The sequence below is a fragment of the Podarcis tiliguerta genome (assembly GCF_965153285.1).
Source record: "Podarcis tiliguerta genome assembly, chromosome: 5".
NCBI classification, from domain to species: Eukaryota; Metazoa; Chordata; class Lepidosauria; order Squamata; family Lacertidae; genus Podarcis; species Podarcis tiliguerta.
In genome coordinates this window covers 62599146-62671234 of record NC_139538.1, presented here as the reverse complement: position 1 = coordinate 62671234, position 72089 = coordinate 62599146, and the positions used below count along the sequence as shown (strand labels likewise).

Here is a 72089-nt window from a genome sequence, read left to right as displayed (position 1 = left end):
AGGCCCTTCTTTAGGTCCCCACTCCCCAAGAGGTTCAGAGTGTGACAACATGAGAATGGGCATGAGAATGGACATTTTTAAAACAAAAACTTGGTGCCTAAGCATCAGCCCAGCAAGATTTCGAAGCTCATTCTGGAACACCATCAGCTGGGTGCCAAGTTCTGGAAGTCTGAATATGAGTTAGAGGAAAGAGGCAGTGGACTTGCCATCTGAATGTGTGTGATGGTATCTCCCTTTAAAAGGTAAAGGGACCCCTGACCATTAGGTCCAGTCATGGCCGACTCTGGGGTTGCGGCGCTCATCTCGCTTTATTGGCCAAGGGAGCTGGCGTACGGCTTCCGGGTCATGTGGCCAGCAGGACTAAGCCGCTTCTGGTGAACCAGAGCAGCGCACGGAAATGCCATTTAACTTCCTGCCAGGGCGGTACCTATATATCTACTTGCACTTTGTTGTGCTTTCGAACTGCTAGGTTGGCAGGAGCAGGGACTGAGCAACGGGAGCTCACCCCGTCGCGGGGATTCAAGCCTAGGACTTCTGATCGGCAAGTCCTAGGCTCTGTGGTTTAACCCACAGCGCCACCCGCGTCTCCCTTTGCCTTTCCCCAAAAACAAATTACCTGAAGGGGATTTATTGGTATACTTGTGAAGCACTCTTTCAGCCCACTAGAAGAAAACAAATGCCGAAAGAAAACAGCATTCGATCTCCAAAAACTCACACTCTGCATCCCCACAGCCCTCCTGGGCTGTTTCCATTTTTGGCGACTCCAATTAAATGCCCTCCTCAGACACAAAGCTACTTCTCCAAGCTGTCTCCCTTCCCCTGCCCTCAACTTTGATGGGTGTGACATTCCAAAGGCTGAAGTCAGATCATCCAAAATTAAGGCCTGTGAGGCTCTTCTGCCTATCATCATATGTCAAGGGCAAAATGACAGCGATAGGCCTGTTCACTGCAATCAATATAGCCGAGCTCATAGCAGATTGAACAACTGGATTTGCATTTTGAAATATCCACTTCTGGCTTTCTGCGGGTTCTCATTGTCTTGTCACTTCACATAATAAATCCATTAAAATGAAGGGGGGGGGGGGAGCAACTGCATTTTGTTCCTTTTCTTTCAGGGAGAAAGCTTCATTGTGTGAAGAACAAAGGCAACACACGCAGTCTTGCCTTGTCCACATGTATAGACGCAAGCAAGTGCCTGGAGAATGGTCTGACCTAAAGAGTTGCCAGCTGTCAGGGAAGCAGATGTAAGCTGCTCTGGGCTCCTCTCAACAGAGGATCAGCAGAGCTACATAAACATAGTGTCATTCATTCCAATCAGGTAAAGAAAAGCAAACTCTTAAAAAACCCCAAAAGGTATACATTCTATGACTCATTCCCCCAAACAGCTGTGGCAAAATATGTGCAGAAAGGAGGTTCTGTGAATGGTCTCTTTCTTTTTATCTGACAGACAGGAAGGTGGGGTTCCTTGGTTTGTTTTTTCGTCGTCGTCCCACCCCCCAGCATGCCACAAATGGGGAGCCACTGCAGAAAAGACATATTTTAAATTATCAGTGCCCATTTCATTTTACTCTAAGTTATTTTTAAATAATAATAAATAATAATAAATTTTATTTATATCCCGCCCTCCCCAGCCGAAGCTGGGCTCAGGGCGGCTAACAAGAATCAAAATAATCCAGCATTCTAAAAACATTCATTATAAAATTAATTAAAATCAAATTGATGGCAACCATTAAGCAAAATTCTGTGCAGATTGCCAGAGGAGGGGGTCAGGCTGCGCCCTGACCAAAGGCCTGGTGGAACAGCTCTGTCTTGCAGGCCCTGCGGAAAGATGTCAGGTCCCGCAGGGCCCTAGTCTCTTGTGACAGAGCGTTCCACCAGATTGGAGCCGCGGCCGAGAAAGCCCTGGCTCTAGTTGAGGCCAGCCTACCTCTACCTATCTAATAAAATAAAATCTACCTATTTTATTTTATTTTTACTCCATTATACACCAATGTGTCGTAGTGGTTAAAGGTGGGATTCCTCGTTTACTTTATTTCACCAAGCCAGGACATGGGGCAATTCAGGACCAAGGGCCAAATGTGGCCCTCCAGGCCTTTCAAATGGGCCCTTGCAACTTTTCACAAGGCTCACCTCCTCCCCAGGCACACCTCCTACTGAAACTGCTTCACACTCTCTTTGAATGTTTTTGGATGGCTGGAAAGTGCAAACCCTGGTCACATTTCTCTCTTGCCTCGATGAAGCATAGAGAGCAGTGTGTTTGGAAACTAGCCTGTTGTGTAAATACACCATTTGTATTCATTGCTCTGTTCACTTTTGCCTCTGGTCCTGCACACCACTGGTTGTTGACTCAAAGGGAATGTGGCTCTCAAGCTGATAAAGGTTGTCCATTCCTGAGTTAGGCCCTCATTCCCCTTCCCCCCAGAAAACTCCTGTTTTCCCACTGTCTTCTGTTCTTGGCATTCCACAGTTTTCAGAATTACTTCATCCATTCCTCCTTGGGTTGATGGTTTTTGCCTTAATTTCCCCCTCACAAATTGTGTAGCCAGTTCCACCATCCCAAGGTAGCTCACCATTACCAGCTGAGGAAGTAGAAGTCACAAAGAATCCAGCCATCCCTATTGTACAGATTGTCTGTTCCTCAGCTCTATAGAGGCAAAAATCACACATGAGTGAGAGGTCAGGTGTGGCTAAATAAGGAAGGCCGTCCAGGTGGCGCCTGGAAATTGGGACATCTAGGAGCTAACATATAGATGATTTAACATTGTGAAGCTTGAGCCAAAACAGCCATTATGGTAAGTTATTAAATGGAATTTGCTGGGCATCATGGGACTGTATATCCTGAGTGCTTTGTGCATTTCCACAAGGTTGAACTCTTTTGTTCTGTAAAGTAGATCTCTTTATTGTCTCGTTATAGGAGCATCATAAAACAGCTTTGCATTGCAGTAAAGAGAGGTCTGGTGGCATGCACCCTCACATCTTTTGTTATGTCAGTTGTGAACTGGTGTCAGAGGGAAATGGAAATATCTGGGTCTTGAAGCTGACCCCAAATAACCTCCCGTGTAATCCTGGGGACACAGACTTGAGACTGAGCAGCCCAATCGCTTGCTTCAGGAACACTTGTTCATCTGAAATACACACTTGTTCAGCAGTAATGTAATCTCTACAGTCCCTGTGAGATTCAAAGCTTTGAAATGTTACGCTGAAAATAAATTGGAGATTTAATAGCAGGGGTACTGCGTGACTGCATTTAAAACTTTCAAGGTGGATTTCAAATCTGAAGTATAACATCTAATTATGCTGAGGGGGCTCTGGAGTTGTACAACTAAAATATTTGACAGATGAGGCATAGCCCAGGATTATGAGTAGGTGGTGTGGCCTAATATGTCAGTATAGAGTATACTTGGTTGGAAGGACCAACATCCACCTAGAACTGTCCAGGCCAAGGTTGAAGAACCTGTGGCTCTCCACTTGGTTTGGACTCTACATCCCATTAGCCCCAGCCAGCAGGTCCAAATGCCAGGCATGATGGGAGTTGAAGTCCAATAACATCTGGAGAGCCACAGGTTCCTCAGACCACAGAGTTGAGAGAGAAATTCATTCTCATTTGAATGAGAATTGACAAAATTTGTACTTTCCAAGTCAATATGTGAGTCAAAATACAGCTCTCTCTTCTTTGCATTTTTACTATGTCGTTCTCCAGCCAATAAGTGCATGTACACATCTGTATATTAGTAAAAAGTCCATACAACAGTGGGTATATTCATTTTTTTAAAAGCATATAGAAGCTAATTCTAATACTAGGCACAATTGCATACAAAGATGTGTGTATTAGGAGACATGTGCACAAAACTGAATAAGATTTTCGTGCAAATTTTCATAATTAACAAAAGACAAATACATGAGGAAGTAGAGTGAACCAAACTTAAGACTGTAAAAAAAATGAGAAACTGAGAGAAACTGAAATTGGCAGCTCCATCCATCCCTAACATAGTATAAGGCAGCTTTATATGGTATATTAAATTTTATTTAAGAGCCAATGACATCATTGACAGAGGTACCCTTTATAGGATCTCCCAGCTACTTAATCAGGATCATATCCTACACAAAACACTGACATGACCAACCCAGTGGACTGCATGGGTCTGTCCCATGGAATCAGCAGTGGCCCAAATGTGGAACAGACCCATGTACTTAAGGTCCAAGCACATGACTGGGTCATGTACAGATTCTCACAGCTGCACAGGAACTGGCCAGCAACCACTTGGGTGGTGTGAACACTGCAGAAAGACCTATTCAACCAAACACCATCCAAGCGAGTGGGACATTTAGACAGAAGTGGCTCACACAGATGGAGAACGTTGAAAGGCTATCTGAAAGACTAGAGCGGCCTCTCCCTTTAACCACTCTGAGGTTGCTTCTGCACTAGCAGGTTAATCTACAACCGTCACCCTTTGTCTTTTTATAGAGAAGCCTGCACAAATCGTTGACATTTTTTCCACAGTATTTCCTGTCTTGCCCTCCCGTTTTTGTTGTTTTTGTTTTATGGAGCTTGATTCCTAGCAAACTGCATTTATTTTTTTAAAATCCTCTAGTCGTATCCCAGCAATGCAATGGGAAGGGAGAGGACTGCATCTTCTCTCCAGCGACTGGTCTCTGAAGAGTGGAGATGGTGTTTTCCTGTCACAGTGCTGGGCTGGGAGGAGAGCTTCATCCCAGCGCTGTGAGGAGCAAGAGAGCAGTTTTACATAAGGAAATAAGAAGAGCCTGTTGGTTCAGAGCAGCAGCATCCTGTTCTCTCAGTGGCCAACCAGATGCCTATGGGAACCCCACAAGCAGAGTCTGAGTGCAATACAGCAGAAGTAGTGTAAATGTGGCACCACTGCTCTTCCAGCTTCCCAAACACAGTGGGTCACTGGCACTTACTGGAGCAGGAGGGGCAAAGCGCTGGGAGCTAGTTATGTGCAGGCGCATTTGGGCGTTCAATTGGCAGCAGCACCCAGGACCAAGTTCCCAGCTTGCCATTCCTGGTATGAAAGCCCACCATGCCCACATTTTGCCATTCCATTTGATGTGGAGCTTAAAGTTTAATTGGATGGATGTTGTCCAGGTATGGTCAAAGGTTCGTAACGTGACAACGTCAAGCAATTTCTACTATAGATAAATTACAAATGATGTGCTTGTTCTGAATAGATTCCAGATACTGAAATGCTGAAGAACAAGGCTTTTTATTAGAATCATCATCATCATGTCAAGGATAATGAATAAGTTGAGTGATTTATTGCTCAGAGATCTCTAATTTCATGTTGTAGGTCACTGTGAAGCATTTGGACCATTAACGCAGCTATGATTTACACAAGACAATTCAATGACAGCCATTTTGCAAGGACACTGAATGTGCCAGAAATAACCTTCTGTGTCTGAAATTTGGGTCCATTACTGGGGAAATTCAATCATATGCATGTATAAAATATGTGTGTATAATATCACAAACCAGGAATATTAATGTACCCCCTTGTTTCTTTTATTAGTCTGGTGTCTCAGGCATGGTCTATTGGTATGAGTAAACATTATCTAAATGCAACAAAGAAATGGTTATACTCACAAACAAACTGAGAGGACCACAGTCTCGATCCAACAGATGCACTACAACTCTAACAAACAGTTTATTGTGACAGCTTTAGGGGGTGGCTTCTTTTTCACTCTTGCAACACCACATTTGACAGGTGAAAGGAATTCCCCCATATACGTTGCTCATCTCTGCTCCTAGCTTGTGTTACTACTGTCTGCATACCTTGGCCTATAGCTGTATTTTGATGAAGCAGAACAGAATGAGCAGGTATCTCTTGGGGATGCTAATCATACATCAAGCATCCCATTGTAAGGGTTGATTAGGTGACCCAAAGGCTATTGTCCAGCTCTAAGGGCAGATTTGCTGGTATGTTAACTAGGGAAGCTTGAATATTTTGTTCAGCATTTTATGTGAACAGACGTGATTTGCAGTAACTAGAAGGTTTGAAATACAGTTATCCTACAGTTTCTGCACTTGCCTGAATTTTGTGGTGTATTTCTAAGCTCCTCCCCCCTGCATATTTTAGGATAAAATGCATACAAGAAAATTTGTATTTTAGGATGAAATGCAGTGAAAATAATGTGAATTTGTGTGTGTGTAAATTTGGGGGGGGGGATTAAAAAGGGAAAGCAAGAACATATGCAAAACTGCAGTGCTCTGGAAATAGACTGAGCTGGTGGTCCCTAATGTTAACAGAGGCTGGATCCAGACACATAAATATATATATATATATTTCAGGAAAATGCATTGTAAACATCATAATGGGAAATTATATTGCCGAAAGATGGAACTCTACAGCACCACCTGGTGTCATAGTGTTGTAACGCATTTATAATGTGTGTGTGTGTGTGTGTGTGTGTGAGAGAGAGAGAGAGAGAGAGAGAGAGAGAGAGAGAGAGAGAGTTTTTTCCATGTATAAGACTAGGTCCCCCCCCCCCCAAAAAATAATGTCCAAAATTTGAGGGCGTCTTATACATGGATAGATCTTCCCCCACTTTCTTAAACTGGAGTCCACAAAAATAGGAGCTGTCTTATACATGGGGGCGTCTTATAGATGGAAAAATACGGTGTATGTGTACACACAATAATGTAGCTGAGTCCGGAGTATCATTATTTTCCTGGAGATTTGTATTGCTACATCTCTTCCTGTGGATATACATTTGAAACCACTAGGATAACACTTCAATCTCCCAGGACATTCTATACAACAGCTACAAGTAACTGTCTTATTACAAAAGAATTTCAGAAATAGACTGGAAAGAGAAGCTGCCGAATTGCAACTTATTACCAAACTTAAAACCATGGAGAGACCCAGTCTGAATAGAGACATTGGATTCTTATCTCATTATACACGATAAAGCTATTTTTAGCCATCTCACCCATTGCTTTTTCCTGTAGGACCAATTGCAGTCGTTAACAGTCGTCAACAGGTTTACCACACCTATCAGCCAATCACCCATTCCCACCACCCTTCTGAGTAATATACCTCCCCACCCTTTCACTATATATAAGGGCCTGGTGACTTCTCTTTCAGTGTATCTGAAGAAGATGTAGCCATAAATCTCATCACTTCTGCTGCTTTGATACTCTGCTGAATAGGGGAACGTGCCTTGGAGCCTTATCAGAGGCTCAGGTCATTAATTATTCGTCGGAGGAGATTCCGAAGCCTCAGCCAGAAGATGAGCTTTATCAGCTTGACTGAGTGGAGATTCCGACACAGGATGCTGGACTAGATGGGCCCCTGGTCAGATCCAGCTGGGCCATTCTTACGTCCTTTCTCGCTAACAGAGAGGAGAAGGAACTATGGGGACCCTCAGTCCTTGCTGTGCAGGTAGAAAAGCAGGATGATGTGAGGGTGGATTTTAAACTAAGAAAAGGACTGAGTAGGAAAGGATTAAGGATCAGCTTTCTGCACGTGCTCCCTCTTCTCTGACTCATCGGCTGCCCCATAAAATAAACATGAAGGAAGGAGTAATGGAACTCCAAGTACTTTAAACTTTTAAGTTCTACTACAGCTGGAAATGCCACTCATGTGTATGGGTAAGTATTCTGATTAAATGAGAACAATTTAGATCTAAGAGTCTTCCTGGGTATTGAACGATCCTTATTTGACTGTTCACTTTTGTGCACGTAGAAGGAAAGGTGGTTAAGAGCATGGGAAGCTCTATAATTCTGCTACAATCTTATTATGAGACCATTGACTTGTAGTACCCTGTTGATAACAAATTAGGGGGGGGGACTCAATAAACTTTGCATCTTTAAAATGTAATTGAAACTGCAGAGGCTTAAAGTGATAAAACAGTTATCTGAAATCCCCAGAAGCGGAATAACAGGATAGAACTCAGCCCTGATCACTGACTTCAATATCCTATGTTTAGTTTCTCATCTCGTGGAGTTTGTTTCAGTTGCTTCATGATGGTCTACTTCACCAGGAAAGAAGGAATGCAGTCAATTCAAAGCAACCCAGTTCTGTTCGCTTTGCATGTAGCACCAAAGCTACTTGCTGGTATCCATGGATACTTTGATATGTACCTGCAGCAGCCTGAGTTGAACTGACCTGGATGACAGCACAATATGGAAAGCACTGGAAAGATCATCATCATCATCATCTATTTAAACCTCGCCCATCTGGCTGGGTTTTCCCAGCCACTCTGGGAGGCTTTCAACAAAATATTTAAATACAATAATCTATTAAACATTAAAAGCTTCCCTAAACAGGACTGCCTTCAGATGTCTTCTAAAAGTCTGGTAGTTGTTTTTCTCTTTGACATCTGGTGGGAGGGCGTTCCACAGGGCAGGTGCCACTACCGAGAAGGCCCTCTGCCCGGCTCCCTGTAACTTGGCAGGGAGGGAACCGCCAGAAGGCCCTCAGCGCAGGATCTCAGTGTCTGGGCTGAACGATGGGGATGGAGACGCTCCTTCAGATATACTGGACTGAGGCCATTTAGTGCTTTAAAGGTCAGGACCAACACTTTGAATTGTGCTTGGAAACGTACTGGGAGTTTCTTGAAGTTCTCCCAAGTACATTGCAGCATTTGGCAGTGGCTGACCCAGACCATTGTGTTAACATTATACGTTTAATGTGTGCTTGAATGCATTGTATTTAAAATGCTGTAAAGGGAAGTTTACCTTTGGCAAGAGGTTCCACTCTGGCAAAAGCGTCAGAAAAGGCTGGTATTTTCCCATTACAATGAGTTAAGCTACCTTATGACTCATCACTGGAAATATAAGCTGCAAAAAGCTGCAGAGCTATCACAGCAGAAAGCTGAAACTTGAGAGGCCAGTGTGTGCTTCTTGGAGATGGCTGCGGTTGCCATCTTTTTCTCAGAACCAGGACTCAAGATGGCTCACCAAATTTAGAGCAAGCATGGATAAAACACAAAAAGTTCAAAACATATAAAACAGAATAGTTAAAAAGCAACTAAACTATAATTGAATTAAAACAACGTAGCAAGAAATTTAATGTGCAGATAGTAAAAACAGCTGCACTATTAAAAGCACTTTATTAAAATGCAGCCCTTCAGCTTTTTGCTTTTTTTTAAAAAAAAAAACCTTTTTGCTTTTAACATTTTTTGCTGCAGGGCTATTTCGCTACTGATTTAAAATACCTTAATTAATTTTTTTAAATTGATTGTTTTTAATATGTCTGCCTTTTATTGACTTGTTAAATGTCACCTTGGTGGGGGTTTTTTTGGGGGGGGGGGAGAAGAATCTCATAAAATCTTGTAAATAAGACTTCACCTGGCTCAGAACTGAGAGTGAACTAATCAGATTTGCCCACCGTGTCTTTTCCTTCCCATAAGTCAGAGCTACACTTTCCTTTAAAAAGGGCTAGAACAGGCAGGTGCAAGCTAGAAACAGGTGTGTGCGCGTGATCATTGACTTATAGCTGGGGTTGTTGCACAGAACAGCATTAGCAGCTGAATCGTTAATTTCTCTTTTCGAAAGTAATTTGTTTTTTAAAAAACAAAAAACCAACCAACCAACCAATATTTGGTGTTTTACATATCATTTGATCCATGCAAAGTGATCTTTGTTCCTAATGCTCGGTGGAGGAGATCTTTGCAGAGTTTGCTGGGTCAGTAGCAGCACTCAGCATCCTCTGGCAGTTTCCAGTGTCCAGCAGTCTATCAGATCTCACCAGCACTGATGGAAGCCCTCGATTCAGGTTTACCGGGCAGCAGTTACATTGCCAATCAAGGTCTGCTGGGGCACAGCCCTTTACCTCTCATTGGCTAGAGAGGGAAGAATCCAAAACCTTGGCGTAGTTTATTTTGTATGGCCAAAGTCAAGAATGGTTAAACTCTGGCCATCCAGAAATTGCTGGAGTGCAACTCTCTTCATCCCCGACTATTGGAAATGCTAGCTAAGGCTGATGAGAGCTGGGGTCCAGCACAGGTTCCCAATCCTTGCCCTACAGGCTTGTCCTAAGCATCATACTGTTAATATATCTCTCTGTTTGACCCCATGTGTCCATATCATGCATGCAGCTATAAAGAAGTATGACTACAAGAAATGAGATGTAACATCCCTCAAAGAGCAGAAGCCCTCAGAATGATTTCCGTGTTTTGTGTGTGTGTGTGTGTGTGTGTTAAATAAAGGCATGCAGCAGCCTGATATTATTGGCTGCCCATTTGCCAGTAAATCTCACGCTCATTCGTGTTATAATGAAAATGACAAGTTCATAATATAATGCCGAATGCACACGATTTAATAGACATTTATGAAAATGGCACCATGGTTGTAAATTAATTGGTTGCTTTGAAGACCTCTTTAGTCAAATGCCATTTATTGTGCTGAGGGAAATGATTGCAACGGCTAGAAATTGCTTTGTTTTCTACAGCAAGGAGCCTGAACTTTCCTTGCCATAAAACACACTCCCTTGTCTCTAGGGTGGCTACTTTGTCCTACTTTGCAGATAACTACAGTCCTCTATTTATAGAGCTGTGAGGAGACAGCCCTCTCTTTGATGGGCTGCCGGTCCAAATCTGGTTTAAATACTAAGAACCAAAGGAATGCAGAGCAGCAGAAGGTGGGGCTTGTCCATCAACAGAGCTGGGAGAACAGACTAAGCAGGAACAAAAAGCATCTGGCCCCACTGTGTGATTTATTTCTATTTAAATTACAGTACAGTAGATATTTCCCAATTTGCATCTATACCTATAAATTAGCATATGGTAATTTTATGCAAATCCAGGTCTCATCAAGTTTCTTTTTCAGGGAGGGGGTCCTTAATCATTCCCACTAACTAGAATATAATGGTCTTAAAATACTTGCAACTGACTACAGTGATACCTCGGGTTAAGTACTTAATTCGTTCCGGAGGTCCGTTCTTAACCTGAAGCACCACTTTAGCTAATGGGGCCTCCCGCTGCTGCTGCGCCGCTGGAGCATGATTTCTGTTCTCATCCTGAAGCAAAGTTCTTAACCTGAAGCAATATTTCTGGGTTAGCGGAGTCTGTAACCTGAAGCGTATGTAACCCGAGGTACCACCGTATTGGTGTATGCAATGCAGAGGGTTGGACTAGATGATCCTTAATGGTCCTTTAAACTCTACAGTTCTGTGATCTAGCTTATTATCACCTACAATGACTGGCAGTGGCTCTTTAGGATCTCAGGCAAGAGTCTTTTCTGGCCAAGGTTTGAACCTGGGACTTAATATGTACAAAACAGATGCGCTACAACTGAGCTATGACCCATCCTGCAACCATTCCAGTAATGCAATGGCTGGGTAGAGACAAAATCTGAGGAAATATTTTGTTCAGACAAAATCTGAGGAAATGTACACCTCCCTATAAATGAAGTACATTTTTAATTTTTTTAATTTTTTGCACACATAGCTCCTGAAAGTGCAATGCAAACACAGTGACAATGTACGCAGTGCCAAATCCTCATTCGATTTTCTTTAGCGAGTCATTCAGAAGACAGGCCTGAAGTCTGGGCATGTTCTATATTGATTTAAACCAAGTGTTACCAGAGGTATAAAGCAGTCTTGAATCCAAGGTCTTAAATTCCAAGTTCCTCGATTTAACTGGTTTGTGCAATGGCTTATTTTTCCTGTTTAATGAACAAAAGTTCTAACCAGTGAAATATGAGAGTCAGGCTATCACACTGTCCTTTCGAGTTGTTGCAAAGATCCATTAGTTCATTAAGTCGCTGCCTCTCTTACAGCAGGATGTAGAGGAATTAAACTGAGGAATTAAACTGATTCTACTTCATTAGCTCTTAAGCATTCGTTGAAGGAAAGTAGGGAGAGAAGGGATTAACTGTTCTGCTACCCACAAGCATCCGTAAATTGTGAGGCAGGCACTCCAAAATTATAGGATTTTAAAAATTAATACCAGTTTATTAGGTTCTTAAGCTTTTAGGCTGATTTTGCCCCCTCTCCCCCAGACTTAGCTGCACCTCAAGGGTGCTAAGCTGAATTTCTAAAGGGATCGGAGGAGAATATTCTGCAGCATATCCTAATTTTAGGAGCTTGTGTTACAAGGGCTTTGTAATTCTGGGTTCATGAAAATTGGAGGAACATAATTTTAATGTACTTATTTAATATTTAATTTGAAACAGTATAATACCTACCTTTCCACTGCAAGGTGATCAAGGCAGCTTATGAGCTGAAATAAAATGGAGTCATAGACTAAAGCAAGTTTTAAAAACACAGGCACAAGCCAGGAACGAGATCCACCAGTAGCAAAATAGGGAGGCAAGAAAAGGCATAAATATCAGGGGTTATATCCAATACAGCCATCCTCTTAGTGAATAGACTTCTTCCTTTCCTCTCCCCAAGTGGCCCCTGGAAACCTTCAATGTGTGTCAGAAACATAAGTAAAAACCCAGAACAGATTTATTGGCGGGAGGGGGGCAGGTAGGTGCCCACAGGCAGGGGGGAAGGAGAAGAAGTCCCATTGCATAAGCAGAAGTCCTTGCACAAACAAGACAACTTCATTGGATATAACCCCATGTTATTATTGACCAAAACATTAGTTTTGACTCAATGCCTAAAAGACAGGGGCAACATCTCTTTGAGAACATTATGTAACTGGTGCACGCATTTGGTAGCTACCAACCTACAGTAGTCTCCAAATGTACCTGGCCTCAAAGAAGGGCCTCCATGAACTGACAAGTTCACATGGAAGAAGGTAGTTCCTCAGATACCAGACATTATAGCTACGTCCAGACATTTGCCTGAAGTGTCAAAATGTGTAGGGCGGTGTGGTAGGGGACCACAAGCAATCCCAACCTCCAACACCTTTGTAAACGTTGTTGTCCTCCACTCTGTCCCCAACCTTCTCCATGTGATGTGAGGAGGTCCACGTGGAACTACTTCTCGCATTTAGGGACCCTGCTCTATCACCCAGTTCTGGTCATCCAGTGAGAATAATAACTGAGTGGATCTCCTTAGTCCTAGTCTGGCACACTGTTGTTGTTGTTGGCACCCATCTGTCTTGAGAGATAATACGCCTCTGGGGGTGAAGTCAAAGCACTGCGTTAGCAGTGCCAAAGTTGTTAGCCTGGGCAGTGTGTATGGAGGTCCTGTGCTGCCCAGTTGACAAGAACCCACCCCCCTCAGCTTGAGTTGCCAGAAGGAGACCTTTGCCTTTTTTCTCCTGAAGATATCCCACAAAGCAATGGAGGTTTAGGATCAGAGTTTTCCTTCTCCTAGATGCACTAGGAGGTTGATGAGCCCCATCTACCTCTTCTAACTACTATACAACTATTAGGCTACACCCACACGCAGCATAACAATCTCCTCTGCATCATTGGCTAATGGTGGTCCAGAGGAACTACTCTACGTGTCTTAATTTCCCAATTACATTACAATGCAGATCACACCCTCGGTCCATCTCTCTCAATATTGTCTACACAGACTGGCAGCAGCTCTTTGGGGTTTCAGGTAGTCATTTCCAGCCCTACCTGGATATATGCCAGGGATTGAACCTGGGACCTTTTGCATGCAAAGAAAAGGCTCTGCCATCCAGCCATAGCCCTTCCTGCTTCAATACAGAAGAAACCTGTGCCTGTTATAATGGAAAGAATCCCCCGCCCCTCGCAAGGTACCTGCTAGCAGACTGCTGTGTAAATATTAACTGGCTGATTAGCTGGGGTGAGTTGCTGAATCAAGGCTCGCTTCAGTCCTTCTATAACAGAGCCCCTTATATGGCTGTAATTTAAAAAGTTAAGTGGCATACCCGCATCCTGCCAAAAACTGGAGAGCTTTCAATGAGGACCTGTGGATAGGCCTCATCAATTTAAAAGGTCACCATGTTAATTTGTAACGACATAGCGGTTCAGAAGAAATATTGGGAGACCTGCTCTGGGATTTAATTTGAGCAGACTCTTCACAAGAAGACAATTGGTTTCCACGGAGGAACATTTGAAGTCAAAAGCTCCACTGCTGATAAATGACTAGGAGGTTTTATAAAAAATCTACTTTTGACAAATCGGTAGAAATGTATAAAATGTGAAGATGAGGGGTGGGGGGAGGCTCTCATTCTAAGCATGGAGTCACGGCAGTTGCTTTGGGAGCACAGTTCTGCTTCGGTTTTCTGAGCACAATTCAACCAACATAAGAGAAGAACTGTTGGATCAGGCCAAAGGTCGCTCTTGTTCCCGCATCGTGTTCTCACAGCAGCCAACCAGATGCCTATGGGAAGCCCACATATTGCTTCTGTCAGTGGAGGTACAGCATAGACATCATGGCTAGCAACCATTGGTAGTCTTATTCACTGTGAATTTGCCTAATACTCTTTTGAAGCTCCACAAGTTGGTAGCCAACACTTCTTCTTATGGCGATCATTGCGTTAATGTCTTGGTACTTGCCTTTAAAGAGTTGCTTTATACTGAGCCAGACCGTTGGCCCACGTAGCTGGCAGAGGCTCTGCAGGGTTTCAGGGAGGGGGTTTCTCCTAACCCTACCTGGAGATCTTGGTCCTTCTTTCATGTGAAGCAGATGCTCTACCACTGAGCTATGGGCCTTTTCCAGCCTTTGAAGGCCTATACATCTTGGGATCTGGGTACCTGAAGAAACACCTGTTCCCTCCTCTTCAGCACTAATTCAGAAAGAGAAGGAGGGAGGGAGGGGGAGGGAGGGAGAGAGAGAGAGAGAGAGAGCGCGCGCACAGGGTGGAGGTTGTTCAGATTGTCATACATAATAAAAAATGGTGAAGGCCGATTATGTCAGTCAAAATGGAGCCACTGATTCAAGATACAAGTGTGCTATGTGGAAACGTTGACATCTGTAAAGTGCAAAAAGGAGGAGGGGGATAAGGACCACTCCAGCACAACTATCACAACCCAAAGTGCCTACAAAGAACTGAGCATGCACAGTAGCCACAGAACATTGCCTGGAAAAGAAATCTGGAAAACCAGGGAAGGAGAAGGGATGGAATGTTTTGCTTGAGCTCCTCAACAGTATCTGAGCAGAAGGCATTATAGGCTTGTGGGGACCCTGATCAGAAGCATTCCCCGAAGGATGTTTGGATATACTGCAACATTTTGTTGAAGGTCTAGATTGTCTGTCACCAGAGGCAGGATACCAGACATGACAGCAATCACAGACTTCCCTGCCAGCTGTCTTAAATAGATATTAACTTTAGCATAACTATTGGATTAAAATCACAAGTGTCATCTCATTTCACAACCTTAATGAAGCAGTGTTGGAGAGCACTGTTTTGCTTGTCAGGCTTCTGTTTGACACAGCAACTTGATTTTATGTGGTCATGGTCAAACACTTGTGATTTGTTTATTCACATTTGGTCAGGGAAGAAGAAGAGTTTGGATTTGATATCCCGCCTTTCACTCCCCTTCAGGAGTCTCAAAGCGGCTAACATTGTCCTTTCCCTTCCTCCCCCACAACAAACACTCTGTGAGGTGAGTGAGGCTGAGAGACTTCAGAGAAGTGTGACTGGCCCAAGGTCACCCAGCAGCTGCATGTGGAGGAGTGGAGACGCGAACCCGGTTCCCCAGATTACGAGACTACCACTCTTAACCACTACACCACACTGGCTCTCCAAAGGGGACACTTTGGAGCAAAGCTTGGCCTGTGGAAGGTGCCCTTTACAAAACTGAACAGTCCAGTATTCAAGTGATGTCCTGGCCAGTCTCCCATGTCCCCATATAATCATATTTTACTAGACCCACGACATCTTGCCTGCTCTTACTATTAGATGGGGTGCCTGGTTTTTCTAAATTTTGCTTCTTTATCAACCCAAAGACAAGCTGGAGGCTCAGCTGCCACTGCCAGCCTTCTGCACTGTGCACATTGAAGCCTCAAATGTCCTTGCAAAACAAAAGGGCATGATCATATACCCTTGTTTTCTTTGCCAGGGACACTGTGTCCTAAGAGCAGCCACTTTCCCCCATACAAATGAGAACAGAAACGATGGTTCATCGTACCATCATTTCTCAGAACAAGGATGAATGAAGAAGAAGTAGAAGACGATCTGGTCAGCCACCTCATCTCTTAGTAAGAGCCTCTCAGTGATGCACCTCCACCTGGGACCAAAATGTCAGAAACAGGCAGGGTGGGGTCACTAGAAGAAGATAGCCCAGGACTGAATGAGGCAGAGCCGCTTTGTTGCGAGCCATAATCCATTTGCTAGTAGCTGTTGTGTAGCAGCAGCTGAAAATACATGGGATTAGAGGAGTGATCCCATATCCTCCAACATGTTGAAGGGAAAAGCTGCGACACCCCCTTCCAGGTCACCAGCTTCCCATTTTTTTCTCACAAAAGCACAGAGGCCATTTTGCTTGCCATGATGCCATGTGATTTCGTGCCACAATTTCCCCCTGGAAAAAGGGTTTTCTTCAGACATTACATCCAAAAATGTAATTTGGGGTACCACATGAGATCACAACCCTGAAAAAAGTGCTTTTTGTGGAGAAATCGTGGCATGAAATCATGTGTGATTGCAGCACCTAAAATGGCTGACGTGCTCTCATGAGGAGAAAAGGGATGTCCCGGTTTTTTCGGGACAATTGAGGGGTATGAGATCCCACTCCCTTTTCTCATTTCCCATAAACTGTTATTCATATTTAGAAGAATGAGGCCAAGTGACCATTGAAATTAATTAGTTTTCTCCAAATGTTGTGCTGGAGGTCAAAACAGCCACTGGAATCCGTTCAAGCAAAGTTGCTGGTTTGCTTGGCACAGCGGTCTTTGGGAACAGGTTCAAATGGTCAACAAACTAAAGAGAGATTGCCTCTGCAAGCAGATTTGTTTGGAAAATAATATAAAAGGATGATGTGTTTCTAAGGGGTTGGGGTAACAAGCACTGAAGCAAACATGCTCCCTGCTTGTTCTCCAAGGCTGTTTGTGGCAGCTTAGTGTTTCATACAGAGTTCAATCTTCCCAGATAACTCCATGCACCATAGGGGGCATTCCTTTCTGCAGCTGACAAACTGGACTCCTATCCATGAAACCTGAAGCCATAATAAATTCCATCCAAATGCTCACCATCCTGTTTAAGAGGAATGTAATTTATTTAGGGGTGATTGTGGGGTGATGAGGCCTGAATGGGGTAATTAATTGAAGGGCAGTTTATTTGAATCCACTTGGGGTAGGCTACGCAAAAAAAAACCTGATCTGAGGTTCAAGGGTGAAGTGCCAATAGAATAATAGATCTGAAGATATTTGAGTGGGTAATGAATGGGAAGTATATTTATTGAAGGTGGGAGATTTGGATGGGAAGTGCATTAGCTTGCTTTCTGTGAAATTCAGCTTCAGATATATATATTTCTCACTTTGTGACTATTATTGTGAATAAGCATATGCAACTTTGATGAGTTTGGAGAGAGATTAGACGACGTTGGCTATCATATGCTCAGATTTGTGTGCAGGGAGACTAGTAGAAATGGATGGATGGAAAATTCAGTTCAGTTTGCATTTAAAGGTGAACCTGCTGAATTTGAACTTTCTGGAACAATAGGGGATCTGAGACACAGCCATCCTTCAAAATTTGCACCATTTTTGCAGTGCAGTTCTCCAGCTTGTAATGTGTACCAAAGAAAACCCCCCTATCAGTCTAAGTTCATAGTGCTGGTTTCAGTGTATAAAGCCATATGTACACAGCTTGGGACCAGAATACCTGAAAGATCATCTCATCCCTTATATACCCAATCAACCAGTGCACTCTGTAGGTGAAGGCCTCCTGCAGAGACCATCTTATAAGGAGGTCCATTCTGCCCTATGTAGGAATCAGGGCTTTAGGATTGTGCCACCTGCCCCTTGCAAGTTCCGTCCCCTTGAAGATGAGCAGGTGCTGTCTTTTCAGCACCCACTGAAGATTTTCCTCTTTCAATAAATTTTATAAGTTGAGATTTTTCACTGTGTGTATCTGTAATAGGCTTAATCTAAAGATGTCCTGAAGATATTTCTAAAATGCTTTTTTATTGTTTTATCTCTTGTTGTTTGCTGCTCTGGGATCCTTTGGGAGGAAAAGTGGGATCTAAGTTTAATAAATGAATAAAAAGAACAACAACAAATGCATATACTGGAGTAAATTGTCCACAAAAATGCTCTTTCTTCCTGTGGTTCCAATCTCCATGCTTTTGAAAGGGACAAGATGGAAAGAGTAGACACAGGCACCCTTCAAAGCTGATGAGGCCCATGTGTATCTTGTATTTACCGCAGGTCTACAGCCAAGGCTGAAATATCTGAACTCTGCTGAACTGAACTTCTTGGGAAGCTGTATCAGTGGGTGCAAAGTTGCTGGGAAAGAAACCTTTCTCAGTATTTTCAAATTCTCACTGGATCAAAACAATTTCCTGTATCTTGGATTCTGGCAAGTATGGGAGCTTTAAGCAAAGTGCACTCCATTCAGAACGCCTCGCCAATTAGAAGCCTTTCCCGTTCATCTAAATTAAAAATCACCCCAAGCCAGCATCCCTACACTTCCAAGTCACGTGCCAACCACAAGGAGAGAATTATCAAATGATAGGTTTGCATTGCCAAGTCTCCAAAGTAATTACCTTTTGTTCATTTTTCTAATTAATGCCGTGGCCTTTCCGTGAGTTCAAGCCCTGTAAGCATATGCCTGGTGGAGCTCAACATTAGCCATGCCTACCTTGCCAACCTATTTACCACCTGCGATAGGAAGCTGGGCCGTGCCAATTTAGTCCTTTGGTGCAGGTCCTGGAAGGAAAGAATTCGACAGACAAGTCACTCCCAGTGGGGTCCTTCCCCTCACATTGCCAGCCCTCCTGCCTCTCTCAGTGGGCTCACTGTCCCAACCCTCATTCCACTGGTTGCTCCTCTGTCTTCTTGCGGTTGTTGCCAGGGAGGCAGCCAGAGAGCAGGCAGGTGGCAGGAACTGCTGTTTCTTCTCCAACCTTTCACTGTACTGTTGCTCACTTGCTCGCTCCATCTGAGCCCAAAGGGAAGGGCGGGTGAGAAATAATGATCAGTGGATCAATGTACACATTTTTCATGCCTGGAGAACTTTATTGCAAAATCCATAGAAATGTGTATTTCAGTGCATAGCTATATTTTGGTTTGCATATTGCCTGGGGAAGTGAAAACTAGTTAGATGCATGTTAAGAATGTCCTTGCCTCTAGTTGGAAATCATATGCGATGCTGACAACTGAAAGGGAGGGAGTTTTCAACCATGGGCGTGAGCCTCAGCAGGAGCCTAGCTACCCAATCTCTGGCAGTGGCCCTGGCTACTGTCTGCTGTGATTGGAGTGGCTTTTTCAACAAAGTCTTATGCAGAGGCCTTTCCCAGCCCAACTTCCTGTAACCTTTTTAACAGTAGTTGCTAAGATTGGAAGCACTAACTTCTGGATAGCTCAGTTGGTTAGAGCGTGGTGCTGGTAATGCCAAGGTTGCAGGTTCAATCCCCATCTGGGGTTGGACTAGATCAGACACGTCCAACTTCCAAGAGACTGTGATCTGCTCCCAGTATAAAAAAAACTGGCTGTGATCTACCCATTGTCATTGCCAGGAATTGTTGAGCTTTTTAAAAAAGTTGTTGATCACTTTACTTAATACTGTGATAGACCAGTGACACACCCACAATCAACCTGTTGGACATGACTGAACTAGATGATTCTCAGGATCACTTCGAAGTGGATGCAGACCACCATGTGATCCACAGAAAATGGTTGCATTCCTCACCACAGGATCACTCCACTTTCCCAATGGTAAGATAGACCCACAGTATATGGGAAACATGGACGGGGCACAGAGTACCAGGTTTGGTCCTTACAGAGGTGGTTGAAGTTTGCAGAACAGTTGTTAGGGGGCACAAAGTCCCACAAAGACAGCTGAGAGCTGCCATGGCTGCTCCGCTGACACACTCTCTACCCCTCCCCGGTCACTTACTCAGCCTCCTCCTTGCCCTTACCATTGCCAGGTAAATTCCATTTGTTTCACTGCCTGGCATAACCAAAGGCATTTTCTGCTGCTGGGAAATGAACAAAGAAGGGCTCGTCCATTCTGTGAGATATGTCACTGCAGTCTTTTCTCTTGAGCTGGATGTGTCTCACCTCGGGGGGGGGGGGAGCAGCTGGGGGAAGAAGTGACTGTCCCTTGAACTATCTCTGTGGTACAGGCAGAGACCATTTTAAGTGTGACCGCACACATTGTGCCGAACCTGGAAGTGACACAAAAACAGCACAGAATGGGGCAGGGACAGGGCAGAGGCAGAACAGGGTATTTGCAGGCCTTTTCAATAGTGTTTCAAATGTACGTGATTTGACTTGAACATGTGGTGCCAGGGAATGTAACCCCTGCATAAATTAGGAGTTGTCCGTACTGGGAAACATGGGTGGTGGTCAAAGGTTGGGCCTTGCTTCCTCTATGAGGCATCTCCCTCTCTCTGCCTATCAACCTTAGGAAGTCCCTACCTTGTTGCATTGTTTTAAATGCCAGCTAGAAACTTTTCCATTTCGTCAATGCATATAATTTCGTTATCTGTATTCGTTTTTTAAAATGGATACTGATTTTTAACAGTGTTTTAATTATTTGTGCATGTGTACTCACTCTCTCATACACATATCATGTAGTTTTTAAGTCTTTCTAAATAAATAAATGTTGCTGAGGGTCTGCACTTGTATATGCTACTTCAAATGGTGAGTTCGGTATTGTAGCCATGGGCATTCATTTGACGCTTTTCACCACGTTTACTGAAGGATTTGGGAATTAATGCAATTCTTTTCTGTTGCAGGCTGATTATATTAAGCTGTTGCGCTAATTAGGGATAAAACTAAATGTTTCATTTGAATTTCAGTCAGGAAAAAGGAATTTTTTTTATACAAACACACATACATATGCAAGGTCCCAAATCGGTTCTGTTTCTGCTCATTTTCTAATGCTCCAGCTCCCAAAGATGATGGATCGTAAATTCCATTATATCAGTTTCTGCCCAGAGCCCAGTTCTTGTCAAATTATATCTAATTGAATATCTTTTCTTTGATGAACCAGAACTTAACGTGTACAGCTAATGCTGAAGTAATCTCTTTTTAAAATATACTTTATTTTTCTTCAGCTCTGAACATTCTATGCAATAAAGCTCAGACAAGCCCCCATCCTCAATCTATAATACGATGCTGAAATATTAGCTAGATGCTCGTATAAATATAGAATCGAGACTGGACTGGATTGCAAGTGCGAGAGAGACTTTTATGTAGCTTGCTTCTTCGTTTTCATTACAAATTAAATGGGCCTGTTCAGAAAACTCAAGGGAGGCTTGAGATCAGAGGTGTGAAAGGAACAGAACACAGAATAAATAACCCACCGTTAGCAGAAATGTAAGGTCCACAGAGTGCACGGATATTTTCTTCCCCCTCCAGGTAGGCTGATGTGAATCAGGTAACCATGTATACAGCCGGCCACAATCCTGCAATCATAGCAACATGCCCCTGCCAGTGCCACAATCACAGGAATTGCTGCTAGTTGTATTCAGGGTCAACTAGGCAGGACATAAAAATCCATAACCAGGAATGGTGGGGTTAGGGTTGAACAAATCTTTCTTGTTTCCATTCCCTGTCATTTCCCAATCTGTTCCTGCATTAATCTCAGAGTGCTTTGTTTTAGTGGTCTCAAGAAGGCATGTTCTAATTTACATCCAAGTGCATGTTTCAAAATAATATGTAAAATACAATACGATGCTGAGAACTGTGTCGCAACATTCGGAGTAGCACATCATCTGCCGCCTTCTGATTTGAAAATTAGTCCGAGACATGTGGATCAGTATTTTCATGTATGGCATTCACAAAGGTCAGATTCCTCAAGCGCTACTAGGTGGGGCTGCTCACATGGAAAAGGAAATGCCTTGCGTGAAGTAGCCCTAGAATCACCTCCTTCAGCCACATCAGGGCAAAGGCCATCGGTTCCCAAGGCTACTCTGCTACATCAGGTGTGCATTGATAGGCACCTATTGGCCTCATTCATCGCAGTATGGCCAATTCATTGCAACAGTGAGAAAGACAGTGCTGAGAACTTTGACAGCTAGTGTGGCGCAGTGGTTAGAGTGCTGGACTAAGACCTGGAAGACCAGAGTTCTGGTCCCCACTTAGCCATGAAGCTCGGTAGGTGACCTGGGGCTTGTTGTGGTCTCTCAGCCTGACCTACTCACAGGCTTGTTTTGAAGATAAAATGGGGAGATGGAAAACCTTGAGCTGCTTGGAGGAAAGGCAGGATATAAATGTAATAAAGAAATAAAATATAAATCAATTGGTTTGCGAAACTGCCCAACTGAAGTAAAAGTGGAAGGATCACCACCAGTTATTGTTACTACTCAAGTTATGTGAAGAGGCACACATCACTTTCCTGCCCAGAGTCCCTGGCATCCCAGTCTCACTCTTCCTCTTTAAAACAGAAAACCAGATTTATTTAAAATTATTTACACTTAAATTTACAACCCCTCCTTGTATATCTAAACAGTGTTGTGTTTAAAAAGTGGGTATGTACTCATTCAGTTTAAGCGCTACTGGAATGTAGTGTTTCGTGGCTGCAAGTTGAAGCCCACGCTGGAATGCAAACTGTTTCCATTCAGTTGTTTATCCAATTTCATTTTCATCCATCCGGTAGCAAGCTCATTCTCCCTGTGCTGGTCATTAGGCAGTCAGAATGGTACCACCCATGCACAAGAGGGCTGCCACGAGTGAGCTCAAGGGAATCCTATTCACCACCTTCGAGCATCTTCCTGACATGTTCCCCCATTCAGTGGAGGAGGCTCCTGTGGTGCTGTGGACCTTTCTGTTCAGCATCTGATCATCACTCTGCAAGGGCAGATCCCCAGACCACAGCCCAGCAGTAGGCTGTCCTTGTCATGAAAGGTGGAATCACCAAGTTATAGTCAAGTCTAGATTGGGTTCTGACAATATGAACCACAATTTTCTTCTCCTTTCAACAAAGTCTCCTGATTTACTTCCTCCTCTGAAAACTTTCGTAGAATTTGGTGTCCTTCTCTGGATGTAGATTTCAGAGTTAAAAAAAAACAATTTTGTGAAGGACTACTCTTTTGTGTGTACTTTATTTATAATAAGATCCTAATAATTTCTTTAATAGAAGTGCTACATCAGGCTCAGGAATGAGGATTGGTCCTCAAGGCAGTGTTGGACTCCAACTCCCATCATTCCTGACCATTGCCCATGCTTGCTGGGAGGCTGATGGGAGTTGGAGTCCAACAATATCTGGAGGGCTATGCCTGAGCACTTCTATTAAAGAAATTAATAAGACCCACTACAAGTGGTTGGCAAGGAGTAATCTTTCCGATTCCCTGTTTCCATGGCAATCTATAAAAAAGCTAGAGTGGAGCCAAACCGGGCCGCTGAGTTTTGAGAACGTTTTTTGTGCATCTTTCAAATGCTCATTTTTGGCAAATTTTCAGAGGGTGCTCGAAAAGTTAGGGAAGTGTTTAGGAAAGGGGAAGGGGAAAGTAGCCCTGTTGCCTTGGCAACCGAGGCAATGAAATGAAGGTAATGCAGCAAAGCAAATAGTATTAGCTTGGGGCACTCAAGTGCAGAGAAGTTGAGCTGATGTTTTAAGTGGGTAGCAGGAATGTGCCCACAAGTCACATCTCTCCCAAGCCATCCTGCACCCTGACCACCCCCGGCAGCCATGTCTTTGGCAAAAGAAAGTGGCACAAGGCTGTATATGCATCTGCCTCCTTTGCCCAGTCAGAACTGTTGGGCTGCATGCACAGCATATATGGAGGGCACACACCAGCTACAAAGAATCAGGGGAACTATCATTTCCACTCACAGTGGTACAATTCCTAGCAGTTCCCAGGATTCTTTGGGTACTTTAAATGTAAGGTGTATTGAGAGTTTGGTAAATATAGTGCAGCGGTGTACAGAAAGAGTCTGGTAAGAGCCAGTGTGGTGTAGTGGTTAAGAGCGGTAGACTCGTAATCTGGGGAACCGGGTTCGCCTCTCCGCTCCTCCACATGCAGCTGCTGGGTGACCTTGGGCTAGTCACACTTCTTTGAAGTCTCTCAGCCCCACTCACCTCACAGAGTGTTTGTTGTGGGGAGGAAGGGAAAGGAGAATGTTAGCCACTTTGAGACCCCTTCGGGTAGTGATAAAGCGGGATATCAAATCCAAACTCCTCCTCCGCCTCCTCTTCTTCTTCTTCTTCTTCTTTTCCGGTTGGAAGGATAAAGAAACATGAGGTTTATCGGCAAACAAAGCCATTCTGAGTACAGTGGTACCTTGGAAGTTGAACGGAATCCGTTCCAGAAGTTTGTTCAACTTCCAAAACATTCAGAAACCAAAACGTGGCTTTTGATTGGCTGCGGGAAGCTACTGCAGCCAATCAGAAGCCACACTGAATGTTCAGCTTCTGAAAATCATTCGAAAACTGGAACACTTACTTCCAGTTTTCAGTCGTTTGGGAGCCGAAACGTAGGAGTTCCAAGGTGTTCGGCAACCAAGGTACGACTGTACAGGCTTGTTCTGCTTGCGGCTGATATGGAGGCATGAGCACAAACAATCTCCTACTGTAACTGGCTGGAACTGACTTGGAGAAAAAGCAGGAAGGATGTAAAAGCCAGAAAAGTAGTTACTATGAGAGAAGGGATCAGTGAGGAGGAAAAACAGGTTCTCTTTTTGTATATTGCCCCTGACTGGTTCAGGTAACATATTGCAAATGCTGTTCCTTTACTCCCAGCATGTTGTGTACAAAGTCTTGATCAGCTAGACTCCCTAGACTGGTAGAGGAACTATATGTGCATAAGACCCATTTCGCATTAACACTGAATGTGTGCAGCCACTGGTGGTATGGCCGGTAAGCACATTCCCCTTAGTCCCCTACATTAATTGACTGCAGGGGGCAATTTGGTGAACACCTCTATGGTCTCTCCATTGATCTCAGTGGGGTATATGCTTGAATGGACATTCTGATACACATCTAGTGTGCATTCTGGAACAACTAGAGCTACATCACGACTTAAGAACTAGGACAATATGTTGCCTTTTTTTTGCCTTTGCTGGTAAAATTCCATTGGCTATGAAACTTTGTGCATTGCCAGGTTCACTAAATGCGGCCCAATATTCTTAGGATCGTGCAGTAAAAGAGAAAGGAACGGCCCTATTCAGTTTTTTAGTGTGTTTTTTTAAGCTTTCACCAAAGCTGCAGAATGAGGAATACAAGTTTTCAACAACTAGTACAAGTTCATTTTGCACGCCTTGAAAGGACACTGTTTTGCCTTGGAAATGAGGTAGAAATCCAACACAGCTATGATGAAATTCTGCAATTACCTGCACTTCCTGGAAACAAACTGAATATTTTTGTTTGTTTGATCCAACAAGCTTTCTCAGTTGAATGAATAGGTCTCGGCTGTGGGTATCCATTTTGTATTGCTATTAAAATTCCACTTCTGTTGTTTTTAACTATATTTGACCATTTTCACTATATTTTGTTCATCACATTGTGATATAGATGTAGAATGCAATTAACAACAACAACCAGATAGCTCTCCTTTTATTGGTGCTCTTTGAATGGTCAGTGATAACCGTGACAGCTGTGCAAGGACCACTCTGTGCTGAATGACCATGGCACAGATCATTCTAGCAGTGTAGCCTTTTGATTTCCACTTTCATAATACAATAGGGTCCCCACATTTAATCTTGAGTGTGGGAGCCCATTGCAAGAAGACTGTTCTGCTGTTGTTCTCAATCTGCCTGATCAGAGCTTTCCCATTCTCCTATATGGAAATATTAAGGCTGACAGACACTCATTCTTTCACTCTCACATCATGGATTCCATTCAGATGTAACCCATTCCTTTGAGGAAATCAGTCTGAATTAGCAAAAGGCGTTCATTTATGTATGCAGGAACCAGTGCAATGAATGCTGATAATGAAGTATGGATGCATTTCTGGCAAGCTTTGACAGAATGTTGTCCGGGTAATATTATTTATTGTTATCACTACAAAGGACAGATGTGACCCTCGGTCTCACGAAGTTCAAGGCAACAAACATGGTTCTCTGTGAAAAAAGGGGTATCTACACATAAGAACAGGAAATACAGTACACAGAAAGCTGCTGAAATTATACCACCATTCATATAATTTATTAACACATTTTAGCACACCCCGAAATGACATTGAAATAGGATAACAGACACATAAATTAAGGGTTGCGTTGAATATATTGGGTTTTGCTTGTTGAATCATCTGCAACGAATTTACTGTAGCCCTATATTTTCCTAATATAGTCCAGTGATTCACTATCACCATTTAATGTCAAAGAGAAATGATTTTCCTATTTTAGACCTGATGGCTGCTTTTGAGTAGATCTCATTTTTATCCTTTTGTCCCTTCTTCTTTAGCCAGACATTGGCCAAATACAGAGAATGAACCGATTCACACAGAACACGAACCTCCCTTGGTCCTGCTGCTGGCCACACAGCTTGCAGCTAAGCTACGGCGTGCCTTCCTAATTCAGGCTCATGGTATGTCTCCTCCAGACAAAGCATGAGCTGTAAACCCAAGAACAAAACCTTGGTCACAGCTCATCCTTGTCTGGAGCAAGACAACCCATGTGGTAAAATGATAAGCCTAACCATGGCTTAGCTCACAGCAGCAAGAGCTTGAGGAAGAGCGAAGTAGCCACAATCTCCTTCCCAAGGAGTGTATGCGTTCAAGCTATGCCTTCGTTCTCTTGGCATTACATGTCAACCAGCTCAATATCAGTTGCACTAAAGCCCAAAGGAAATCAATGGGACATGTTAGCCAAGGGTCAAACTAGATACGATGTTAACTGCATCCAAGGAGTTAATGTGCATCTTTTAAACTATTTAAATAGCTGCCATGTCTTGGGTGGGTGGGTCATTGAGCTAGGTTCAGAACCAGGATGCAAGGGGGGGGGTGTTTCAATTCTACCCCATGCCCACCACAGTTCTGACAAAAATCTTTAAATAGAAACTTCCATCCCAGGGAAGCACTGGGGATAATTTATTACAGGCCTGTGGTGTTGGTGAGTCCTAATTCTGTTCCCTCTGCAGCAGCTAATTAAATTTTTGAAGCATGCACTTTAATTTCTTTACACACAATTAAGATCTCTTTTCGCACTATGGTTGTAAGTCTAAGCATACCTACCTGGGAGTAAATCTGGACACCCTTTTGAGTAAACCATGGTTGGGGTTGTGCTGCATCTCCTCATCTGAGACAAGCTTGGCTAACCTTTTGTGCATTGCAGCCAGCCCAGAATATTTCGCACCTTGCAGTGGCAAGCATCTTCACAACCATAATCCTTTGCTTGGAAAACATTAACAACCCTGCAAAATACATTCTGTATCATAGTCCCTTCCTGGATATTCATAGCACTAGGAAACTGATATATCTAAACCACTGCAAGTTTATATCCCATTTGTATTTGCAGTTCATGGACAGGTTGGCAAAGCATAGACTTCCAAGAAAGCTTATATAATATAAATCTAGTGGTGTCTACACTTCCCATGATTATCAGCAACAGGAAGAGGAGCAAGTTGGAAAGGAAGTGAGCAAAAAAGGGGGCTGAGGTGGAATGTACAAAAAATAAACTAAAGCTGTGTTGTTACCCTTCCTATTTTGTCTTCCTGGTCAGAAACAAGTTGTTAAAAAACTGTAACCAAGTGATCTTTATAATTTACATTGACTGATAAAGATGAAAGGTTGCACAGACTTGTATCCAATGCAACATTAAGCAACTGTGCCATCCACACATGGAGTTCCTCTTGCATAATGGGACTTTCCCCTCTCTCCTCCCCCTGTGCACCCCCTAAATCTGATCTGGGGTGTCCCTCAAATCTCCAGAGCAGATCTGAGGAAGGTGGGAGGGGAAGTCTAATTACACAAATGGAAATCCTGGTGCTGAGGGGAATGATGGCTACTTAGCATTGCATTGGATACTGGCCTCAGCCTCCAGTTCCCATCTACACTTTCTTCTGTTGCCACAGCTTTTTGATTATTTCTCCTTGCGAGGGAAATATTGATACCCAGGGTGAAATTTTGCCTGCTCTTATTGAAAGGTTTATAAAAGGGGGTGCAAGAACAACTAACAGGGACAGTTGGCAAAGTCATCGGGTTGGCAGGACAAGTAGAGCGAGCCCCTCACAATAAGGCACACCTGAGAGGGACCTCCCTCGCCATTTCAGTCATGCATCCAACTGCTTATTGCCTATGCAATCTTGTCATCTTCTCTTCCCCCCACCCCCAAACAAAGAAAATGGTTTATTTGTACACAATGGTCATCAGTTCAGCTGAAGAAAAGAAAAGGCGATCAAAAGAGATGTCACTGTATTCTGCTGAAGTACATTTAATACAATATACCAAGCTCATTGACTTTCTTTGCAGTATCCCCTTCCCAAGAAGACCCTGTGTGTTTCCTGAGCCCATCACATTCTCCTTGCAGGTTGGATCTTCAATGCTGTTCCTTGCGCAGCAGTGCCTTATTCATTATATGACTGTTTCATCTGCATCCAGTCATAAGTCATGGCTCTTTTTTCTTGAGTAATCAGAGCTCCTCCTGTTTCAAGAAATAAAAACCACAGAAATATATCAAGATGAATGCTCTTTAACTTATTATCATAGTGTACAGAAGAAGATTCCCTGTCTCTTCGGGGAGTCCTATGACATGTCAAGGGTGGGCATGACAGGTCATAGGAGATTTTTAGGAACCGGCCCTTTGAAAGATGGAGGTCAAGTAGGATACAGACAGAATTTGATTGGTTCAGAAAGCAAGCTGAGATCAACAGGAAGCCTTCTCAGAATTGTTCAAGAACAAGTGAAGGGATCTAAAGGTTAAATGGATAGGTGAGAGACCAGTGCTTAGGAGACAGCTATCACTGCAGGTTCTGATCAGAAGTTCCCACTTGATGGATGTGTCCCTTCCTGATTGATTTCTGGGAGGCTGGGGACAATCACAACACAACACAACACAACACAACACAAGTGGGGGTTATTTGTCTAAGGTGAAAATCAGTCAATAGGGGTTTTCTGAGTGATGACTGCAAGGGAGAAACGGAGGAGGAAGGACAGAGGATAGAGCTGCGATGCTCCTGACTCACCCTGCCAAACATCAGCTCAGAAAGGTTGCAGGTCTCTAGTTATCAATGGTCTCAACCCTCACGCAAACAGGGAGTTGCCTGTATATGTGTGTGTGTATATATATATTCTGGTCTCTTTGTCACATTTTTATGTGACCAAGACACAGAACTTAGTTGAGGGGCTAGGACGCTGATGAGGTAGGATTCTGTAGGTGTCTTGGATAACAGTGGTTCCTAGGAACTTTTGTAAAACGCAAACAAGAAAGCAGACTACAGACTGAGACAAAGTTATGGCGAAAGGAAGCAAAATTGCTTAGAAACGATCTCCCCAAATCAGGCTTAAATCCAAAATATGTTGACTTAATTGAATTTACAGGTGTTTCCTAGCCCTCCTTTCCCCAGGACACACACACACACACACACACACACGAGAGAGAGAGAGAGAGAGAGAGAGAGAGAGAGAGAGAGAGAGTTATTATTCAGGAGGCTGGGGGCAGGGCAAAATCAGATTCAGAGAGGAGGAGGAAATGGAAAACTTGCCTTCTGTGAATTTCAAGTTAATTTGCCTTAAGATCCACACCTCTCATTGCTTCATAGCATGTCATTAATGATCAATAAATTAAGCCTTAACCTATTCAATGTGTCTTATTAGAAACACTCTCCTTCCACAAACTTCCTTAAATGTATCTTTGGATGCAACCCAGGAATCCCAATTGTGTGTTTGCGCTGTAACGCTAATGAAAGGATTACCTTTTTCAGAGTAAAATGAGTGGGATTCCCCACCTCTATACGTATTCAACATTATAATCAGAAATACAAAGAAATACATAAGTAAAACCAAAGAACACATGAATAAAACATTCTGTGAAATATCAATAAATAATAAAATAGAGCTATGCGATCAATCTTATGAGCCACAGAAACCTTCTGAAATAGATGGGTCTTCAGGAGATGTTTAATATTTTCCATTAAACCTGTTTTTCCTCCAACTGTACTCCAAGAATAGAAATACACCCATTTTTGGGTGGAATAAACATCCCAAGATGGTGCATTTATTTAGGGGAAACAGTGGTCCTGGAAGCACCTCCTCTTTGCTAATTGCCTTGCTCCTATGCTAAGCTTGACAGTCACACGTTTGGAAACATGGGTTTGCTTGTGGCAACATGGAGTTCAGCTTTCTGGAAAGTTCCTGTATGGAAAGATTTCTAGCTAGGTTGGCGAGAAGACTTCCTCCCACTGAAACTAAGTGCCAACACAGAGGTGTTGAAAATTATTCTTTTTCATCTAATAATAGCATGCAAATAGTGCCCAACAATTGTGGGTAGAGCTCAAAAAATATTTAAGGCTGTGATCCAAAACATGTTTGCAAGGGATGGATTAAGTCCCACCAGACACAGTGAAACTTTCTTCTGAGCAAATGAGCACTGAGGACTTATCCACACTTCTTGTCTCACTGCTTTCCCCCAGGGAAAACTGCTCTTTGCTGCTCAGTTAGAGCAAAAAGCAACTCAGGTTTCCCCCAGATTGCCAGTTGTTCTGCTCTATCACGAAAGAGCAGCTTTTCCCTTGGAAAGGAGTAGGGCAAGGGGGAAACCTCTTGGACAAGCCCTCAGTTGCACTGCAAGGCACTTAGGAACTGCAAGTACTTTTCTAGCTGTTTACAGACATACGTAAAGCAACACTGTCACAATAGTGAAAGAAGACAAAGGCCAAATCCTGCCACTTTCTCCAGCGCTGGTTAAAAAACAAACCCAAGATTGAGCTGATTCAATTGATTCAAGGTTTGAGCTGATTCAATTGATTCAATTGATTCAAATGATTCAAGGTTCCCCGCCCCATATGCAACAGAGGGGTATTTGTCCTCAATGCTATTCTGTCATTCAAGCCTACCAAGGGTGGAAGGTGGAATTCATTTCTCTCTGCTTACTTTTCGAGGAAACAGAGGAGATGGCATGCATTCTCTGACAGAGGGCAAGTGTTTCACTGCCCAACGCCCAGCCACTTGGATGTACAGAGATTCAGGATTTAGCCCTAAGGGTAGAACTACATGCTACACAGAAAATGGGGCTTCCTTTTCTCTCCATAAACATCTGGTTTAACATGTGCTGTGCCCGCAAAGTTATTACAAAGTGCATTTCCTTCCATCAGCAGGTACGTTTTGAGTGGGCTGGAGAAATGCACACTGCAATGATGTAGGGATATGGGTTAAATTGAGTGAAATGTTAAAGCCAGAGGATGGGGGATGGGGACAAGAGTCAACCCAGGGATGGTGCTCCATGTTCTTTGTAGTAGGGTGTAGTTTTGCCCTAAAGAACACAAACAAGCAGGCATATCAGCAGGGGGGAAACCCCATTACATACACACAATATGTTCTTTGGTACCCCCATCAGTCTAAGCATCCTACTCTGGTGGGGAAGGTGGTGATACACAACCAAGCACATTGAAGGGTGAAGATTTGCAACAGACGTCAGAATACGATGCACGCAGGGTTTGGCTTTCGTTTTATTAGAAAATGGACAAGCTTAAGTTTTGAAATCAAAACGAAAATAGGCATTAGAAATGAAATTAACTAACCATGTGGTTTTATCCAAGGTCAAAACTAGTTTCAGAAGGAAGGAATAATAAATAATAAAGGTCAGTAAATGAAACAAGACAAAATGAACCAAAAAGTACTCTTTTTTTACCGTTTTATGTTAAGAATGACTGACCATCAGTAAGAACCATATGTTTGCCTGTTAGAAATTGAAATATGTTCTTATACAAAGCTTATCATTCCAGAAAGAACAAGCGGTGCAGTTAGGTAACTTTCCATTACTTTACTTACTTCTGAAAATGTGGTATAAGCCAGCCCTGCTGCCTTGGGAGCCTTGGAAATTTGCCCCAAAGTCTTCCCCTGGTGGCATCACTGGCTAGAACAGGTTTCCTGGCCTACTCTAGATCTCTTACAACTCTACGTATGTTTAGTCAGTAGCAAAGTCTCATGGAGGCTGTCAGCTTATGCAGGCTTACTTATTTTCCAAGTAAAACCTGCATAGCGTTGGGCTGCAAGTTCAATGTGGCATACTCCCAAGTAATGCATGCAAATGACTGCAATCTTTTGCAAAGGACAGAAGCTGTCCCCTTGGGAAAGCCCTGGTCAGCGACTCAGGCCTGAGCCCGGCAGAATCAAACAGAGGAGGAGCCAAGGCTGTGACAGCCTCAGGAAGGCAGCAGCTGTGGGTTACAAGCAGAACATTCTGGATGTAAGGCTGAGAAATTTAAAAAGAGGCCACTGCAAATCTGGAAGAACGGGCCTTTCCCAAAACTACATGGGAAGCGGGGGAGTCCCTCAGCTGCAGTTCTTCTGCACACCAGGATTGTCCACGTTTCCAAAAGAAATGATAGAAGGAGCTGCAATGTGGGCTGAAACAGATTCTTTTTCATACAACATAGGTTATTTAGTTTCCCTACTTTCCCCAAACTATCTTTGAAATAAACAGTTTGGCTTGTTTACCTAAAGAGCCAAAGCATGAACTCCGCAGGATAGTAGGCCCTGATAAATCCTACCTTTAGGACCCACAATGAATTTTGAAGCTCGACAGGAGTCATTTAGCATTTTTAAAAAGAAAACAACCACTGCGGTCTTCCCCCTTTCCTGCCAACAAGTGCCTCTGATAGAGCAACGGCTTCATCCATTTAATAAGCAAATCCTCAGCTCAGCGACTGCCTGCAGCAGATTTATTTCAAATCATTTGGCACGTCTCTTACCCTGAACAAATATGGAACACCATCTGTGGAGTGGAAAATCAAAAGCTATGCTTGCATGTGGTCTAAACAGCAATGTAAACAAATAGGTGAAGATACTTTGAAAAATGTACCTTAAGAATTTCACCAGCATCGCCACTTGCGTCTACATACTTTCCAGGTGATCTTCCCCCATGATGCTAAGTTTTAGGGTGGTCTCAAATAACCCAGTGGCAGGGTGGAGGTTTTTTTAAATCTTCAATTTTATGGCATGGATAGGAAACCTTCAGCCTGTAGGGGCCTCTGTCTGGCACCCAGGACTCTCCCAAGACCATTCCCCACTTCCTGGCCCTGCTCCACACCTTCCTCGTGCTTTCGCCTGGTTGGAATGTTTTCCTGAACTGTGATAATGGTTCCTGCTTAACTGGAAGGAAATATGGAGGGGGGTGTGTGTGTAGAAACCTCTGGCTTTTGTACAGCTGGACTAGAGCCTACTGTGCGAGGGTAAGAGTCGCATCCATTGCTTCGCTCCTCTCTGCCTCTGACCCTACCTGCCACTCACATTCAGAGCCCGGATGGTTGCCCACAAGGAAATGTGGTCAATGCACTGGAAAAGGTCCCAGAACCCTAGTTTTATGGTGTACTTCTCCCTGGTATCACTACAGACGAAGGGTGGGCTAGAAACCCTTATTAATAATAAGTGCACCAATAGATCACTGCTGAGGCGCACACCCAGGACTTTTGGTGACATCACAAAAGCACAAAGCAGGTGAGTGAATACAAAGGTGAGCCAAGCGAAAGGTCTGTTGATTTAAAGTCCTCTTCCTCACCAGGACACAGCGGGGACCCCGCTGTGGCATGCCTCGTTGCCTGGTCTTCTTCCATGTGGAGGAAGCGAGTGGGCAAATGGAAGGTGGTGGTCATCTGGCTACAGAGTGCTATAATAAGGCAAATTTGCTTGCTGAGTGGGATTGCAAACAAGTGGGGGCATGGGAAGGTGGCTGATATCCATGGTAGGAAGCTGGCCCATGTCTGGCGAGGGACCCAGAGGAGGTGGCATGTGTTGGTGGATGGAAGCCAATGGAGTTCACATTCAGAAGCTGCTAGGTGCCGTAAGGTGGAAGCAGGCTGATATTTGCTTGGTTGAAGCTCATCTTCAGAAGTCCGTTGACAGAAGCCAGTGGTTATTTGTGAGTCAAAGCCAGAGTACTAATGTGAATGAGTGGAGCATGAAAGATGAGTGCATGAGTCCGTTGGCATTCTTCATGAAGTCAGCTGGCATGTGTTTGTTTGTGTGTGTGTTGAGGCAAATCATGCGTGTATGTGCTCGAAGGTGATGTGTGGAAGGAAAGTGGTGGATATTCATGAACAGATGAAAACTGTGGACGTTGGCAGGCTGAGTTTAGTGGCTGAAATTGCCAGGCAGAAGGCAGCAGGGATGCTGCTGGATGGTAGCCATGCCACTCATTGTCCCCGGCATCCCCCACCTGCTTTCTAGGGATGGCCAAAGCCAATGAGGTTTTCTGAAGACCACTCATGAAAGCAATGCAGAGAAACTGCATGTCTTAAGGAAGCCAACTTGTATTTCTAAATAGACATCCTCCTAAATACATATTAGTGTTTGAAATATTTATTAACCACCCTTCATCAAAATATTCCAGAGCAGTGCACAAAAGTATAAAATAAAATAAAACTAATGCAATAAAACAACAGTAAATAAATATATCAAAATACCACAATGCAAAAGCAAATCCCCCTGCCCCACACCCCCAAGAAACCCTACGTGGGCAAAATATAAAACAAAAATGATCTGAAAGCAACAACCCTGACATCACTCCTGCCATTGTTTATCATGTTCTGGTGCCTAGTATTACTTTCACTTGATAGCTTTCATGCCCCCAATAAGGGAGAGAGGGAGAGCACAATAACTTCCTTTCTTCAGAATGATGGCTGAGCGAGAGAGCACTCAGGGCCAATTTTCCTACAAAGAAGCAGATGCTCTCAGCAAAGTCCTGCCAATAGACCACCTGAACAAACACCTGAACAGATCACACAGGCCTCATTCCCACTAACAGCAGAGGAGGGAGACATCCTGTTCCTTATCTACGCAACGTGGACAGAGGGCTGTGCAGAGAAGTTGGTATGTGCAGTCAGGCTTTTGAGACCACTGTGCTACTGAACAGATTGTCCCCCAAATGCAGGGTAGCACCAGAAATAGCCCAGCAGAGTACCAAGTTCTGCTGCCAAAAGGAAAAGAGAGAGAGAGAAAATGATATCCTAGTGCAGGGGTAAGCCTACGTCCATAGCTTCAGATTTTTTGGACAACAACTCCCATCAGCCCTGAGTAGTATGGCCAATAATCAAGGATGGTGGGAGTTGTAGTCAGCAGCACTGGCTATCTATGCACTACTGCAAGTGTGCATGTTTTTATACATGGCTAAAAGGGCCCACTGGATCACATCATATACAATAGGACTGTGGAACCTGTGGCCCTCCTGCTGAACTCCAACTCCCATCATCGGTTACTATTGGCCATGCTGCCTGGGGCTGATGGGAGTTGGAGTCTATCACCATCTGGTGGACCAAATGTTCCTCACTCCAGTTATACAATTCACCCTGTTGTCTATGTTTGTCGTTCCAATGATTTCAAATAATAGTAACATACCAAAGCTCTCAGCACTGCTTCTTTTTGTTAGTTTCTCAACTTCAATAGAGGATCAGCAAGGATTTTGGTCAAGGTCCCAGTGTTCAAAGATGCATTTTTTGCAACAGTTAGCCTCAGCATACCCTGCAATCCCAAATCCACTTATTGTTCTATAAAAAGTCTTTGGGACTGACTCAAAGTAAATAATGTTGAGATTCTGCTCATAGGCTGTGATCAGCAAAACTATTGTTTATTTGGGGTCCATCTGTCCTACGAAACTCTTATGCTTTCTAAACACATTGTCAAGCTAAACTTCAAGAAACAGTGAAAAATAAGCGTAGAAGACATCAAGCAGGCATGCACCTAATCATTTGGACAAAATGCTCCATGGATCATTCACCAGATTTTGCTGGTAATCTGAGGAGTGCAGGAAATAACAATGGGAGCCAATCAATGGCAGCATCCAATCACAAAGCAGAGCTTTAAAAACAGCAGCTATGCGCCCACAACTATTAGGCCTGATGGCTAGTTTGTGGTTATGCTCTCCTGCGGAAAAAAAAAGTATAAGCAGGTACCAAGTTTGGAGTAACACAGTTTTGTATAGGTACACACTAGACGATCTTTAGACAGAAATCCTAAATTAAGATGCTCACTATCTTTAAAAACAACAACAACAACCCACCCCCTTCACATAAAACTGCTTTAATACAAAGAATTTTGGTACTTGGGTATCCAACTACTATGATGATGCTAAGCACTCACACATGAACTTATTTAGTTGTTATTCTGTCTTTCTGGGGCAACTGTAGTTGGTAGAAAAGGGAACTCTAATTCTTAGCACTCTCTCCAGATTCTTGAGGGGAAAGCCACAACAAACTGGGATAAGACTGACAGAAATCTTCAACTAAAAAAGAATAATCTGCAATCAGACACAATCATTCTTATCTGTATTTGGTGTTACTTGGAAGAGAAAGCTTACACAAAGAACCAGCAAATAAGTGTAATAGAAGGCAAAATGACCTTACAGAACAAACTCTGGCTTTTCAGCAAGCTTCAGGGCCTCGTGCATGCCTGCGGCCGATAGCTTACGGTTGATATTCCTATATCTGCATTGCAGCAGATTGCGATAGGTTGTCCTCAGGTCCCGATTAAAGAAGGCATATATAAAGGGGTTGATGAGAGAGTTAGCATAACCCAACCAGAGAAATGTCCTCTCAACCCACAGGGGGATACAACTGCAAGACGTCCCGCAGATAAAGGGTCTGGCGGTGGAAAGTATGAAAAACGGCAGCCAGCACACCGTAAAGGCCCCGACAACAATCCCCAGGGTGGTGGCAGCTTTCTGCTCCCTCTTGAAGATGGAGATGTTCTTCCGCTCGTGCTTAAGCAGCCGCGAAAAATTTGTGCACTCTTCCGATTCCTTGTGCAGTTTCGCGATGCCGTTCGCCGAAACGATCCCTTCGTTTTCTTCAGGGCGGGGGAAACCGGCGAACTTATGTTTGGCCGCACTCTTCTTGGCGGCTTTGAAGATCTGGTAGTACATGAAAAGCATCACGGACATGGGAATGTAAAACGCCACCGCCGTGGAATAAATGGTGTAACCAAAGTCTTGGCTGATGAGGCAAACTTTGTCGTCGTTGATATTCTGAGCCCAGCCAAAGAGAGGTGGCAAAGTAATTGAAGCCGACAGCAGCCACACGCTCAGGATCATTTTAGCCATACACTTCCCATTCTGCCTTACGGGATAGGTGAGAGGCCTGGTGATTCCAAGGTACCTAGAAAGCAGAGAGAAAGCAGAGTTAGTGTGCCTTTCGTTAGTTACAAAGTTTGAGGGCAAAACCGCTACTGTTGTAACTTGCAGCGGGGAGCCCCGCAGGCTAAACTGTAGCTAGTAATAAGAAATTGACCTGCAAACAAAAGATGAAACAAGGTGTTTGCATTTCATACAGGAATGGATCTTTAAAACACCCAATTTCTAGGGTAACTAGCAAGCAGGAGAGTAAAAGGTAATGCATGCCCCAACCAGATTTTATTCTCTCTCACACAAACACACACATGAAACAATTCCAGTTTTTGGTTTCTTTTGCGCAGCTTTTTAAGTGTGCTTTACAGCAACCCATCTTCAGGGGTTTGGCCTAATGGGAGTTGGGAGTTGCATGATGGGAAATGCCAAAATAGGACAGCAACTGTCCAGTACTGTACTGGTTGGCCTTTAGGTCAAAGGATCGAGAGAAAGGCTTCCACAATATAAAATCAGGCTGAACACTGTAGCAAGTGTGAGCATACATAAATGCTGTCTTTTCCCATTTCTACTCAAAGGCTGATTGTCTTCATGGTCAGAGCCAAACTAGACATTCAATGGGCAGGTATTTTTTTTAAAAAAATGAAGATAGCATGCACTGGGAAGGATGATGATTACCAGGTTCAAAGCAAACATGGGCACAGGGTGGGAAAATATAGACCTTTTCTTCCCTGCCTTTGTCCCGAGGATAATCCTCCTTTGAAATTGGTTTTGCCTTGGGGGGGGGGGGTCTGCATTGGCACCAATAACTGCATTGAAATTGGTTTTGCCTTGGGGGGGGTCTGCATTGGCACCAATAACTTTTAGGCTCTACAGAGAGAGACTCTTGAGAGTCCCATGGACTGCAAGAAGATCAAACCTATCCATTCTTAAATCAGCCCTGAGTGCTCACTGGAAGGACAGATCGTGAAGCTGAGGCTCCAATACTTTGGCCACCTCATGAGAAGAGAAGACTCCCTGGAAAAGACCCTGATGTTGGGAAAGATGGAGGGCACAAGGAGAAGGGGACGACAGAGGATGAGATGGTTGGACGGTGTTCTCGAAGCTACGAGCATGAGTTTGACCAAACTGCGGGAGGCTGTGGAAGACAGGAGTGCTTGGCGTGCTCTGGTCCATGGGGTCATGAAGAGTTAGACACGACTAAACAACTAAACAACAACACAGAGAGGGCTTCAGGATAGTGGTGGCCAGTAGTAGCCATTGGGACTGGTAAGGTGATTGGGAGGGAGGCCAAGAGGAGGTGGAGCCAGAGTGACTGACAGGCAACATTTGTTCCCATCCTTCTTCCTGCTAAGATAGACAAGGACAAAGCTGAGATGAAGGACAGCCAAGTGCCACGCCTTAGAAAAGTTGAAAGTAAGAAGGAAGGCAGGCAGGTGGGGGCTGGCTGAGGCTGGTGGGGCAATGCCAGATTTTCCCTGATGGATCAGTCTCCACTGGTTTTGATTCAGGAACAAGGACTGGGTCCGGTTTTCATTCCAAGTTTGGTTTGAGTTCATTCTCCCTAATACTTCAGTGGGCTCCCCCCCAACATTTCAAACCTTGCCTTTAAAAATTTGCATGTGGGTGGAGCGGGGGTTGGGGTGTGATTCTTCAAAGCAGAATAAAGCAACAGCTTCAATGAAAATGCTAGTCTTTGGTATTTATAAATGTTCTAAATGCGGCAAAATCAATTTCAAAGAGAGTTAAATGTTTTCGTTCTGCTTAAATGAATAAAGGCATTTCGCAGCATTATTGAGTCACGCTTCTTACGGGGACTATTTTGGAACGCGCAGATTTCTTCCACAGTTTGATTAGCTTACAATGACTTGAAACAAAGGAGCATTCCGTGGTCATTTCACTGCATGAAAGGGCTGCTTGCTTTAATTCTCATATCAATGGTTTCTATGTTAAATAAAATGCATCCAAGTGTTTTTAGATTCCATCCCACCCAGAGGATTAAAAAGAAGCTTTACAAGATGGAAGAATTCATGAAGCTAACACCATTTATAATGCTACTCAGCATCGGGTGGGTAACCTGGCGTCTTCCATCTACAACTACAAATCCCATAATCTCTGGCTGTTGTTCATGTTGGCTGGCGCTGATGGGAGTTGGAGTCCAACAGTATCTGAAAAGCCACAGGTAAGCCCTTCCCTGCTGTTAAGGAACAGGCAGCTTTTGGAATAGGTTAAGAATAAAACAAATGCTTATGTTTCACCTGCAGTTCCACATGTTTCTCGACAGTTTTGCCAAGACAGACTGATGGGACAGTTCAACAGTTTGGAATTATGTTCAGAGGGAAAGCAGCGCCCGTCTGACCAAGAATCTTATGGCACTTTATAAGCTAAGCCAATGTGATGCCATCTAGATGTTTTTTGGGTTCCCATCCCAGCCAGTGGTCAGGAATGATGGAAATTGGGAATCCAACAGCATTAGAAAATCACCAGGCGCCAGGCACATTTTGCACCTGGCTGAGCCTAGGGCTTGCCGATCGGAAGGTCGGCGGTTCAAATCCCTGTGACGGGGTGAGCTCCTGTTGTTCGGTCCCAGCTCCTGCCAACCTAGCAGTTCGAAAGCAGTTCGAAAGCACGTGAAGTGCTTCTGGCAGGAAGGTAAACGGCGTTTCCGTGCGCTGCTCTGGTTCGCCAGAAGCGGCTTAGTCATGCTGGCCACATGGTCCAGAAAAATTGTCTGCAGACAAAGGCTGGCTCCCTCGGCCAGTGAAGTGAGATGAGCGCCACAACCCCAGAGTCGTTCACAACTGGACTTAACTGTCAGGGGTCCTTTACCTTTATCAACCACTTGATGCCAAGCAAAGATGCCCAGGTACCAGAATGGCACCCAATGTCTCCACCATCTGGAGGTGCATGCCTGAGAATCTTGTGATCTTGACTGCTTTCATACACTAGCAGCACATTAGATACATTAGAATTTGTCTTGGGGTAGTAAAATGTCCACCAATCCTTTATTTTCTAAGCTTCTGTTTAGGAAGGTTAATGAACATCTAGCCATTTCCTAACAGAGTTTTATTTTTTTAATATAAGTGGCCAAGGGTTAAAAACGGTCCCATTTAAGGTCAATCATATGTATATTATATATTTCTGAAGTGCCCACCAATGAAAGTAAATGCATTCAGGTATTTTTGAGAAATCGCACAAGCAACAGAGTGACGTGATTAAAATGCATTAGATTGAGAAAGACATGTCAGTGCAAAACTATATTGGTTCTACAAAATATGCTATTTGAAATTAAAATACATTAATCTACATAAAAATACATCAAACTAGTCCCACTAATAATTCTATTTCAGCTGCAAGATAAAAACAGCATCAATCTTGTATGCCTCAAACCATTCACCTCAATATATACATTCGATTAACCTTGAAAATTAAGATTCTTCTTTAACACAAAGTAAATAATTCAGTTACCTACTCTGCAGGAAATGTGGAGAATGGCTGAACAGAAATGTATACATGTATCAGTAGGCATAAGGACGAATTTTAATTTTTGTTTGCTTTTTGATAAGAATCTACCTCATTTGCAGTTATTGAACCAATATGTGAACTGAAACACCTCTATCCTTTGAAATTCACACTTCTCCAAATTTTGCAATGCAGTTTTCCTACCATACAGAAAGTACAGAAAATGCATATATTAGGGGGAAATGTGCAAAAAAAATGCATATATTGGTGGAAATAAAATAGAAAAATGCATTATATATATATTGGAGAAAATTGCTTGCAAAAATACATTATGCATACAAAGATATGTGTATTGGGGAAAATTTGCACTGAAACACTGTTGAATTTTCATTAGGGGTAGGAGCTTGGGGGGGACACCACAGATTGCTGCAGAAATGTAGAACACTGTGTTTAAGATTGGAAAAATGACAACTTAAAGAGAACAAAAAATGGCAGATTTGTACACCCCTATATACCAGCCCCTGTGCAGAAAATCACTGAGAGAGGATCTGCAACTTGACACATTTCCCCCCCTCCTAAAGAATCATGGGAACTGTAGTTTACCCCTCACAGAGTTGCAATACAGTCGTACCTTGGAAGTCGAATGGAATCTGTTCTGGAAGTCCGTTCGACTTCCAAAACATTCGGAAACCAAGTGCTGCTTCTGATTGCAGGAAGCTCCTGCAGCCAATCGGAAGCCGCAGAAGCCCCATCGGACATTCGGCTTCCAAAAATATTTTGCAGATCGGAACAGTCACTTCCAGGTTTGCGGTGTTCGGGAGCCAAAACATTAGAGAACTAAGCTGTTCAAAAACCAAGGTACAACTATATATATTGATTTACAGTATTTACTTCATGAACTTGAGAGGCACCTTTTTTCTTCTTTTCTTTACCAAAACCAGACTACTGCCCATACCATCACGAACATTACAGTGGTACCTTGGGTTAAGTACTTAATTCGTTCTGGAGGTCCGTTCTTAACCTGAAACTGTTCTTAACCTGAAGCACCACTTTAGCTAATGGGGCCTCCTACTGCCACCACGCTGCCGGAGCACAATTTCTGTTCTCATCCTGAAGCAAAGTTCTTAACCCGAGGTACTATTTCTGGGTTAGTGGAGTCTGTAACCTGAAGCATCTGTAACCTGAGGTACCACTGTATGTTCTATGGGATGGTGTGCTTCCTGGACTCAGGACGGTGCAGAGTCAGTGCAAGCATGACTACCTAAAAGTGTTCAAAGTGGAAATGTAGAGTGAAGCATACCAGAATTTGTCATCACTGCCTGGTTCTGAAGTCCAACCAGTGGCGAGAGACTCTTTGTTTAGGCAGCTGATAAAACCTGGACTGGAATACCTCCAGATTCTGATGCAATAAAACTAAAGCGATGTATCAAAGCAGGCCTTGCAAACATTACACATAGGGGAGCTTTTTTCCTCCAAATCTCAGTTTTAGCATCAACTCCATCATCAGTTTTTTCCCCTTTCCTAATTTTAATATGATCCGCGTTGATGTCTTTTTGTACTTCCTGTGTTCTTTTCTTTGTTCCTGTGATTGTCTTGAATTCTTTTTTAATGAGTCCCCTGTCTTGCAAATGGCTTTTTAAAAGCCTTGTGTGTGTGTACATATATTTACTCCATTTATCTGTCATCCACACGCTTCTCATTTGGCTCCCCTACTGCTCATGGCTTTCTATTTTCCTTTTACCTCTCTGTATGTTTCCTTGGCTATTCATTTTCCTCATTTCTGTCTTCAGAAATAAGCGTTTCATCCCTTTCGAGATCCTTCTTCATTCCGCTTTCATTCAAAAGTCGTTTATAATCTGGCAGCGGAGGTGCTTTCACAGCAGGGTTCCTCCTTTGCCCTTTCTTTCCTCAGATGCCGAGTTTTGAAACCATTTACTTCTAACTCCCAATACGTCCGCTGCAAATAATTGCTGTGCCACCTTTCCTTATCCTTTTTCTGTTTTCTGCACTAGTGAGCTTTTCCAACCCCTCTCTTATTCACGCAGGTGCTTATCAGTTTTTCACCATTTTTCTTCGAATATATATTTGTATCTATGTTTATTATGAAATGGAATAAAGAAAAATTTTAAACCCTCTCATCATCATCATCATCATCATCATATAATTTTTATTTATATCCCGCCCTCCCCAGCCAAGGCCAGGCTCAGGGTGGCTAACAAGCAATAATAAAAACAAGTTGAATGAATACAACTTAAAAACAAGATTAAAATGCAACATTAAAATATTGAAACAATAAAATATTAAAATGCAGCCTCATCACAGGAGAAAGGAAAAAGGAAAAAGAAAGAGGGGGAGGGAATCAAATTGGCTCCAAACCAAAGGCCAGGTGGAACAACTCTGTCTTACAGGCCCTGCAGAAAGAAATCAGATCCTGCAGGGCCCTGGTCATGAGGCAAAGCGTTCCACCAGGCCGGAGCCAGTGTTGAAAAGGCCCTGGCTCTGGTTGAAGCTAATCTAACTTCCTTGGGGCGCAGGACCACTAGGGTGTTGCTATTTACCGGGAGAGGCGGACTACTTATTTCTCTGTTATTCTTACATAGGAGCATGAGAAGCTGAAAACGCTTCTGTATGTAAACCAGGAAGTGACTTCTCCAGGTGACTCTTCTTATCTCTGCAGCTGCAATCTTCTGGATGATACAGACACCATTAGGCAGTTGAATGTGCATGTGTACTCCGTCCCACTCTTCCTCCACGCAGCCCCGGGCACTGGCAACCCATGTTATGCCACTGGCATTGTCCATACTGACTGACCGGGTTTCTGACAGGGTTCTCTCTGTGTCCTGCCTGGAGATGCCAGGGATGGAATCTGGAGCCTTCACCATTCAAAGCTGAGCTAGGGCCCTTCCCTTTCAAAGCACAAAATTCTCCACCTGCTTTCCTGGCATTTCTTGCTCACCCTTCACCACAGGTGATACAGAATGGCTTCCCTTAAGTGACAAGAGAGAGGCGATCCAATTGTGGGTTCTGCATTGTGACATTCATCAGGAGAAAGCGAGTGGACTGTAGCCCAAGTCAAACAAGATGCAGTTGCCAAGAGTAACATCCAACACTACAAGCACACACTCCTCGAGTCCTGAGCTGTTTGAACAGCTGCCTTTGTTTAGTAGATTGTTTCAGTGCAGTATGGTTCATTGTGAAATATATGCACACAAACAATGGCATAGACAGCACACACACATACACAGAGGATTATGACTGCAGTGGTGACATGACAGACATGTGTTTCGCCAGGAAAATAATGAAGAGGCTCCTGGACAGCTTGGATCAGGTTCCCCCAGCAGCACTGCAGTCAGCATGCCTTGTGTTCAATGAATATCCCTGGCCCCAAAAGCAATAAGTGTAGTATATAAACAGTGTGATGCACCAACTTAGATCTCTGGGACCTGCCGTCATTTTGTTGCTCTGTCTCCCTACTATCTTAAGCACTAGCCGCACCATCTGTTAAATGCAGCTGGCCAGGACGAAGTCTGCTCCACCAGATAAAGCAGACGGTGGGGAAAACTAGGGCCCAGTTGAGGCAGAACCATTTCCCGACCCCTTTGTGAAGGGGAAAGGCTACGGCAGAACATGTCAATGCTGACACGGAGGCCATTTGCCTTCACACTCATGGGGCAAAGGAGGCAGGTGGAAACCATAGAAAGGAGGGACAAACCCTTTTCTCCCAGAAATGAAAGCTGGGTTTCAAATCTCTCTCTCTCTCTCTCTCTCTCTCTCTCTCTCTCTCTAGCACGCGCACACACACACAGTCTCTTAGTCCAAGGGTGGGGAACCTCTGGCACCCCAGCCCACTGGGAAAGGCTTTCAAAGCACTGCTCAAGACAGTGCTTTGAAAGGGGCTTCTGTTGACCCCTGCAGGCAGAAATAAAGGCCACCGGACATGATGTCAGGTGATTGACAGGTGGGGTGGGGAAGATAATGATATTGGGCCTACGGACCAGTTCCAGGTTCCGCCCCACCCCCGCCCCTCGCTTTGTTGGTAGTAACGGATTTTATATCCAACAATACTTCCTCCTTTCCTCAATATATTTAAGTTTCTGAAAGGTTAGGGGGGTGGAAATATGCTAAGACATTTAAAAAGAAAACTCCTTAGAATGCAAATGATGTAGGAGATGATGAATGCAGCCTTCTCAGCCTACTTCATAGCTTGGATGATAAAGCTGTAACAATATTTATCTTTGGAGAAGTGGAGTCATTTTCAGTGCGCTGTTTTATCCATTACTTGCCTTTGTTCTTCCCTGAGCAAACACAGAAAATATAAAGTCTTGAACTATGCCTGTAATTCGAGAGCCATCCATAGAAGCACAATCAACACTGTAAAGGTAAAGGTAAAGGTACCCCTGCCCGTACGGGCCAGTCTTGACAGACTCTAGGGTTGTGCGCCCATCTCACTCAAGAGGCCGGGGGCCAGCGCTGTCCGGAGACACTTCTGGGTCATGTGGCCAGCGTGACATCGCTGCTCTGGCGAGCCAGAGCCGCACACGGAAACGCCGTTTACCTTCCCGCTAGTAAGCGGTCCCTATTTATCTACTTGCACCCGGGGGTGCTTTCGAACTGCTAGGTTGGCAGGCGCTGGGACCGAACAACAGGAGCGCACCCCGCCGTGGGGATTCGAACCGCCGCCCTTTCGGTCGGCAAGCCCTAGGCGCTGAGGCTTTAACCCACAGCGCCACCCGCGTCCCAAATCAACACTGTGGAAGGCCGCAAATCACTCAGGACACAAAATAAGTGAATAAAGCAGGGAGGAGAAACTTTCCCCAATGGACAGTCTTCCAGGGGACAGGGGCGGCATGTTATGGCTATGACCTGAACTTTGTACAGCAGGCTACATTCCAGAGGCACCTACAACACCCACAACCTCAAACCCCACCGTTGTCTAACCAGACCGAAAGCAAGAGGCCTTGTCACACTTCGAGGAGACATTCAAGCTGGGCCAAATGCACTCAAGGAGGTTGTGGAGCAGGGCTAGTGAGGGCTATTTATCGGCTTTCTTCATTCGTGTGGTGATCATGCTGAGATAGACTACGCAGAGTTGCCATATTTCAAAAGGTAAAAATCCAAACACAGAAGTTGCTGCAAAATTTGCCAAAATCTACACTTTCAACATGGGTTGCCATACGTCCGGATTTTCACAGGCACTAAACAATTTCTACCCAGACACTGTTTCTGACGGCCGAATCCCGGCTATGTCCGGGAAATTCCAGACATATGGCAACCCTAAAGTAGGGGCTTTGTTTGGAATTAGCGCATGGTCATTCTTGGTTCTCAGCAGTTTGCCTCTCTGACAGTTATGTCATATTTGTTTAAAAATAATCTTTATTAATTAATCCTATTTCCTTCTTTATTGCATTCATACCCACCTCTTTCTCCAAGAAGCTCAAGGTGTAATACATGGCTCTCTCTCTCTCCTAATTTATTTCCACAACAACCCTGTGAGGTAGGTTAGGCTGAGAGGCAGTGACTGGCCCAAGGTCACCCAGTGAGCTTCATGGCTGAGCGAGAATTTGAACCTGTCAGGGATCTGCCATCAGCTCAGAGGCGAGAGATAGAGGGGGAGCTGTGTTACAGGGAGCCTCCGGAAATCTTGCGAAGCAGTTCCTCTTCCAGCGAGGAGGAAAGCCGCACCTCCAGTGGAGAAGAGGTGCAGGGACCAGAGGATGCTAGAAAGAGCCTTAACACCACGCCTGAGCAAGCCGGAGAGGAGGGAAGCACTGCCAGAACCTTTTCTACTGTTTGCTGTAAGTCACATTGATGCCTTCTGGCATAAGGAAATGATATAAACAAGCAAACACTATAGAAAGGGCTTTTTTATAGAAAAAGGGGTGTCGGGACATTGCAGGGAGCGTCCACCCAGAACAGAACAGAATAAACTTTATTTGCATAGCCAACAGGCCATAGCATCAAAGGACAAACAACAGAAGTACATTACAAATATAATTAAAATCTTGTGAGCGATTAAAACCCTAGGTAAATTAATAATCTCAGTACTTAAAACTTGGCAGAAGTAATAAAATAATAGTAGTAAGACATAATGATAATAATCATAAAAACCCAGGCGAGGAATCCGGGTGACCACGTTGATATCATTCAGATACCAGCTCTCAATCTCATTGCTCTCTCGATAAAATTGGCAACCTTCTCTGTTGTCAAGCTGTTCTGATCGGCTAGAAGTGAGCACAATTTGGCTTCGCAAGAGCGGCCGGGGATGGCCGATAGGAGCGGCGTGATGGTCTCGTCCCTGAGATCTTTATATAGGGAGCAAGACAAGAGAACGTGTGACGCCGTCTCTACATAGCCAGCTCCACAGGGGCAGAGCCGGTTCTCAAATGGAATTTTTTGATATCTACCTTCGAGAACAGCTGACGGTAACATATTTAGTCTGGCCAGTGTAAAGGCCCGCCTAAGTTTTGGAATGGTTAGGGTAGACAAATAAGGTGCCCGAAAATCAAAATGGGAGGGGGGCAGATAAGCGTACCAGGCACTAAATTTCTTAATATAGGCCAAATTATTCTGCTGCTCAATATCCTTCAAGCGCTGTTCGATAATGGTTTTTGCCTTGGGGAGACCCACTTTCAGGAGATGCTGTGCTTGTAGGCCACATGTAAGTAGTTTTTGATGCACTGCTTTGGACCACCGACTTCTATGAGCGTCTCGTGCTACTAGAGGTAATAGTCCGGATGGGTTTAAATTTAAACGAAGCCAATAGTTGAATGTTCTTATCCAGGTCCGGGTCTCAACGGAGAGGAGGCCGGTCTCCAGCCGTAGGGCCGCATTTGGTACGCATGATGGAACGGCTAGAATCTGTCTTAGGAATTTAGACTGGACCGTTTCGAGTGTGCGGCAATGATTTCCCGTCCATATTTGGGCCCCGTAGAGTAGTTGTGCCAAGGGTTTTGCTTGAAAGACATCCAAAGCTGCTGGGATATGTCTGCCCCCCTTCGTAAAGTAAAAGCGGGACAGTATTTTGACGCTTTGAGATGCTTTTTCCCTAGCATATTTATGGTGGGCCTCCCAGGCCCCTGTTGACTGGAAAACTACTCCGAGGTATTTGAAAATTTTGACCTGTTCTATTGGCTGATTGTCCATCACCCATCTGTGATGTCTGTGTCTCCTAGCGAAGACCATGACTTTAGTTTTTTGGTGATTAACTACCAATTGATCTCCCCTGCAGTAAGCTGAGAATTCTCTTAGTAGCCTTTTGAGGCCTACTTTAGTTCGTGATAAGAGAACCGCGTCGTCCGCATAGAGGAGCACTGAAATTGATTTTTCGGCCAGTTTGGGGGCATGGAACTCTGGGGATGTTAGGTGTTTGACCATGTCATTGATATATAAGTTAAATAAGGCTGGGGCTAGAATGCAACCCTGCTTGACTCCTTTGGTGGCTGGTACAGGGCCAATTAGTTGCCCATTTACTGAGGCTCTTACATATAACTTGGAGTCTTTATATAGGCTTTTTATCAGGAATAGTAGTCTTTTGTCAATGTTGGTAGCATTGAGTTTCGCCCAGAGTTTGATTCGTGAAATCGAGTCAAAGGCCGCCTTTAGGTCAATAAATGCTGCGTATAGAATCCCACGTGTTTTGTTGACATATTTGTCAATGAGATGTGCTAGTACGAAGCAATGGTCTATTGTTGTTCTGCCCTGTCTGAAACCGGCTTGCTCCTCTGCCAGAACTGCCTCAGTTTCCATCCAGTCGATTAGTTTAATGTGGAGGTGTTTGGCGTACAATTTGCTGGGAATGGGGAGGAGGCTGATGGGTCTGTAGCTCGCTGGATCTGCCATAGGACCCTTTTTATAGATTGGGATGATTACTGCCTCTGTCCAGCAACCAGGGATTATGCCTGTTAAATCAATGTATGTAAATATTGACGCCATTATGGGAGCCCACCAACTGGTATTGTTCTTCAGGAGCTCTGCTGGAATGTAGTCTATGCCCGGGGCTTTGTTGTTTTTCAGTTGGGCAATTAGTTTCCCCACCTCCTCTATGGAGACAGGAGGCCAATATGGTAAATTCTCAGAGTAGGCACTTGGATCGTTGTGCTGAGCTTTGTCATCATAGAAGAGGGTTTGGAAATATTTCATCCACTCCTGGGGTTCTACAGTGCATGTGGGACCAGTCTGTTCTTGGCCCAGGATCCCCCTAATGGTACGCCAGAAGGAGGTTGAGTCTTTGTCATTCGAGGCCTTCACTAGTCTACACCAGGCCATTCTCTCGGCTTTTTGTTTTTTTACCTTTAATAGCTGTTTGTAATTTCGTCTTAAGTAGATATAGGCCATAAATAGCGAGGGTGCTCCGGTGTTTCTGTAATTCCGATAGGTTGATCTCAGACGTTTCCTTGCTTGTCTACACTCCGAATCAAACCAACTCTCTTGATCCTTTGCCCGCTTTGTAACAGAGTTAAGTATCTCAGTTGTTAGGAAGGTCTTTAGTCTTGCTAATAACTCGTTGAACGAGTCCATGGCCTTTGCCCCGGTATTGGCTAATACAATGGCTGAGTAGATGGTCTTCACGTCTTCCGAATGGAGGAGGTGAGTTAACTCTGTATTAAGCATGGGGGACCATTTAATGCTTCTGGGGGCCAATAATCCCAGGTTAACGATGGGGGTGTAGTAAAAGTTAGCCGTGGGTTTGTTAAACGATGGGCCATTGAGCGCTAAAGTTAGTGGGAGGTGGTCGCTTTCGGTGTTATGTCCCACTTGAAACTTCGACACAGAATTATAGGCGAATCTTGATATCAGAATATAGTCTATCACACTTCCTCCCATCTTTGAAAAATGGGTATACTCCCCTGGGTGGTCCTCCTCCCTACTACCGTTTAATATCATCAGCTCCCTTCTTTTTGCGACCTGGGCTAGGCATAGCCCCGAGAAATTACATTTATTATCTTTGGAAAGTCGTGAGACGCATTCTTCGGTTGGGCTTTCAGGGTCCTGCATCTGATTATATTGGCTGTAAAGGTTGTCATCATCAGTTCCCATACGGGCGTTGAAATCCCCCCCGATTATGATCGGTGTAGAAGGGTAGGAAGTTTCTATGGACTCTAAGAATGCCTCTAACTCTGCCCAGTTAGCTTTCACTATAGATTTTTTTTGGCAGGGGGGCAGGTAGACATTGACCACTACCAGTGCATCTCTCTTGATTTTGAGTAGGACTGCCGTGGCTAGTGAATTGCAGTTTGGGAGGGCTTTTAAGGAATGTTCAAGCTCTGTGGAGATGAGACTAGCTAAACCTCCACTAGGCCTACCTCCCCTCACAGATGGAGTAGCAAGTAGGGAGTGGCAAGAATACCCATTGAACAGAATGGGGTCGCTGTACCAGGTCTCCTGCAGGAGGATGATATCAAATCGCTTAAGAAACATCGCAAATTGTTGATTGTTTTTCTTGGCGCGCCATCCTGCAATGTTCCAGGACAGCAGCTTTAATTCTCTGTCCCTCCATGGTGTAGATTTGTTGGGTCCACAGAGTCCAGTGACCCCTTTACATCTAAAAAAACACTCCCATTAAGTTTGTCAATAGGCATCTGCTGCATAGGGGAGTGATTATCCATAGCTCCCGGGGACTTAAGGGGGTGGTTTGGGCTTGGGGGAGTAGCTATTTCATTTGGGGAGAGTTTAAGATAGTTGAACCAGGTACTCGGAGATGTGACAGTCTGTTTTAGTTTTGCCTTACCATACACCAGCGGGGGCTGCGATTGGTCTTCCGAATCTACACATTTAAAGGCGCCTCCCGCCGTCCTCTTGTCCACTAGGCACTTGGGGGATATAGGCCGTGTGTATGAGCCTTCCGTAGTCTCAACATGGGCCACCTTTTTGGTCAGTCTGCTTCTCAGGGTGTCCAGTCTAACCAAGATTTCCCTTTGGGCTGACGTCTGTAGTGACCAGAACCGATTTATTAAGGCATGTTCTTCTATGGAGAAAGAGTCCTCTCTGTCGTTCGAATGAAGTTGAGTCTCAATAGGAGCTTTGTTTTTCTGCTGATGCACTAGGCTCTGGTTTTGTTGGTTTTGTTGCATGTGCACTCTATCGTTTTGTTCCTCTGTTCCTGGTCTCCCTTCCCCCTTGGCCGCCAGTAGGGAGGTTGGCGGGGCCAAAGCTGGATCCGTCAAAGCTCTACCCCTTAAGGCAGTCCCTTCTTGCCGGTGGGATGGTCGTCTAGTAGATCGTGGGGAGGGGTTCATAGGGAGGGACCATTGCTGCGAATTCCGGGCGTGATCCTCAATCCTCCTTGTAGGTCGGCTAACCAAATTTGCTGAGTCTGGGATTTTCCCAATAATGCCCCTACAGTTGTTAAAGAAGCATCTTTGTGGGAAGATTCCGTACCAGTTGAGGCGATTTTGAAGTTTGCTCAAAAGTGTAGGAAGCCTGGGAGAATCGAACTTGAGCACCAAGCGCTTAAATTTTGGAGTCTCTGGCAGCCATTCTAATGATAGGAGATCGCCCTGGGCCAAGTAGGACCTGGTCAACATTCGCAGTGAGATCACAGCAGCTTTACAATTTCTCCAGGCATGGTAGGGGAAGCGGGAGTGAACGATGTTCAAGCATATATTGTTAGGGGTGAGTTGGAGGTTTACTAGCTGCTGCCCCCTACTTGGGCTCTGTGCCTGATGATTATCAGGTCCCTGGTGATTTGATGGCGGAATCAAAATCGGGGTAGGGGTTTTGGTGAGAGCATTTAGTTTTCCCTCTAACATATTGACGGAGGCTGATAGCACCTTTATTTCGTCAGCCAAGTGCAGGCAATATTTCTGCAAAGTCCTCAGCTCCACTGAGTGTACTATATCGCATAAAGATTTACAGTGAGAGTCGGAGTGAGGAGAGAGGCCGGCTGGGCTTGAGGTTATATCCAACAGCGGTTTGTCTCCTGGCAAGGGAGTATTTACAGTCGTTGCAAGGTCATACGGACAGTCTACCTGCTTGGAAGTGTTTAAAAGGTTGTTTGAAGTCATTGCAGGATCATGTAGACAATCTAACTGCTTAAAGGTAACAGGCGAAGGGGGCACGAGATTGCAGAAAAACTCTTCTAACGATGAAATAGAAGGCTCTACGGTCTTAGGTGGTAAATCCAGCCCAGTAGGTTTCGAGATCTTAGACATAGGTTCTGAGGCATTAAAGGAAAGGTCTTCCACAGAAGAGGTACGGCCACGTTTTAGGTTCGTCATGCTGGACCCCTAGAGCGGCTCGGTTATCTAAGAGTCCTTCAAAGGCCAAGCAAAAGCTGGTGGAGGGCCAGGGAAGCTGCCCTAGTTACGGCTAATCAGGTTGTTAGTGAAGCTCATTAAAGAGATTTATAGCGCTGAGATTGCAAGCTTCCACAGAGTGAGTTCCTGGCGTTAACATCAAACCATTATCGTGCCAACTTCTCGAGAAAAGTAGGAGCAAAGTAACTTACAGCATGAACTGAAAGGGGAGCTCCGGCAAGCGCGTCTTACTTCGTCGCCATCTTGACCCCGCCGGGACATTGTGTCGGGACAAAGGGGTGTCGGGACATTGCAGGGAGCGTCCACCCAAAGTTGTTGAGCTTTCTTTAGGGGGGCAAGACTTCTCTTTTTCACCGGCTCACCCTGCCCGCATTGCGCAGCCCTGTGTGGGGACAGCACCACAACACTACGGGGCTGCCACAACACACAAAATAAGTGCTGGAACACAGTTCTGGTGAGTTCTGGCTTTTCCCTGACTATAGAAGCCTGGAGATCTGTCTTGCTCCCACCCTTGGTATAAAGGGTGTGGGAATAATTGTGTGGCCCATCTTTACAATAAAACAGTGCACTTTCTTTCTATTATGTCACAGAATAGAAGCTCAAATCTTGTATCACTCAACGAAGCTGGCATGAAACTAACAGGATCGGTCATTCTGCCCCTGTATTGATTCCCTCCAAATATCACCAAAATGGCACAGGAAGCAGACATACTAATTAGGCCTTAGTGGACAGTTGTGCCTGCTCACATACAAGGAAACTGCCTTACACTGAGTCAGACCATTGATTCATCAAGCTCAGTACTGTCTACACTGACTGACAGCAGCTCTCCACAGTTTCAGGCATGGACTCTCAGCCCTACCTGGAGATGCCAGGGACTTTCTGAGTCCTGCGAAAATGAAGGGTGCTTCAGAGTCCATAACTTAAGGGCCAATGATACCATAGAGTGTTGGTATTTAGATGTGAGAAACCCAGCTGCAAATCCACTTTGATCCCATAACTCACGATGAAAGTCACACAGCCAGCATAATATACAAATTATATGTTGGCATCAATCATCCTCCAAGTGGAAAAGCCCAGCTGTTAAGAGTTGAATGGAAATTTTTCTGCTTTTACTAGAGATGTCAGCCAGAGGCATTCCACTGTCAGATGTCAGACCAGAGGACATTTTAAGAGGTTCACAGATATATGCCATAGCTCGGGGGTCACCAACGCGGTGCCTGCAGATGCCCCCAAGCACACCTTAGCCACCCACAAAACTACTCCGTGACTACAGCTGAAAGTAACTAATAGCCACATTTGAAAACCTAGCTAGAAACCAGGCCAAACATATTAATTGTGCTAAAACATATCAAAAGCTAAAATTAAGTCAAAGACTCATTTGGAATGCAGTCAGAGTCACCATTTGAAATTTGGAAAGAGCTTTTACGTTCATTAGCAAAAGAGGAATAGAGAAAGACGGTAATATTTTGGGATGGAATGTTTTCCCATTGTTATACATGCTGCTTAAAAGCATAATATTTTTCTAAGTGCCAATTATTGCTGTATGTTCCCATTAAAAGGCAATAAAAACACAAGAAAGCACTAAGTTAATGATACAGGAGTGCTTCGTTCCACCATGGGGAGGAAGGGAAAGGAACCCAGAAATATAACCCCAGCATCGAACAATGGTGCCATTTTCCAAATATACATAGCACAGAAAACAATACGAATGAGTGAACTTGAGACAAAACTATGTAGAAACTCCCCTACAGGAGTTAAGACTGTGCTGAAGCAACAAAATACAGGATCACAGTAGCCCCTTAGTGTACATGCAGGAATTCAAAAATCTCCCTCTAGATCAGGTGTGGAGAATCTTTGAACCAGACTACAACTTCCATCAGTCCCAACAAGCATGGCCAATGGCAGGGGAATTATGGGAGATGAAGTCCAGCAACATCTGGAGGGCCAAAGATCCTCCACATCTACTCTAGAGGCCCACTTTGTCTAACGGAGTGCCGTCCCAGAGCCCAACTACAGGGGCCACTTTTGGAGGGATGTAGGGAGATACTACTGTAAGCAGGGAGCAAAGAAGTGGACAGTGTTAGAAACTCAGGTATATAATCTAATCGCTAAATGGCACCTTAAACCTGGGTTACAGGTGGTGCTGTGGCCTAAACTACTGAGCTGCTTAGACTTGCCGATCAGAAGGTTGGCAGTTTGAATCCGCACAACAGGGTGAGCTCCCGTTGCTCTTTCCCAGCTCCTGCCAACCTAGTAGTTCAAAAGCACAACAGTGCAAGTAGATAAATAGGTACCGTTGTGGCAGGTAGGTAAAGGGCATTTGTGTGCGCTCTGGTTTCCGTCCCTGTGTTCCGTTGCACCAGAAGCAGTTTAGTCATGCTGGCCACATGACCTGGAAAGCTGTCTGTGGACAAACGCCAGCTCCCTCAGCCTGAAAGCAAGATGAGCACTGCAACCCCATAGTCGCCTTTGACTGGACTTAACCGTCCAGGGGTCCTTTACCTTTACCTTTGGTCGTCTTTACCTTTACCTTTCCCAGCCGCCAATCTAGCATCTAAAGATCTCCACATGGTTGCAACTGGACCCGCACTAGTTGCATAACACACCTGGCACCTGGCTAATTTCTAGCACTGGGCCTGTGGAGACTGCCTGGGAACCTTATGTCTTAACTGCCATAATTGAATGAACTGGGGTGGGTAGAGAAAAAGAAGGAATAAAAATTAAGCTACCAACTTTAGATCAAAGACATCAGTACTACCAAAAAAAAAAAAGCTATTAAAGTCACAGGTAGTTTCTTTGGGTTGGGCCTGGCAACCCAGTAAATTGTTGAACCTTTAACTCTTGACCATTTTTCTCTTTTAAACAACAATACTTCAACACACATCCCTTTGTTTTTGTTTCCTGATGAATAATATCCTCCCAGACCGGTGGAATGATACATCTCCATAATCTTACAGGATGTTTCTTCCATGCTAGAAATAATTTATTACTTTTAAAACAACCCACTGACATGTTTAATTTAAAAATATTTAATTGCTGCCTGGAAATAGAGGCACAACTAGTCTCTCATCTGTACTATAACTTGGCTTTCTGTACTCCTACACAAATGTTAAAACTGTTTTGTTACCCTTCTTCTGAGTGTAAAGAACAGTGAAAGAAAATGGGGCTGGGGAAAATCATTCCCTGTTAAATCACCTAAAGATTTTCTAGAATCGATCTTCACAGTTACAGCCTGGAGTTGATAAACTGAGTTTTTGGATACTTTCATAAAGAAGCCGGCTAAGGGGTATGTATCTCAGGAGAGGGGCGTGTTGTTGTTTTTCCTTTCATCATAGCACTAAGGAATATAGCAGCCAAGTATTTTAAAACAAAATAAAATCAGAGTAAGAGAAATGCTAATGGCCATGGGGTCAAATTAGACAGGGCATAAAATGCATCATGAGGGCTTTTAAAAATGCAGACTGCAAAACTGGGAGAAGGCTGATAGTTACTGAAATATCATTAATTATGTTTCTACATCAGTCATTACAATTCACTTTTTTAAAATACAGTGGTACCTTGGTTTGCAACCGCTTTGGATTACAACCACGTCAAACCCGGAAGTGCGTGTCCCCTTTTTTTGGATTACTGTATAACCAATTTTGGGGGGGAGGCCCCACTGGTGAAAGCACGCCTTGGGTTACAACCTGTTTTGGTTTACAACCAGATCTCTGGAACGGATTATGGCTGTAAACGAAGGTACCACTGTATATATAAAAAAATATGTACATCAAATGCAAATGTGAATGTAGTCTCTGGTCTAGTTAGGTGCCAGATTGCCTGTGCAACTTATGAGGGATTTTGGAAAGAAAAAAAATCCATTATTTTGAATGGGCAGCAGAGCTAAGACTGCCCTTGGGGGGGGGGAGAGAGACACATCCAAGGCTGCTGGGCTTTATTGCGGCCAATGTTTCCTAGCCTGACAACAAAGGAGAACAACAAATGTGGCAGGAATTAGGCAGACTCCCAAGGGAGGTGTGAGGCCATCCCAAGAAACATCCTTAGTTAAGCTTGGCTTTGTGAAATGGCAAGTTCTGAGGAACGTTTAGGCTCCTTTAAAATACCCATGGACCACCGCGACCGTGGGTGACTTGAGCTGTGCCTTTCAACTGGTGCAAGTATCCCAAGTCCCACATCGGTGGTGAAAGGGTGTGGTGTAGTCAGGGACAAGGCTCTTGCAAAAGGTTTGCAAAGAGCCATTATAAGTCTTGCTGAAAATGCCACTCTAAAAACTGTAACAGCATCCCCATTGTGGAAGCTGTAGTGTGTTATAAGGCCATTGCTGAGAGAAGTTAGGAGACCCCTTTCCCCTTTCCCCTTTTCCAGAGCTACAATTCCCAGAGTTCCCTGTGGTGATTAAACCACTGTAGCTCTGGGAGGGGAACAGGAGCCTCCTAACAACTCTAAGCACCCTTAACCAACTACAGCTCCAAGGATTCTTTGGGGGAAGCCATGACTGTTTAAAATGGCATTGTAGTGCTTTTAATGTCCTCTGTGAATGTGGCCAAAACGTGTGTGGATAAGAGAGTAAAGGAGAGAAAGCTGTCAAGTCTCAGGCCTTTTGAGTGAGCCCAGCTTTTGGATTCAGATCGTGAAGCTGAGGCTCCAATACTTTGGCCACCTCATGAGAAGAGAAGACTCACTGGAAAAGACCCTGATGTTGGGAAAGATGGAGGGCACAAGGAGAAGGGGACGACAGAGGACGAGATGGTTAGACAGTGTTCTCGAAGCTACAAACATGAATCTGACCAAACTGCGGGTGGCAGTGGAAGACAGGAGTGCCTGGCGTGCTCTGGTCCATGGGGTCACGAAGAGTCGGACACGACTAAACGACTAAACAACAACAAGCCTTTGGATTGGAATGTATTATGTATTATGAACTCTGTGAAGAAAGGCTGCAGCAGTATCTAGCAGTGAGGTGTTTTTAATGTTGGTTGACCCTTGTGCTACAGAGGCCTGACTGGGCTCAACCAGAAGTCAAGCACTGATAGCTGTGCTCTCATTATCCAGCCACTATTCTGTACTTGGCTCTGGTTGGTGGACCTCGGGATTCTAGTAAACATCAAAACAGATCTCACAAGCCTGAAGACTCCCTTCACTGTACCCAATACACAGAAATGAAACAGCATCCTAAAATTGCTGAAAAGAAAGAAAATTCCTGTACGTAGTAGGATAACCAGACCCTCCAAGGATCATTCCACACAAATTATGCATGGTGTGCCATTTAAGCAAAGAATGTACTGGAACAAAGTATGCAGGACTAAAATGGCACAGACAGTCCCAGGAAACTCAAATGAGCTCTGGATAAAAGCTTCCCTTGGCCTCCTAAAAAACAACAACAACAACATTCACCATATTCCACTTCATGGTTACTAGCCAATCCGATCTGAGAGAAAAGACTTTTCCCAACTGCATCTACATTTATGGATTAAATTACATTTCAATGCACTTAATATTGATGATACAGTGTCTATTATGCGCATCCTTGATGGAGATTTTGGCCAAGGACAGCTAGAAAAGATCTAGATTCTCAGAATGATTAACTTTGCCAATTTAAGTGCATGAACCCTCAGTCCTTTTTCAGAAGCTTACATCCACATGCAGCATCCTAAAATAATTAGTTTTATTTTCAAGAGGTTTATGGCTCAGGTCAAACACAGAAAAGACCGCTGAAGAAAACTAGGCTAAAGCACTCTTCATTGTGCTGGACTGTGGTCTTGTTCCAGAACATTCTGCAACAAGTTCAACCAAGTAATCAGAGCAACTGAAACTTGACAATAAAATAATATAATATTCTCTGTGCTGAGCCTTCTCCGAGCACAGTGACCTGTGAGATGTTTTTAACTTACTCTTTTCTTGGGAGTATCTTGCAAGAACATAAACCTCATTCTAAGGGGTGTGGGGAGTTTTGTCAATGGTGTGAATTCTGCAGCCCTTTCCTATCGGTCCCGTAACTTTCAAACAAGTTGGGACATCTTCATATCAATACGTACACAAAGGGCAGAGACTTGTTATAAAGTAATCATTGCTGGGAAATATCATGACCTTTCGGAGAGATAAGTGAAACCGTGGGTTGCAGCATTTCCTGCCGAGCGAAATGCCTTGGCCTCAGTTTATGAAGTGTTTGCGACTATTTTTAAGCACTGCAGAAACTTAGCAATTTGTTATAGTGAGTGCTCTCGCTGCGTGGCTTGCAAGAAGGATTAAGCAAGGTGATAGTCTCATGAGCCAGCTGCTGGATAGGAATCTGCAGTGCTTTCAAGTTTCATAGCAATCTTTCAGAATGAAGAATCCAGGCATTGCAGAAGATGATCACTGAAGTGTATGCTCATGCTTATGCTTCTTCTTCCTCTTCCTCTTCTTCTTCTTCTTGAAGAGCTAACTGCAGTTTTTATGCTTCAGCTCCCTCCCTCCCTCCAAATGAAATTGAGTTCGAAATGCTAGTTCTTAGTAAGTGCATTTAAACATCTGTACATTTAAGCACTGTTGTCTCTCTTTTGACTTCATTCATTTAAAAAGCAGGGAGAGGAAGAGATACAGATTTGTACAGGTATAATTTAATACCAGAAGACATGTGCAGAAGAAACTAATGTGACACACCGGATCTGGAAAAAGTGGTTTTCTTTTCTCACTTTCAAGCTACCAAGGGAAAGGGAACAGCCCCTACACAGTTATTTAAAGGAGGATGCTGACAAATTATTGTTGCTGCTGCAACCCCTCAGAGATCAAGCAGAATGGCGCGTCCCCCTTCTATCTACAACAACAAGGTATCACATAAGCGTATCCCAAGGTTACCTTGACCCAGTCGTTGTGGCCTGTTTATTATCTAGGACTCTCTCTGCTGAGGCCAACAGCGAAAAGTAGCTGAAATGTGGCCTGATTTAAGAGAAGCATGACTAAGAGATATGGCTTGCGTAAAGTTACCTCAGGCAGCTGCATAACACAGAGCTCTGTTTGGAACAACATGAAACAGAAAACAGCAATATTTGCTGTGGCTGTCTCCCTTTCTCGATAAGGATACGCTCCTGTCTCCATCCTCCAAATGGCTTTCTTTCTGGCCATAAATGGCCCATTTTGGAATAACCAGTAAACTGCTCCTTCAGGTTACAGACTCTGCTAACCCAGAAATATTGCCTCAGGTTAAGAACTTTGCTTCAGGATGAGAACGGAAATCGTGCTCCAGCAGCACGGCAGCAGCAGGAGGCCCCATTAGCTAAAGTGGTGCTTCAGGCTAAGAACAGTTTCAGGTTAAGAACGGACCTCCGGAACAAAATAAGTACTTAACCCGAGGTACCACTGTAGTATCATATCACTATGAGCAGTCTTTGGCTTCCTCCAAAGAATCCTGGGGACTGTAGTTTGTTAAGGGTGTTGAGAGCTGATATGTGATTCCCCTATTCCCCTCACAGAGCTACCAGAGAGGTTTAAAAATCAATCCCTCTTCACAGGAAACTCTGGGAATTGTAGCTCTGGCAGGGGAATAGGGGTCTCATAGCTGTCCATCTCCTGCCATCCTAATATTGACTCTGGTTTGGGGAAGGTTTGCTTTCTAACTGCTGAGAAGACAGCGTGTCTGAACAAAAATACGTGCACTGTCTCACTCAGACACAATGTCCAGTTCACAGGAGTTGCAAAACCACTGTGTGTACCCGTTTTCAAGTACTGGTACTTTGCTTACTGTGGCAAACCCTCACCATGATCAACTCCCGCCCGGAAACCTATGTCCCCACTGTGGAAGGACGTGTGGATCCAGAATTGGCCTCCACAGTCACTTACGGACTCATTGTTAAAACCGTGTTTATGGAAGACAATCTTACTCGGCTACAAGTGAACACCAAAGAGAGAGACGCTTGGGCAGCAATTTTCATTCTCTCGTGTGGTATTAGAAAAAAAAAATCAAGTAAGCTTTTGATAATCTGTTTGTATAGCAGCTAATACATAAAGATAGATACTGCACATGGTTTCAAAAAAACAGAGAGATTATGCAAACTCATAAGACATTTCTGTGGCAATCACTAATTAGTCAAGCTGATTATGGACGCAACCTCGTGCAGAGGCCATTTCTACATTTCCTTCGTAGGCAGTTCATTCTCAAAAGGCCAACAGGGCTCTTGATTGTGTGTCATCTTTCTTTGAGTTGTCTCTGATGCAATTCTTTGCTAGTTACTGTTCTAACATCAACAACTGCCCTTCACTAGGCATGAAATATGCCTCTTCTGGGCACCGCCTGTTCCTCAGGACAGAAATACAAAAATGGAGTCACCAACAAGCAACCAGAAACTGTTCAAACTGGGAAGGGCTGAAATAGCTCAAGAGGTGACCCAAAACAGGTTGACTCACAGGAAGGGATGGAGGAAGGAATTTGATTCCTAAAAAATGACCAAGGCCTACATTTCCCTGGAGTTAATGCCTTGTGAAAGCGGGATGTATTGCACGGCCTGTATTCATGTGCCCTTAGAGAATACCGTGTTTGTTTTGTAATTTTGCATGGTTTGTCATTCTGAAGAGTTCCCATAAAGTGGCCTATGACTTGTCAGGGCTCGTTTACCAGAATTGGCTCCCCACAATGCTCAGCACTTGCTGCCTTTTCTGTCAACACTCAGAAATTCCGGACCTGAATTACAGTCATACCTCAGGTTAAGTACTTAATTCGTTCTGGAGGTCCGTACTTAACCTGAAACTGTTCTTAACCTGAAGCACCACTCTGGCTAATGCGGCCTCCTGCTGCCGCTGCGCCGCTGGAGCACGATTTCTGTTCTTATCCTGAAGCAAAGTTCTTAACCTGAAGCAATATTTCTGGGCTAGCAGGGTCCGTAACCTGAAGTGTATGTAACCCGAGGTACCACTGTACTCCCAAGAGAAGGGACGCAGAAGAAGGGGAAACATTATTCAGACACAGCACTTTCATGCTGCTGCAAGGGTACGATGGAAGAGGGTGGACAAACACCCTGTCCCTTCAACAAACAAATAAATCAGGTTATGGCTCTGGTACACATGCAACGGCATTGCTCCAAGGGCCAATTCACACACTGCCCCAGTCTGCATTTTCTAACAAAAGTGTGTGAAAGCAATTCTCAGGATGCTGCCTCCATGCACATATTTCACATGTCAAGGTCTACATTTGATTAGAGTGGTGGTTCTCAAGCTTTTTCCCCCTCTGGGCCACACTTTCAGAATAAAAATTTGCTCCCACTTCGCCGGTTTTTTAATTGATACACTGGAAAACAAAAAGGAAACAACTTCTAGCAGTCTTTGATTTGTAGCACAGAACACAACTATTTTATACTAAGATCAAGGGACAGTCAGAAAGCATAAAACAATGCAGCTACATAATAACATGAATCATTCCCCAAATACAAATGAATCTCTTACATATGTACCTCAAGTAGGTATGCAAAATCAGTGAGAGGTGTGAGCTTGTAATATCATATGATGCTCTTGCTCTCGTTTTGAAAAATTATCTATCCATATTCTGCACACACAAAAACTTTGATACTATACTACCCTGAAATGTTTAAACATTTCTTTGATTGTCCTTGAATCTTCCTGCCATGCTTGTCATCCTCTCCTGCCACATCAGTGTGGTGCACAACACCCTTTGAGAACCACTGGATTAAAGCAACAGCTGTAGGGAAAGTTTTTCTTCTCCTCCCCCCCCCCCCCACACCACCATCCTTCATCCCTGCACACACACACACACACCCAAAACCTGGCTGATATTTGTAATTTTCCCCATAGGGAAAACTAGCAGCTTCAGAGACTGGAAAGTTATTTTGGATTGAGGAAATGGCACAGTGAGAAAGAGTGAAACATAATACGCCTTCTCCCAAAACACCCTGGCCTCAGCCAAATGCAAACACTTAGGGTGGCCATTTATGAATTGCCCCCCCCCCAAAAAAAAGAGGATATTTGCATCTGCTAACTTACGCATATACACAATATTTTAGAAATAGCTACTATAATGCAAATGGAAACATAATCCACCTCATCATAATAAGGAAGACTGCTACCTGTTGTACAGGTGCAAACTAGTGATGGTCAGCATCAAGGACCCTCCTCTTGCCTCTTATGGTGCTTTATCTCTAAACTGGATTTGGACCAAGTTACCCTTCAGACAAATACAGAAGACAATTCTCTGGGTGAAGGACACAGAACCACCCTAAGCTTGGATCCTAGAACAATAGGCAGGTAGGATCCTAGAATGCAACAACTGATTGGCTTGCAGGAGAAGACCAAGCAGGCTCCAGGAGGAAGTTAATCAGCCTATTAGGCTGGTAGGATCGTAGAACGCAACAACGGATTGGCCTGCAGGAGAAGACCAATCAGGCTACTGGAGGGAAGTAGAATCAGCCAATCAGACGGGACTCGTTGTGTAAATAATGTAAAGTCGTACCTCGGGTTGAATGTGCTTCAGGTTGAGGGCGTTTGAGTTGTGCTCCGCAGCAACCCGGAAGTAACAGAGTGCATTACTTCCGGGTTTTGCCGCATGCGCAGACACTCAAAATGACATCACGCGCATGTGAAGAAGCAGTGAAAAGTGACGCGTGTGTGCGCAGACGTGCCATCACTAGTTACGTTTGCTTCTAGATGTGAACGGGGCTCCAGAATGGATCCCGTTCGTATCTAGAGGTACCACTGTATATAAAAGCCTGCGGTTTAGGGGGAAATTCAATCACTGTTTTACAAGCTGCAATAAAGAGCATGAAATCACTGCACGACTCTGAATAAATTTCATCTTATCTGCTAAAAGCCTTGGAAAAGGTCAAAAGAACCAACCACTGGTCTCACCTGTGGTTCAGCCTTTAGGATGAACGGGGTCCAGAAACGCACTAACACATTTTTGTACCTGAAATTTTAGAAAATAAAATCTAGATGCCATTCTTCCATGTCAGTAAAGATCATAAACTAATTAGGTCAAGCTTGCCAAAGCAATAGAACAGCCTTTCTCAACCTCAGGTCCCCAGATGTTGTTGGACTATAATTCCCATCACCCCTAGCGAGCAGGTCCAGTGGTCAGGGATGATGGGAGCTGTAGTCCAACAACATTTAGATGGGAACAATGTTGGCAACCCCTGCACTAAAATAAGGCAGGGAAATCAGTGTGGTAGGTTTTTGTTCCCTTGCTTGTTTGCTGGTTGTTGTTTTTTTTTCCAGGCATTGTAAGTTTTGTGGGCTTACTTACAAGGCTGCAATAGTCTGTTGTTGCTTTTCTTTTTTCTGGACACACAAATATATTAGATTTACTGCAGAAGTTGGCAGTCCTAGAGGCTTTGCGTTTGTTCACTGTATATACAAATTGACCATGCTCATGTGGTGTGCCCACCTATCACGTGAAACCTTTCAATCACATGTGGAAAGCTTCTTGGGAAACTAGCATCTAAATATAAGGGGATATGAGTTCAAGGGTCTTCTCCACACCCCGTAGCAAAAAGAACACTCTGGGCTCTGAGGTTACTACCAGATAAGGAATAAGAAAAGTATCCCTGCCAACCTATAAGCAAGCAATCTGTGCAGCCTTAGAGTGATTGATGCATCCATTCCAGATACCTAGAGGGCAATCTCTAACAGGCCTTTTAAAACTATTCACTGAGTGCTGGAATGGTGCTACGATATGCAAAGCATGGACTTCCTTTTAGAGTCTCGGCCACCCCAGGGAAGATAATTCTAATAACAGGGATCTTAAATCCCACATCTGAATGATAAAACAGGCACATAAATGTTGACATGCTGATCCAAAGAGCCAGAAGTGGGTATATATTCAGGGACCTGTATTGTGAAAAATCGGAGCCCAGGGGTGGAAAAGACAAATTGTAGGCTGTCTTGCATCTGATATATGCCTTGTATGCCTCTAGCAAGACAGCCAAATTACCTAGCGATGCTTTAATAAAATATACGGCCACATTAGACTATTGCCCCTTCCCCCCACCCAGCCCTTCAGTATTCTTTCACTTGCTATGCACTGAAGTTCTTCCTCAATAAGCTACATATTACACAAATCTATTTGGCGCCATTCTTCCCTCTCTAGTAAATAGGACCCCTTGCATTTTACGTATCAGCAAATGGCTTCACTTGGGAACATAGGTGCTAACTATGCAGGGCCCTGGGTGCCCAGGCACCTACAATTTTTGAACGAAGGGGCTGCCTCCCTCCAAAGGTTCTATGCCACAGGACCTGCTGACATCACAAGTGCATGTCGCGGTGACATCAGCACACACTGGGCACCCACAGTTGCGGGGGGCAAGGCAGCGCGCCTGCTTGGGAAACATTATGATCCTTCAAAAAGAAAAGCTTTGCAAAACCCAAAGTCAAGATCCAAATCTGCAAAACCTAACCATGTGCATGTTTACTCAGAAGTAAGCCCTCAGCCCCTACCAAGATCAATGGCATCTACAGCATGGTTAGGGAACCTAGATTCACAACATTCAACTGAACTTCTAAGTCAGGGTTTGCCAACCTGGTGCCCTCCCTCCAGATGTTTTGGCCTATACCTCCCATCAGCCCCAGCCGGCATGGTGGCCATGCTGACTGGCGTTAATGGGAGTTGTAGCTAGGGATTGGGGGGGTATCAAATATGTTTGCATTTTAATCAGAAACTGCTAGCAGTTTTCTCAAACCAATGAGCAAAACAAGCGCACCACTGTCCTCCAAAATTTACACTTCTCCATATTTTATGTTGCAGTTCTCCAATCAAACAATGTATACAAAAAAAATTGCCTCTGTTGGAAGAAAGCGTACATAAAAATATTTTCCTGGAAAATAAAATAAAATAATGCATTAAATTAAGGAGAGCTGATGGAGCAAAAAAGATACATATTAGTCCAAACTGCATACCAAAAAATAATGTGTACGCATTAGGAGAGATTCACACCAAAACTGTTGATGAATCTTCTTTTGTTAAAAAAAAAAACTCAGCTTGATGTGAAAATGTGGAGAACTGAATTTCAGACTGGGAAATGGGATCCTGAGAAAGAAACAAAAACTGACAGATTCATTTATACCCATCCACAAATTTCAATACCTCAAAGACCATCTCTCTACATATGAACTGACTCAAACCCTGCGATCATCATTTGAGGCCCTTTTTCATGCGCCCCTTCATGAGAGGCCTGGAGGGTGGCAACATGAGAATGGGCCTTTTCTGCTGTGGTTCCCCATTTGTGGTATGCTCTCCCCAGAGAAGCTCACCTAAATTTGTTTGTGGGAAGAGGGTTATTGGTTTGCTTTATGTTTTATTTCGCCTTTTACATTTTGTATTATGTGTGAACCATTCTGTGAAGGACAGTATACAAACTTAATAAAGGTAAAGGTACCCCTGCCCGTACGGGCCAGTCTTGACAGACTCTAGGGTTGTGCGCCCATCTCACTCAAGAGGCCGGGGGCCAGCGCTGTCCGGAGATACTTCCGGGTCACGTGGCCAGCGTAACAAGCTGCATCTGGCGAGCCAGAGCCGCACACGGAAACACCGTTTACCTTCCCGCTAGTAAGCGGTCCCTATTTATCTACTTGCACCCAGGAGTGCTTTCGAACTGCTAGGTTGGCAGGCGCTGGGACCGAACGACGGGAGCGCACCCCGCCGCGGGGATTCGAACCGCCAACTTTCGATCGGCAAGCCCTAGGTGCTGAGGCTTTTACCCACAGCGCCACCCACGTCCCACACAAACTTAATACATAATATATAATTTGTAAAAGCATCTGGGTTGGCAAAGGCTGATCTGCGCATTAGCACAAAGTTGTCACTTATGTGAGACGCAAGCTTTGTAAGCAAGCAAACTATGATTATTTATACAGCACCATCCATCTGCTATGTACATAAACTGCTATGTACTATTGAATTTCACATACCCCTCCCCTCCCCAAATGTCCCATTTGTTTCGGGGGCAGTGGGGGAGGTCAGAGGGATAAATGTTAAGTTTCTTCTCTCCTGTTCCCAGTTGCCCTTTTTGTTATGACTTCCAAGCACAATGAATCAGAAGTGTGATCTTTTCAGGTGGATACACACGCAATCTCTTTGCTGGGGTGGGGGGGGTAAGTGCAGGTCAAGTGGAAGTGCAAGGAAATGGGTGGCAGCCAGGCAAACAGAGGAAAACGCTCCAAAGTGATGTTGTGAATGGAGCCGCCAAAGTACGTCTGTGTGTCACGAAAGGCGAGGGAAGAGAAGCCCCAGATTAAACATGTCCTTTGTTTGTATTTTCTTCTTCCTGCCTCGCTAACAGCTGCCTCTTGCTCTCCAGCAGATGTATAAGCCACAAGAGGCCATGAGCGCCTTTGGTCCAAGAATATGCTGCTGTTGTCGCTTTTATAAAGAAAACCAGAAAACAGGATACTCAGGAACAGGAGTTATATTTCAGAATAGCTATGGTTTGAATTGAACAGCTTCACGTTCCATTTTTCCCCCCCACCAGTCAGTACGTAAATTCAGATTTCCTTTGAGGACTGAAAAATGTGGGGTGCCAGAGGGTTTGGCTCTGCCTTATGAAAACCCCCAGTGTATAGGCAGTGCTATGGGGCCACATCAACCCTTCACTGGTTATGTGAAATGTTTCCAACTTTTGCATTCACTGGATTCAAATCATGCATCTATAAAGTGCGCTTTAATCAATCTTTTAAATCCATCAATGTAATTAAAATAGTTAATTAGTAGGCAAGCAACATTTAGTCCATCAATCAATTTTTGATAATTGATAATTACTAAGGTGTCTCGGTCAGCAGAGACATACCTAAGGGTTGGTGAAACAGGCCCAGGAGGTCACAAAAATAATATGTCAGACTATGGAGAATAATAATAATAATAATAATAATAATATAATTTATTTATACCCCACCCATCTGGCTGGGTTTCCCCAGCCACTCTGGGTGGCTTCCAACAAAATATTAAAAACACAATAAAACATTAAACATTAAAAACCTCCCTAAACAGAGCTGCCTTCATATGTCTTCTATAAGTCAGATAGTTGTTTACTTCCTTGACATCTGATGGGAGGGCGTTCCACAGGACGGGCGCCGCTACCGAGAAGGCCCTCTGCCTGGTTAGTAATGTGAGTTTTCCAGAAAATTTGGAATTGCAAATTAGTGAAATTTGCATTGGGCTATTTCCCATCGGCAAGTTTTCAGTTTGCATTGGATAACATTCTGATGCCCTAGAGTAAATTAATTTAACATAACACTTTGAAACTGCCAAGCTGGCCTCAGACTGGATATGAAACTGGCATATATTTGTTGTTACAAACCTATGGAACAGAAAATTTTCTGCGGGAAAGTTAGGCAGCGGGAAATTTTTCTCTATGCAGCACTTCCCAGTAGCAGCTGGTATGGAGGGAGCTATAGCTTAGCTTGATGAGGCTGGGGCAGGACAGGAGCAGGATCAGGGCTGGGCGGACACACCAGCGGGAGCGCCAGCCTTGACCTCACAACTGGCCTACTTCATCCCATCCCCATCCAAGGAAGCTGAAGACGCACACATGTTGGGAGGGCGGCTCCAAGGCTCTGCCCTACTACAGCAGCTGCTATTGGCACAACCTGCTATTTGTCAAGCAGCTGCTGTAGTAGGGCTTTTCTGAATCCTGAGATTGGCTCTAGCCCAGGGCTCTGAGGCCCGAGCCCCACTGAAAGTAGCGGAGGAAAATTTGACCACCTGTGCGCTGGAGTAAACAAACCACAGGGGATTCATTTCTCCAGAATTACTCTTCTTTCGTGGAAGCAATTTTTATTTACACAAGACGAAAAGTAATTGCACTGTCAGCAATATGACATGTTCATTCCTTTCTACTTAATTAGGAGATGTTCTGTAGGTTCGCAGCTCTAGTTCAACAGAATAAAATTAAAAAGCCACTTTCCCCCCTACCGCTGTCCATGGCTTCGGCACAACCGATATATTTTGTTAGATTAAATGATAAACAAAAAAGCTGTTCTGACAATTGATAGGGGCTGCAGGATTGCACCCATAAGCAGCGCCTTCCAATGTGTCCACTGGCCAGTGGCTATACCCTCAGCAGCTTGGCTTCAGCATGAAAGAGGCAATGTTCATGTAGAGATTTATGTGCTCAAAGCTTCTCCCTGGGACTGAGAAGGATCTGCGTACAGCTAACCTAATACTGAATGAGTTTAAAGTTTATCTCATTCATGTTGATGTCAATTCCACTGAATTCAGTCCAGATGAGCATTCACATACCGGAGAGAACAAGCATATAGAAGTCTTCCAGGGTTTCACTTGCCCTGATTTTTTTAAAAGCAGCAAATACCTGCCTGCTATCCAAATCTGTTGTTCTCCCCGACTTTGCCTTCTTCCTCACAGCCAACATTTAGACTAAGCTCCTTTCGGGAGCAAGGATCCATCTCTTTCACTTAGGAAATAAAAACATACACATTGATTCTAATAATTAAATAAATATGACTAATGCACAAGCACAATATGGCTACCCACCCTCCAATCCATGTGTGTGTGCATGCACAGAATAGTACTAGATTGGGCCTAGGAGTAAGTATAGTGGTACCTCGGGTTACATACACTTCAGGTTACATACGCTTCAGGTTACAGACTCCGCTAACCCAGAAATAGTACCTCGGGTTAAGAACTTGGCTTCAGGATGAGAACAGAAATCATGCTCCAGCGGCACGACAGCAGCAGGAGGCCCCATTAGCTAAAGTGGTACCTCAGGTTAAGAACAGTTTCAGGTTAAGAACGGACCTCCAGAACGAATTAAGTACTTAACCCGAGGTACCACTGTATAAGGCTAAATAATAAATCTGGATTATTATTTTTAATTTATTATTTTTAATAGTACAAAATAGCTTTGGATCCAGAACCAGATATTTCAAGGACCGCTTCTTCCTCCATGAACTGGCTCATCAATTGCATTCCACCATCAAGGCAAGTGTGATTGGCAGGGGCACAGTGCAGAGCCTTTTTGGTTGTGGCACACTAACTATGAAGCTCTTTCTCAAGGGAGGTTTAACTGGCCCCTTCTCTGTTGTCCTTCAGGCAGTGGATTAAGACTTTTATTTTTCTTCCACCAGACTTGCAATGATTATTTGCTTATGGTTTCCTTTATCTCTTTTAAAATGGGCTGTAAATGCTCTTTTTAATTGATGCTGATATTTTATTTTTGTAAGCTATTGTGAGGGCTTTTTCTATCGCCAAAATGTTGCAAGAGTAAAACCAAGCAAATCCTTACACTGGAAAGGAAGCAGTTCATGAGTCAACTGCAATTAGCCATTTGCTATCAGCATAAGGGGAATAACCTAGAGACTTTTGCTTTGACACATTCCTACACAGCATCCTAGTATTAAAAGGTAACCCAATGCACCCAGGATGATTTGTAAACAAGTGCAGGTGTCAAAGATTTAGTAGCTCTTTAGGGAGTGCCACATGTTGCCTTCGTATAAATGGAGAAATAGTTCTAACAGACTGCAGCCCCATGCAGAATTAGGCAGACTTAAGCCCACTGATTTAAGGGGCTTGGGAACACCTAATTGCATGATGGGGCTGACAGAAAGACCCTGTTTACTATAGCATTATGCAAAGTTGGGAGGCCAAAGGAGGCAGAGACAGGTAGAATCAACTAAAGGCTCACTCATACTGCAGTTTAAAGTGACTACTGAGCTTCCAGGACCTCCATTAATTCTCCCTTGTCTGTATGAGGTCCTCCGGCAAAGCACTGCCCACAATTCCCCCTTTTCACATTCTGGATTTTCTCATACCAGGGATACTCCAGAAAGAAGTGGAAATCCAGATTGAGGGAGGGGAAAGTGTGAGAGGGCAGAGATTTGCAGGAGAACATCATATAGGCGACAGCAAATTAATGGAGGTATGGGAAGCTTGCTAGTCACATTAAACAGCAGTTTGTTTGGCCTGACTTTTTACACAGTGTATCTGTTCTTTTACTTCTCAGGTACGAGGATAAACAAAGCAAAAGTGACCCCTGCTGGAATGGTTGTAGAACCTCCAGTCAGACAATTTACTACTTCATTCAGTTTTTAGAGCCTTGCCGTAATGCATCGGTTAACTTCGTTCAAGGTCCCTCCATCAGTCTTGGCAACTCAGTATCACAAAGCTGTGATTAGTCCTCATGCCTCAATAGGGGCAACTTTTTTAAAAATGGGAAACTTAAGATGCACTCAAGCAGAATCTCTAGCCATAATGTGAAGGGTGGGCTTTATTTAAAAGGTAGAAAAGCGACTAGGCACACAGATGCCTTAGACCGAAGGTTTCCTGCTTCTGGAAACAGAACAAATACTGTAGCACAGCAGCCTGGTTCCAAGCCTTGTTTTATTCTAGATTAAATTCCTCCAGAATGATTACTCTCAATTCAGTTTCTCCCTAACAAAGCTTGGAATCACCTCTCCACGTAAGACACACGGATAAAACCCACCTTGTGCAAATTTGTTGCGGGTTTTGTTGCTTTTGTTGCTCACCTCAAATGTTTCTGAGCAATTTCCTTCACAACTTACGCAGAAAACAAAGGTCAAGTGATCTTTAGTACAGCTTGCTATTGCTAAAACAGACCAGCCACCAGTCGACATAAAAGCATGGGGAGACCGGTAAGAAATTCACTCTCTCTCATCATTCTTAAAAACACATTGGTGAAATGTGTATCAGAATGAAGGTCAGCAAGCAGAGTAAAGAATCTACTTCAGATCCCAAAATCCTCAGTATGGCAACACGTGTGTTTTTTTAATTAGGCCAACCAACATACCACAAAATAGTGATCAATTTTCTGAGTTCTTCAGAAAAGAACTCTCATCCTAAAGATGAAGCCTGCCATTATCCGAACTTAATCCACATTCCCGAGTAGATTAAGGAACAAACTTCTCTCTAACCCTCTCATGATATTCCTCCTCTACTCCGAATCGGAATTTCAGGGCATCTTCCCATCTGCACGCCGATCCACGGGAAAAAACCGCGGCGTCTGAAGAGGCGACCTGATCTGCTGCTTCCCACACTGCAGCAGCCTCCTGAGGCGCTCGCACGTGTGAACGTACCCGCCGGCCGTCCCGCGAGCAAGTTTTACGAACACACCCAGGATCCCGAGCCTGAGCTGCTTCGACGCGAAGCCCCCTCCCCAGTTCCCTCGACGGCGCGCCGGCCGCTGCCCGCTCACCTGTCGATGCTGATCACGCAGAGGGTCATGATGGAGGCGGTGCAGCACATCACGTCCATGGCGATGAAGACATTGCAGAAGACGCTGCCGAAGATCCACTCGCCGCCGATGAGGTCGGTGACGCTGACGAAGGGCATGACGGCCACGGCCACCGACAGGTCGGCCAGCGCCAGCGACACGATGAGATAGTTGGAGGGCTGCCGGAGCTTCTTGACGAAGCAGACGGAGATGACCACCAGGCAGTTGCCGGCGATGGTCAGCAGGGTGATGAGCGACAGCGCGGCCCCGATGACCACTTTCTCCACGTTGCCGTAGCTCAGGATCTGCTCCCCGCACTGCGTGTCGTTGTCCGCGAAGCCCGGGCTGGGGCTGCTGCCGCCGCTGCCGGCGCCGCTACCGACGCCGCTGCCGCTGCCCGCATGGCCGCCTCCCCCGGGGCTGGCCGTGACCCCCTGCAAGAGCTTGCCGCCTATCCCTAAGCGGGGCGGGTGCAGCGAGCCCGAAATCATCGCCGCCGCCGCCGCGCCGCCGGAGCCCAGCTGCCGGGGTGCGTGGGGCGCGAAGCAGCGCCGCGGGCTGGAGACGAGCGGGCAGCTGCCGGCGCCGTGGACGTCGAGGACCATATTGAGGAGGGCTGCCCACCAAGCCAGCAGCAGCCAGCCCCCCGCATGGCCGCCTCTCCGCGCCGCCGCGGCGACTCCCAGCGCTCTGGCGGCGGCGGCGAGGGGCTCCGCCTGCCCGGGCAGGGAGCTCTCCCTCTGCCTCGGCGCCAGCCACCCCCGCCGCGCGCCCCTTCCCGGGCTGGGACCCCGCCGCCACCAGCACGATCCCCGCGCAGATCCCGCCGCCGCCGCTGCCCCGGCGCGGAGGGCTCTAGCATAGTCCGCTCGGCTCCCGCTCGACGCCGAGGTCCGCCTCCGCAGGGGGCAGTGTGAGCCCCGACACAGCCCAGTCCATTGGCTCAGCCGCAGGCGGGACGCGACAGCCCCACGCGAACCGGTCGAGGTCCGGCCGGGAAGTTTCGAGGCAGCGACGGCGCTGCTGCAGCCCTCTGCGCAAGCAGCCGCGTCCCTCGACGGAGAGCACCG

At 44.5% G+C, this 72089-nt stretch overlaps 1 protein-coding gene across 4 annotated transcripts; it reads right to left on the bottom strand.

Moving 5' to 3' along the window:
- Window positions 1–25909: 25909 nt before the first annotated feature.
- HTR7 (5-hydroxytryptamine receptor 7) lies at window positions 25910–71785 on the bottom strand. Of its 4 annotated transcripts, XM_083443688.1 has the most exons (4): window positions 71002–71785; window positions 36433–37182; window positions 31615–31639; window positions 25910–28520 (listed from the first exon to the last, which is right to left on the bottom strand). In XM_083443688.1, the coding sequence occupies exons 1-3, from the start codon at window positions 71622–71624 to the stop codon at window positions 31624–31626; spliced, it is 1389 nt and encodes a 462-aa protein (XP_083299814.1). In that variant the 5' UTR covers window positions 71625–71785; the 3' UTR covers window positions 25910–28520; window positions 31615–31623. The 4 variants fall into 4 exon arrangements, 3 of the variants coding, with proteins under 3 accessions (XP_083299814.1, XP_083299815.1, XP_083299813.1); XR_014512082.1 differs by lacking the exon at window positions 31615–31639 and having other exon boundaries at window positions 32938–37182; window positions 71002–71784; XM_083443689.1 differs by lacking the exon at window positions 31615–31639 and having other exon boundaries at window positions 36428–37182; window positions 71002–71784.
- Between the last annotated feature and the right edge of the window lie 304 nt (window positions 71786–72089).

Excerpts from the sequence above, each read along its gene's own strand:
- HTR7 (XM_083443687.1), bottom strand. The coding sequence starts at position 71,624 with ATGGTCCTCGACGTCCACGGCGCCGGCAGCTGCCCGCTCGTCTCCAGC. Across the intron at positions 37,183-71,001 it reads TGCGTGATCAGCATCGACAG|GTACCTTGGAATCACCAGGC; the intron begins GTGAGCGGGCAG and ends TCTGCTTTCTAG. Across the intron at positions 28,521-36,432 it reads GAAAAGCCAGAGTTTGTTCT|GAGGAGCTCTGATTACTCAA; the intron begins GTAAGGTCATTT and ends TTCTTGAAACAG.